The sequence below is a fragment of the Mytilus californianus genome, unplaced genomic scaffold (assembly GCF_021869535.1).
Source record: "Mytilus californianus isolate M0D057914Y unplaced genomic scaffold, xbMytCali1.0.p SCAF_3, whole genome shotgun sequence".
Taxonomy (NCBI): Eukaryota; Metazoa; Mollusca; class Bivalvia; order Mytilida; family Mytilidae; genus Mytilus; species Mytilus californianus.
In genome coordinates, this window is record NW_026262679.1 from 6,965,838 (window position 1) to 7,037,926 (window position 72,089).

The 72,089-nt window shown below is 32.5% G+C and overlaps 3 protein-coding genes and 1 long non-coding RNA gene across 4 annotated transcripts in view; 3 read left to right on the plus strand and 1 right to left on the minus strand.

The window, feature by feature from the left end:
- The first annotated feature begins 18,539 nt into the window (after positions 1-18,539).
- On the plus strand, positions 18,540-26,071 carry LOC127733898 (uncharacterized). Its single transcript, XR_007997276.1, has 2 exons — positions 18,540-18,658; positions 25,792-26,071. It is a non-coding gene; the product is annotated as an uncharacterized LOC127733898 (long non-coding RNA).
- A 5,487-nt stretch (positions 26,072-31,558) lies between these two features.
- Positions 31,559-35,375, plus strand: LOC127733361 (uncharacterized). Its single transcript, XM_052242730.1, has 4 exons — positions 31,559-31,563; positions 31,791-32,021; positions 32,385-32,573; positions 35,354-35,375. Exons 1-4 carry the CDS (start codon positions 31,559-31,561, stop codon positions 35,373-35,375), a joined length of 447 nt encoding a protein of 148 aa, XP_052098690.1.
- Positions 35,376-41,638: 6,263 nt separating this feature from the next.
- Positions 41,639-44,318, plus strand: LOC127733363 (glycoprotein 3-alpha-L-fucosyltransferase A-like). Its single transcript, XM_052242731.1, has 2 exons — positions 41,639-42,136; positions 44,205-44,318. The coding sequence occupies exons 1-2, from the start codon at positions 41,639-41,641 to the stop codon at positions 44,316-44,318; spliced, it is 612 nt and encodes a 203-aa protein (XP_052098691.1).
- Positions 44,319-63,248: 18,930 nt separating this feature from the next.
- Positions 63,249-72,089, minus strand: part of LOC127733364 (beta-1,4-N-acetylgalactosaminyltransferase bre-4-like) — a 10,327-nt gene continuing 1,486 nt past the window's right edge. Inside the window, exons 2-5 of the mRNA XM_052242732.1 lie at positions 70,091-70,278; positions 69,453-69,575; positions 68,654-68,758; positions 63,249-63,417 (exon numbers count right to left, since the gene is read on the minus strand). Coding sequence (XP_052098692.1) covers positions 63,249-63,417; positions 68,654-68,758; positions 69,453-69,575; positions 70,091-70,278 — 585 coding nt within the window. The remainder of the gene's footprint in view (positions 63,418-68,653; positions 68,759-69,452; positions 69,576-70,090; positions 70,279-72,089) is intronic.

Consider the following 72,089-nt stretch of genomic DNA (forward strand, 5'->3'; position numbering starts at 1 on the left):
TGTGTAAAAACTATGAAGTTATTAAATGTATGCAAAGTACTAAACTGTCAAAGAACTGTGAAAAAAAAGATTTGTTACCTCGAGGAGCAGCATCACGAAAGGAATTTCGGGGTGTGCTAATTTACGGAAAAACGAATCTCATTTCGTACCCCGAAAACTTAACTGCATATGTGAAAATGTCTCCGCTTCGAAACGAGCCATCATACATATCCAAGTTTACGATAAGGACTGAGCTACAGAAGAAAAATGTTACAATTACCGCCGATGGGAAATCAAGTATGCATACTTACCCAAATACGCAAATGAAACAACCGAAAACTATTTCCTATCATGATTTCCTTGATAGAGGGTTGCTGCTCACAAGGAAGCTATTAAACCAAGAGTTCCAAGTGGTATAGTTGAAATCATCTCATTGTAGACGGACGCCATCACGAGATGGTTAACCGTTATGGAATTCCGTTTCACAGATGATAGATAATGTCGTAACAACAATCCCGTCCTCTTTTCCCGAATGTGACCTACCGAATTAGATTCATTACCGCGTTTGTACTAACATGATCAACACAATGAGTGCCACATGTGGAGCAGGATCTAATTACCCTTCCGGAGCACCTTAGATCACCCCAAGTTTTTGGTGGGGTTCCTGCTGCTCAGTCTTTAGTTTTCTATGTTGTGTTTTGTGTACTATTGTTTTTTCTGTTTTTTTTTTTCTTTTTTAGCCATGTCGTTGTCAGTTTATTTTAGACTTATGAGTTTGAATGTCCCTTTGGTATCTTACGTCCCTCTTTTCTATACCAATACAGAACGACATGTTTTTGAAATTATAGCAAATCTGTTGGTTGAAAATTTTTATTCGTTATTGCAAAAAATGAACTTAAAATATTTTCTCCCTACCCAGTTTACCCCTTTAATATATTATGACGTGGACCGGTCATTGTTATTGAATTTTTCGCAATTTGATTGGATTAAGATATTATTAATTTACCTTTAAACTGTTTACTTTTATTCATACACGTATATTGAGTAAATCAGAACATACATGAATGTGTACAGTAACTTAAATGACCTTCAAACTGGACACTGGACGAGTCCATATTATTTTTTATCAATGAAACTAAAGGTACTATGGATTCATTATTATTCATGGGGTACCAATTTTCGTGGATTTCGTGGGTACAGATAAACCACGAATTTAGATGTTGAACGAATTACACATTGTCTATAAGGTTGTATGCAGACATTGGCAAAACTACGAAATCGAGTTTTTCTCAATCCACGAAAAATGGTACCCACGAAAATAAATGAATCCACAGTATGAAAGTTGAGAATTGCCACTTCTTCTATTTTCACAAAATTGTTAACATATAGAGTAGATAAATCATTATAATGTCATGATTTCAAATAATTTCAATCAAAATTATTTAGTAAATAAAGTAAAAATATGTCCGATCTGACTAATTATGGACATTAAAATTCAAAACGATCGTTTTTAGGTTATTTTCGCCTACCTCGCAAAATTTTGATAGGCTTTCTGTTTGCAGATATCAATATTTTGGACAACTTTATGAGTTCATGGAGTTGTAGTGATTGGTTTTGAAATTAGCAACGCGCATGATTTTATAAAATTGATGATATCTATAACTTTTTGAAAAATGAGTAAAGAATTTTATTTGGTTTCAGCTGATTAATATGTTATCCACAAAGAATTATGTTGGTTTTCACTTATTTTGTTTTATCCTTTTGACTTATATTCTTTAGGTTATAGAACACTGTTCAGATGATGTTGAGTCAATGTCATGATATGTGTCAAAAAATAAAATAACAGAAATACCGAACTCAAAGGAAAATTCAAAACGAAATGTTCCGTAACAAATTGCCTATTTTCAAAAATCATTACATGAACTTGAAGGTTTTTTGAAGGAAAACTTATAAATGATTAAGATAACAAAATTAACCGTCACTATTTTACAATTCCGCTGTGTTCCAGGAAATATATTGCTAAACAGGATTGTTTGGTGCTTCATAAGTTGTTCAATCTACATCCAGTTTACATAAACAACTGCATATCAGCTATGGTTTAGTCCATTCTATCTTTACAATTCTTTAGCTGCATGCACCTAGATTTAATGAGGAATTGTATATCAGGTCAGCATGGTCATTTTTTTAGATTGATAATTCTTCATTATTTCACATATTTATGTATGTTTCCAGAGATGGTTTTATATACGGTGTAATTTAGACCTTAAAAAAATGTTTTATAACTTTATGTAAATATTTTTTACACTCAAATGGCCTTGTTTTATTTACATTTATATCCACTGAAAGATAAAAAATTACATATTAATTGTGAAATGCAATTTTCGTGTTTTTTACAGTATATTGGCATTTTACTTTACTATATTTATTGCATGTTTAGAACTATTCAGTTATTTGATATACATGATTGGGTATTGGGTTTTAAGTTGACAAATACTTAGTAGCTGTCACACCCAGAATACATCCTAATACTCTTGGCATTGACAATAACTGTTATTGAATATATATATATATATGTACAAATGTTCTATGAAGTAATTTGACATATTTGTTGGACAATGACTGCATTTTTTAATCATATTATTAAGCTTTCGGCAATTGTAGGACTGGTGGTTTTATTTAATAATGAGAATTGAAGTTTTTGTTTTCTGTTGAAACCTTGCAAATCTAATATATCTTGGTTAAAACAGACATGACAACCCAAGGGAGACTGTAAATGGCGGATAGGTATGTCATTATTATGTCAAGTTTTATTTCTCCTAAGTCCTGACAAGTTCTGAATGATTTAAAACAGAAACAGCTACATTTGTAAATGTTTTTTTTATAATACCCTTTTTCTAAAAATAGACAAAACACACAAAAACAAATAACAGGTTTGCAATCACTGTCATGCCAAAGGTCAAAATAGACATTATCGAGTAAGAATGAAAAACCTCTGCAAAGAAAAAATCCAATTCTGACATTGATTTGTTCAATGTAGCATAATCAAGCTTCATTTACAGTCATATGAGAGGAAAGAAATAAGGAAAAGATTTTTATTTTTCACTCTTGATTATAATCTTTTCTTAATTTTTATTACCTTGTTATATAGCTACCTACATACACACATGATGTTTTAGAGAGTACCTTGATATATTCATTTGTAAAAAACAACATTGTCATTGGCATCATATGCCAGGGCCAGGAGATGTTAAATTTCAGTGTTGATCATTAGACCTCAGATACATAATCTTTATTTAACTATTGTTTATGTTCAAATATATATAAGTTCATTTGAAATGAAAAAACTGTAACACAGAAATAACCCTACTGTTTCATTATCAAAACTGTCAGACGACTTCTTGTAGGAGTTATTGACTTTAAATATTAAATGACAAATTTTATCAATATTCTTATATTATGCCTTTTTTAATACTATATAAAAAAGAGATAAACTTAAATGACACGACGGATCAGCAAGACAAGATCTACAAATAAGTCAGCATGACCGACATCCTTATTGGAGTTATTGCATGTTAAAACAATTGTTTGCCATTTGTTTTCGCTTTTGCTTACTGTCTTAAAAACTTTAATACACTAGTAAACTAATTTTGATCTAAAATGGTCATTTTGCTCTGAACAGCTCTTAAAATACTGAACAATAAATCATTAAGATATGTTCAGCCTTTCAGTCAATTTCAGAATTATCCACTGAGGTAAATTCAGTTCTATTCAGACAAATCGCTTGCCTTCAATTCAGGTCTGTTCAGTTTATTTTAATACTTATCATTAGTTGTTATCAACTTTATACATTAACAGCATACTGAATTGTCCAAAAAGCTGCTATAAAGTACTGAATTGACTGCAAGCGAATTGTCTGAACAGTTCTGATTTTACCGCAGTGGATAAGTCTGAAAATTATTCGAAAGATATGACCGAATATTTATTTTTTCAGACTTTTTAGATGATGTTAAGATCGAAACGAATGTTTCCGACAATTTTTGTAACTATTGATAGATATATAGACACAAAATAGGAAAAATTATCAGCAAGATTAGGTCTACAAATATGTAACCTACATGTCGGTGAATTCGTCAGTCGACTTGCTTGTTGAAGTAATTGCCCTTCAATTATGATAAACACCATATTTTTGGTTTTTATTAATACCTTATAAATACTTTATTTGATAGATAGACATTTTTTTTAATCAAACATGATCAGCAATAAAAATAATCTACAAATCAGTCGTCTGGTCGAAATCGTCAGTAGACTCTTTAGTGGGGCAATAGCTCTTGAATGACGATTTTCGTTAATTGTTTGTGTTTTTGCCTATTTTCTTGAAAACAATAATAAACATTTAGGCACTTTGAAAACAAAAAATGTAAGCAAGTCAAGATCTACGAGTAAAACTAATATTGCCGTTAGTAGCCTTTTTATAGGAGTTGTTACCCTTTAAACTGTTTGTGTGTATTGAGCTTACACTTCAGAACGTAGAGATAGCAGTGAACAGACAAAGGATCATTAATGCAATGAATATCAAATAAAGATTGTTATCACAAATAACATTCCAATTTGAAATGTTGGAGAGTCACCATTGTTGAAAATAAACATATACCTAGGTTAGCAAATTAGGCATTTAAGGTTTTGTGTGTTGTCATTTTTTTTTTTAAATTTTTTTTGGGATTTATGACTGTGAATGTCCCTCTAGTATCTTTCGCCTCTTTATCAATAAATACATTTCAATAAATAGACCAATAAATGCATAATAGATAAAGCTGTTCAAGACTGCTTAAGACATATAACTATAACCGTAATTAATTTTCTGGCATAGAAATAGTAGACCTGTTCAAAACCATCCAAGAGATAAACTATCATCATGTGTTCCAGGTGATAGCTGCTACTCATACTTTATAAAACGTCACGAGTGTCTGAGCAAAAAGTTGATGAAACAGGATTATTTCAAAGAACGTCTCGTCCTTTTCCTAAAAAATTCATCGGAAGATACCAAGACGTTGATAAATATTCCGCATCGACTTCACAAATAATAAATGATGGACTTGAAGTATAGACTCTTTTCTATTATGCTTTGTCTATATGCCATTTTGTTTTTCTTTGTTGACATATTTGTTTGTGTATGTAGTGATTAAGGTTATAACACAATGTTGACTGCGGTCCCCCTATTTTTGACATCATTTCCTATTATGTCTGTTTGTTTTCTACACACATTGTTGTCAATAAAATGAAATACAAGTGAGAGGTTCAGCTAGCTATAAAACTAGGTTTAATCCACCATTTTCTACATGAGGAAATGCTTGTACCAAATTAGGAATATGACAGTTGTTTTACATTCGTTTGATATATTTGAGCTTTTGATTTTGCCATTTGATAAGTGACTTTCCGTTTTGAATTTTCCTTAAAGCTCGATAGTTTTGTTATTTTACTATTTTCAATGCCTGTTGATGTTAGGAACTGTTTAAAACCACTGTCCTATTCCTGACTTGATACAGGCACTTTCATAAAAAATGGTGGGTAAAACCTAAAAATGTAGCATTGCTTCACTTGACCTCAGGTGCGCAAAAAAGTTTTATTTAAATCATGTAAAACTGTAAAGTACTGTGCTAGGGATCCTTATTTCAGAACTTAAGCTGGTACAGTAATATAGGTTCCCGCCATTCACATTTTGATCCCCTTACAAAGAAAACAAGGTAAATAATGGAGATTGAATGAGTTTTAGTGGGTTGAATGTGAATATCGTTATCATGGTACCATGATTAGGGAACGTGTAGCGTTACTTCCCTTCAACTAGTAGATATACAAATGCCCTCCAATAGATGCGTTAGTTCGGACATCATTTTGATCAGTTACTTTAGCTGTAGCTTGCTATTTCAATGGTTCCTGGTTCTAACCCCGGCTATTTTATTGGTAAAACATGTGTTCAGGCCACAGTAATGTTGCTCTCTACTGTTCAATACATTCAAACTTTGATAGAGTTCATACTAGTAATGTAAACACGATAAAACTATGCTGAAGTAGACCATTCTTCCTTGTTATAGACATGTGGTCCTGCCTGTGTTTGAATGTGTGCTTTCCAAAAATATCATTTTCAGTCTGAGATACAGTGCAGGGCACCAGTTTACTAAACAAACATATTCTAGACTAACATTATTCCTAAACAGTAATAATTTGTACCTTCACAAAGAAAATCAAAGTAAATGCAGCCATAAAAAAAAATAAAGTTACTCTTTGTATGATAAGAAACATCACTGTTTGAGAGAGGGGGGCTCGGGAAAACTGTTTTTCCAATGCTCACGATGGCACCGAAGCTGTTTTTAGAGACAGGTGGTAAGTAAGAACACATGGAGGAAAATTGAGAATGGAAATGGGGAATGTGTCAAAGAGAAAACAACCCGACCAAAGAGCAGAAAACAGCCGAAGGACACTTATGGGTCTTCAACACAGCGAGAAAATCCCGCACCCGGAGGCGTGCTTCAGCTGGCCCCTAAACAAAAATGTGTACTAGTTCAGTTATAATGGACGTCATACTTAACTCCAAAACATATAAATGAACTAAAATTAAAATTCATACAAGACTAACAAAGGACAGAGGCTCCTGACTTGGGACAGGCGCAAACATGCGACGGAGTTTAATATGTTATGTGAGATCACAATCCTCACCCTGTTATGGTTGTGAAGTTAGCAGCCGGTTCGTTATTCGATATTCAATATCCAACCGGCTGCTAGCAGTCGGTTCGATATTCAAATTTAGTTGAAAATCATCAAAAAAATAAATACTTGATATAACATTAATAGTATGATTTTCATAGTTAAGAGGGATGATAAATTACGTAGGAAATCGTTTAATGACCCCTTCAAGCTGTCGTAAATTCTCGTTATCCTCGAATATAAACCCTTTTGTAAGTTGCATATTTGTCTTTATGTACAATAGATTTTTATTAATAAAACGACTTCAAAGATGTAATTTTATATATGATATTTCCTTAAACAAAAAGAAACACCGATGACTCTAGAAAAATTTTGAAATATAAATAGAAATATTTATGGGAATCCCAAAAAAGAAATATGGATATCCACGAAGGGCTTAGATTGTCACTTTTCAGCTAAAAATTGTCAATATTTCAGGACAAAGGGCACAGGGCAATGGTGAGAGCCCCCTGATCTCTCGATCTTTCTAATATTATGCAGACATTTAGTTAACAGGTAGATACAAACGTGACTAAAAGGAATTTGGGTAAACTTCAGACAGTTAGCTAATAGGTACCTTGGCCCTCCGTAAATATAGAAGACAAGAATTTAACCCAAATTACTTTTAGTCACGTTTGAATCTACCTATTAACTAAATGTCTGCATAATATTAGAAAGATTGAGAGATCAGGGGGCTCTCACCATTGCCCTGTGCCCTTTGTTCTGAAATTTTTACAATTTTTAGCTGAAAAGTGACAATCTAAGTCCTCCGTAGATATCGAAGATGACATTATTCTGTGAAATGCTTCTGATACAACCTTTATATATACAGAGTCTTTGATTTAGTTGAATGGTCCTTAAAGGCTTTCATAACCAAAATATTTTACTTATGGACAACGTTATAGCTATATGCGTAGGAACTATTTTGTTTGAAATATGTACTACTTTCTTGTATGTTCTTTTTGAGCGGGCCGATATAGTAGTTCTATACATTAAGGTTTTTAAGTCAATACAAGATATTTGAGGATGGCGAGCGTGTAGAAAGCCGTTATATGATTTTTCTACCGCAACTTTAATTTGAACTCTATCTCGATAGATGGCCACACTCATCCAAGGCACATGAATCATGGAAATCTATTTAAAAATAAAAGTAGTTTTTTCAAATTGGTCACGTGGTTTTTTCCGTATCAAGTAATGTGATAACCACATCAAATAATGACAGGACCACATCAAATACTGAAACAATGTCAAAACCATATTATGTAAAGGCAAAATATCACCAAGTAATATTAAAACAATATAACGTAATATCAGAGTTCCATATACGACAGCTGTGGCGTTCCTTAGACACCCGTTACTTTAGAAATTACAGACATGCCATGTAGCTACATATAGGACAGTTCATGCACATGAACAATTTATTTGATTATGTAAATTAACAAATATTGCACAAGTCATCTAGATATTATTGAATAAGATATTAGATAAATTAAGGTTACAATGTAACTCCAGAATGTTTTTTATATACTAGAGCTATTTTCAAACAGTCCTTTTATCTTTACCACCATTTAAAAATTGATGAAAATCTAATTTATAATACATGCGGAAAAAATGGTTCAAAACTACAATGTTAGAAGTTGATCATTGCTCTTAGTTGAGTATTTAATATTTGGAAAACAATGAATAAATGTGACATTCATTACAAAAATGAATAATTTTATTGGAAGTAAAGTGGTAAATTGTTTTTTTTTTTCAAAAAATATAAATATGGGTTGCTGTCTTATTGACCTGAATCCAACTCTCATTTTATTCATACTGATATTACAAAGCGTTACATGCAATTGTCCTCTTCAATAAAACTGACTGATGTGAATTGTAGGAATTAATCCTTTTGGGACCCTACATTGTATAGCAGGTGGAAAATTCCGTAAATTCAAACACAATTCAAAGTGTTAAACAACCTGTGTGATTACGGACATTATGAACATCAATTGATATTTTATAGTGTGTCTTTCTATGTTGTGATTTTACACTATTGTTTCAGATAAGGGTGAACCTTTGGTACCATTAAAACGTGTAAACCCGCTGCAATTGTTTGCACCTGTCCTAAGTCAGGAATCTGATGTTCAATAGTTGTCGTTTGTTGCTGTGGTTCAAAAGTGTTTCTCGTTTCTTGTTTTTTAATATAGATTAGACCGTTGGTTTTCCCGTTTGAATGGTTTTACACTAGTAATTTTTGGGACCCTTTATAGCTTGCTGTTCGGTGTGAGCCAAGGCTCCATGTTGAAGACCGTTCTTTGACCTATAATGGTTTACTTTTATAAATTTTGACTTGGATGGAGAGTTGTCTCAGTGGCACTCATACCATATCTTCTTATATCTATGTACATGTAAAGTGATTTTAAACGTGTAGAAAGACATGCTAAATTGATTTGTGCAACAAATGATATAAAAATTTTCAATGATCAATATTTGTATACAGCTGTCATTTCTTACATAGATGTATTAGCTTGCGTTCATGTATACATTTACTTCCTCATAACAATATTGTATTTCAACGCTTTAACATTTTGAGTGTCTCTGAGAACAGGTAATACAATTATATATTCTTTTGAACATTTTTTTTTTTTAATTAGAAAATGTAAAGTGGACATATCCTTTGAACGCACCGATTATTCGTATTCCGCCTATGCAAAGGTGGGATGACTTTTTAAATGAATTATTTGCTTGTCAAACACTTTAATGTTTAAAGTTATGTGACCCGAAAATACCCTTCCCCAAAATAGGCCAAAAAAAAATACCAAAACTTATTATGTTTAACTACACTAATGGTAAAGTTCAACATGCCTTAATGTGCGCACTGGTTCCCGAAAATTTGGAAACACAATAACAGGTACTTCTGTTCTGAGCAACAGGGCAAATATGTTCATTTTTTTTTTTTATTTTCTTATGAGGCTTTCAACAAGGGTCCTATAGTGATCCAAAGTACTTAAAGGCTTTCATAACCTAAATAACTTACTTATGGACAACGTTATAGCTATATGCGTAGGAACTATTTTGTTTGAAATATGTACTACTTTTTGTATGTTCTTTTTGACCGGGCCGATATAGTAGTTCTATACATTAAGGGTTTTAAGTAAAAATAAGATATTTGAGGATGGTGAGCGTGTAGAAAGCCGTTATATGATTAATAGCATCCGTTTTGTTTAGTTACGTTTTTGCTTTTTTGCTTTTTCGCAAAAAATGAATATTTCGATTTAAATTTGTATAATGCCATGTATTATAAAATTTTCAAATGCTGCAATACTGATTTAGATCACTGGCCTTGAGCTAATATGTATTTTCGGAAGCCCGATCAAAAGCCCTGATTCGAGATAGAAAATTTAAATACGAACTCATATTAGATAACTTGAAATCTTAATATATATGAGAATCAAATTCGAGTCCAACTCGAACTCTACCTCAAAAGATGACTCAAATAGACACCGGTTACTTTAGAAATAACCAGATATACAGAGTCTTTGATTTAGTTGAATTTTATAGACATTGAAAGACCAGGGGGGATCTCACCCTCATTTAAGCGGTCTCAGGTAGGTTTTCACTATATATTTTGAATATCAAACTGGCACTTTTGGCCCTCCGTAAATATGGAAGACAAGAAGTTTACCCAAATTCCTTTAAGTCACGTTTTTATCTACCTATTAACTAAATGTCTGCATAATATTAGAAAGATTGAGAGATCAGGGGCTCTCACCATTGCCCTGTGCCCTTTGTCCTGAAATTTTTACAATTTTTAGCTGAAAAGTGACCATCTAAACCCTCCGTAGATATCGAAGATGACATTATTCTGGAAAATGCTTCTGATACAACCTTTATATATTCAGAGTCTTTGATTTAGTTGAATTTTATGGACATTGAAATACCAGGGGGTCTCACCCTCATTTAAGCGGTCTCGGGTAGGTTTTCACTATATATTTTGAATATCAAACTGGCACTTTTGGCCCTCCGTAAATATGGAAGACAAGAAATTTACCCAAACTCCTTTAAGTCACGTTTGTATCTACCTATAAACTAAATGTCTGCATGATATTAGAAAAATTGAGGGATCAGGAGGCTCTCACTATTGCTTTTTGCCCTTTGTCCTGAAATTTTGACAATTTTTAGCTGAATAGTGACAATCTAAGTCCTCCTTAGATATCTGTATTTCTTTTTTGGGCTTTCCATAAATATTTCTATTTATATTTCTAGATTTTTCTAGAGTTATCAGTTTTTCTTTTTGTTTTAAGAAATATCATATATAAAATTACATCTTTGAAGTCGTTTTATTAGTAAAAATCTATTGTACATAAAGACAAATATGCAACTTACAAATGGGTTTATATTCGAGGATAACGAGGATTTACGACAGCTTGAAGGGGTCATTAAACGATTTAATTTATATGAAAATCATACTATTAATGTTATCAAGTATTTTTTTGATGATTTTCAACTAAATTTAAATATTAAATATCAAATAAACAACCGGCTGCTAAAAGAGGGACGAAAGATACCAGAGGGACAGTCAAACTCATAGATCGAAAACAAACTGACAACGCCATAGCCAAAAATAAAAAGACAAACAGACAAATAATAGTACAGATTACACAACATAAAAAAATAAAGACTAAGCAACAAGAACCCCACCAAACTGCTAATCATACATTGTCAAAACAGTTAAATCGGTAATACTTTATGCCAAAAAAAAAAACCTTATATAAAAATAAGAAAATGTGGTATGATAGCCAATTAGACAACTCTAAACCACATACCAAATGACGTAGAAGTTAACAACTATATGTGACTGTATGGTCTTCAACAATGAGGGCTTAGATTGTCACTATTCAGCTAAAAATTGTCAAAATTTCAGGACAAAGGGCAAAAAGCAATAGTGAGAGCCTCCTGATCCCTCAATCTTTTTAATATCATGCAGACATTTAGTTTATAGGTAGATACAAACGTGACTTAGAGGAGTTTGGGTAAATGTCTTGTCTTCTATATTTACGGAGGGCCAAAAGTGCCAGTTTGATATTCATAATATATAGTGAAAACCCATACCACATAGTAAGCTATAAAAGGTCCCGAAATGAAAAATGTAAAAACAATTCAAACGAGAAACCTAACGATCTAAATGATAAAGACGCCGACGCCACTACCGACGACGGAATATAGGTTTGCTGCCGCTACATTAATGGGGGGATCGAGCTTAGCGACAAAGCAACAATTCTATAAAATAAGAATTCTCCGATTTTTTTTTAATGTGTATGATCATTTGAACATATACGAATATCAATCTTTTATTTTTATAAATTGCATTCTCTGATATACCTCGAACTAATTGAAAAAACAAACTTTTTGGAATATCTGTTTCACAGGTGACGACGGATATTTTCCAGTTGTCGTAACCACAATCCCGTCATGTTTTCCTCGAATGTTAATTACCAAATAAAACCAAATTACAGGGTTTGTACTTTCACGAATAACACTACGGATGACACACGTTGAGCAGAATCTGCATACCCTTTCGGAGCACCCGAGATCAACCCCTATGGATTTATATAACCACGTCATACCGATCTATTGAGTTAAGCCAATTGAAACTGTTTTTTTTTACATTGTTTTTCTTATGTTGTGCTGTTACACTACAGTCCGAGGTTAGGTAAGGGTTTAGCGCTCACATACATGTTAAACTCCGCCACGTACACTTTCTTTATGTGCCTGCCCCAAGTCAGGAGCCTGTAGTTAAATGGTTGTCGTTGTTTCATGTGTGTCATATTTGTTTTTCGTAGATTGTTTAGTTATAAATTATACCGTTAGTTTTCTCGTTTGATTTTTTTCACATTTTCACATGGTGGCCTTTAGTAGCCGACTATACGGTGTATTGAAGGCTGTACGGTTGCCTATGATTGCTTACATCCACTGCATTTAAACTCTGGTGGATAGTTGTCTCATTGTCACTCACACCACATCTAACTTAATTTCAATTTCTATGTTGCGTTTTGTATACTGTAACATTGTTTATTTTTTGTACGCATATCCCTGGGCCCTCTTTCCGGAAGCCCTTGATCCGAGATAGAAAATTTAAATACGAGCTCATATTAGATAACTCGAAATTTTAATCTAAATGAGACTCAAATTCGAGTCTAACTCGAACTCTAGCTAAAAAGGTTACTCAAATTCAAAGTTGAAGTCGAATTGTAACTCGAACTCTACCTTTAAATGTGACTCAAACTCGAATTTCAACTCGAAACTCAATGCTAACTATAACTTTAATTCTAAAAATGGCTTGAATTCTAACTCGATATTGAAGACTATTTCAAAGTTTAACTCGAACAGTAACCCGAACTTTAATTTGAACTCTAACTCGATGGATGGCCACACTCATCCAAGGCACATAAAACGTGGAAATCTATTTAAAATAGAACTAGTTTTTCCAAATTGGTCACGTGGTTTTACCTCATCAAGTAATGTGATAACCACATCAAAGAATGACAGGATCCCATCAAATACTGAAACAATGTCAAAACCATATTATGTAAAGACAAAATATCACCAAGTAATAATAAAACAATATAACGTTTATATCAGAGTTCCACATAAGACAGCTGAGGCGTTCCATAGACACCGGTTACTTTACAAATTACAGAGATGTCATGTAGCTACATATAGGACGGTTCATGCACATGAACAATTTATTTGATTGTGTAAATCAACAAATATTGCACACAAGTCATCTAGATATTATTGAATAAGATATTAGATAAAGTAAGGTTACAATGTAACTCCAGAATGTTTTTATATACTAGAGCTATTTTCAAACAGTCCTTTAATCTTTACCACCATTTAAAAATTAAGGAAAATTAAATTTATAATACATGCTGAAAAATGGTTCAAAACTACGATCTTAAAAGTTTATCATTGCTCTTAGTTGAGTATTTAATATTTGGAAAACAATGAATAAATGTGACATTCATCACAAAAATGAATAATTTTATTGGAAGTAAAGTGGTAAATTGTTTTTTTTTTTTTAATAAATATAAATATGGTTTGCTGTCTTATTGACTTGAATCCAACTCTCACTTTATTCATACTGATAATACAAAGCGTTGCATGCAATTGTCCTCATCAATAAAACTGACTGATGTGAATTGTAGGAATTAATCCTTTTTGGACCCTACATTGTATAGCATGTGGAACATTCCGATAATTCAAACACAATTATAGTGTTAAACAACCTCTGTGATTACGGACATTATAAACATCAATTGATATTTTATAGTGTGTCTTTCTATGTTGTGATGTTACACTATTGTTTCAGATAAGGGTGAACCTTTGGTACCATTAAAACGTTTAAACCCGCTGCAATTGTTTGCACCTGTCCTAAGTCAGGAATCTGATGTTCAGTAATTGTCGTTTGTTGATGTGGTTCATAAGTGTTTCTCGTTTCTCATTTTTATATAGATTATACCGTTGGTTTTCCCATTTGAATGGTTTTACACTAGTAATTTTTTTAAGCCCTTTATTACTTGCATTTCAGTGTGAGCCAAGGCTCCGTGTTCAAGACCGTACTTTGACCTATAATGGTTTACTTTTATAAATTTTGACTTGGATGGAGAGTTGTCTCATTGGCACTCATACCATATCTTCTTATATCTATGTACATGTACAGTGATTTTAAACGTGTAGAAAGGCATGCTCATTTGATTTTTGCAACAAATGATGTAAATATTTTCAATGTTCAATTTTTGTATACAGCTGTCATTACTTAAATTGATTTATCAGCTTGCGTTCATGTATACATTTCCTTCCTCATAACAATATTGTATTTCAACGCTTTAACATTTTGAGTGTCTCTGAAAACAGGTAATACAATTATATATTTTTTTGAACATTGTGTTTTTTATATTAGAAAATGTAAAGTAGACTAGTATTCACAAAATCAAATTATCAAAGAACTATAATCGAAAGTTGTATTTTAAACAGATAGTAGTTGTCTTCAACAACAATAATTAATCGCCGTGTCGTTAATATTTTTTGTCGTGCTGTAGAAAATCTGACAGTTGCTCCTTATACCCTGGTTTAAACGCCACTCAAAAATAAATTTTGTTTTCTAGAAATTTCCCAAAATTAGTCGCGAGGCCAAAAAAAACGACCGAAAACATTAATTAAAATTATAATATTTTTTTCATTTTATGCATTTCAATGATTTATGAATACGAAATCCCATAATATAGTAACACAATTGTTCGATTAACTTATATTATGAAATTACATAATAATGTGTTATTTCATAATATATGTCTAATTTGTAATCAACTTGGTCGCAAAAACACACAAAAAATATATAAACTACTTTTCACGCATTATATGTATTACTTCGTCATTGGTTCCCTTATTTTTCTGCCAAATAGATTACATAAGTGCAGAATAATGCCATGCTCAGAATGTTTCTGTATCACTAAAAACAGATAAAATGTTATCATTTGAAATAAGTACTCTATTGAGCAATTATGCATTTTAATGTCACTAGATGATGAAAATAAAATTAATATAACAGTAAAGATATTTAAAGCTTTGTTTGGGTTGATTAAAATGTAATTATTTCTTTATTTATAAGGAAATTATGACCCGCCATTGGAATTTATTACTTTTTTGTACATCAGGATCGGTTTGTTTTTTTTTGTTTTTTTTTTTGTCTTCAAATAATGATAAATATCAGAGTAAAGCTACTAAGATTGTGTTCGTACTGTTTAAATATGCCAATTTTTCTTCTTTTTATCCAAAATGATGCAAATTTAATTGCAAAATTATTAACCGCCAGGATTGGTTGTTTTTTTTTTTATAAAATATGCTGAATTTCAGGGAAAAGATACCAAAAATTCTGTTCGCATTGCTACGAAATGTATATTTTTCTTCTTTTATGTCCGAAAAAATGCAACGCCATTTGCAATCAGTCATTCTAAATGCCTTTAGATACGTAATTTTGTATAAAATGTGAATAATATAATGATAAAGATACTTTAACTTTTGTTTGTGTTGAATAAGAATGCATTTAATTTTTTGTTTTAATAGAAATCATGAACCCCCATTGGAGTTTAGTACTTTGTTTAGATCATATTCGATTGTTTTTCATCAAATCAAATGAATATCAGAGAAAAGATACTAAACTGTTGTTCGCATTGTTTAAAATTACCAATATTTTTTTTTCTTTTTAACAAAAATAGTGCAATGTTACTTTTGATTAGTTATTTCAAAGACCTTATGATAAAATCTTAATAATATAGGGAGAAAAATACTTAAACTTCGAACGACAAAATTATCTTATAAATTCTTCAAGTGTGACGTTTACATTTTCTGGCGTCAAACACGACTCTACACTAAGAGTAGTTGTGAATGCAGTCACAGGATTTTGAATATTTCAATCCTTTATAGGTTGATTTATAATACATTTATAAGTAAGCAATGAATGTGGTTGTTATATTTGATAGTTGCTTTTTGTGCTTATTTGTCAAATATTTGTTTGTTTTGAGATTGTGACACAGTGATGACTGCTGTACCCATATTTTGACAATGTTACCTATGATGTCTGTTTTGTGCACGCATCGTTGTAACTATAATACAAGTGAGAGTTAAGCGCTATAAAACCAGGTTCAATCCACCATTTTATACATAAGAAAATGCCTGTACCAAGTCAGGAATATGACAGTTGTTATCCATTCGTTTGATGTGTTTCAGCTTTTGATTTTGCCATTTGATTAGGACTTATATCTTGAAATTGACTATGAGGGTCGGTTGAAAACACAACTTTACGACAAAAGAGATGATTTCAGCATTTTTAAACCAAGAGATCCAAATGGTGAAGTTGTACTCGTCACTTCGTAAATATTACGGACGCCATCACGAGTTGGTTGACCGTTATGGAATATTCGTTGTACAGTTGATATCGGATATGTTCCTTATGTCGTAACTACAATCCCCTTCCCTTTTCACGAATGTGACTTATCAATTAGACTATTTAACGGCTTTGTAACAACATGAGGAACACGAAGGGTGCCACATGTGGAGCAGGATCTGCTTCCCCTTCCGGAGCACATGAAATCATCCCTAGTTTTTGGTGGGGTCCATGTTGTTTTTGATCCTCTATTTGTGACATTTTGTTCACGCATCATTGTCAATTTGATAGAAATTGATGCGACTGCCGTACATGTGAGAAGTTTAGCGCTATAACACCAGGTTCAATCCACCATTTTCTACATTTGAAAATGCCTGTACCAAGTCAGGAATATGACAGTTGTTGTCCATTCGTTTGATGTGTTTTATCATTTGATTTTGCCATTTGATTAAGGACTTTCCGTTTTGAATTTTCCTCGGAGTTCAGTATTTTTGTGATTTTACCTTTTTTGTTTGTGTTGAATAAGAATGAAATAATTTCTTTATTTTAATAGAAATTATGAATCGCCTTTGGATTTTAGCACTTTTTGTAAGTAAGGATTGGTTGTTTTTTCATAAAATTAAATGAATATCAGAAAAAATATACTAGAATGTTGTTCGCATTGTTTGAAACTACCAATATTTGTCAAACTTAATGCAATGTTATTTGTAATTAGTTATTTCAAAGGCCTCAAGATAAGTTTTTTTTTATTAAAAATTTTAATAATATACGGTGAAAAATACCGAAACTTTTGTTTGTGTTAAACACGAATGATTTTCTTTTTATTCTAATAGAAATTATAAACCGCCATTTGATTTCAGTACTTTTTGTACATCAGGATTGGTTGTTTTTCATAAAAAAGCAAAATTTTCTTCTTTTTTATCAGAAATAATGCAACGTCATTTGCAAGCAGCCATTAGTAATGCCTTCATATAAGTATTTTTTATAAGATATGAATAATATAAGGATAAAGATACTTTAACGTTTGTTTGTGTTGAATAAGAATGGAAATATTTCTTCATTTCAATGGTTTCATTGTTTAAAAATACCAATATTTCTTCTGTTTATCAAAAATAATGCACTGTTGTTAGCAATCAGTTATTTCAATTACCTTTGGATAAGTTAATTTAAAAAAACATTGAATTATATAGGGATTAAGATATGTAAACTCTTCTATGTGTTTAATAAGAGTGCATTTTTATTCTCACTTCATTAAGATTTAATTACACAAAAACCATCATTGGATAGAATTATTTTTGTTGGGTTGTTCCCTTAAAAAAAATATGATTAATTTTGAGAGAAAATATTCTTTATATTTTATTTGCATAGTTTTCGAGTCTCCAACTTGCTTATTTCTTTATTTTAAAGAAAATTATACACAGACATTTGTAATAAATGATCATTTCATTTCGTTTTTCAGACTATTTTCGGAATTGTTTTTTAACAGTCGCGATAACCACCGTTTTAGAACTCTTCTGGTTTGAAAAAAATAACCTTAATAAAACGACAATCACAAATCTTTAATAATATTTAGATTTTGTTTTATTTGCATCGCGGGTATGTTAAGGCATTTTTTTCAGGGGCAAATAACTCTTGTGATGCTCATGAATATTAATAAGCAACGTTGCGTCTCCATAGTGACGACGCTGTCCGCTTCATTTCTCTGGTCGTCAATCGCTCTTTTTATTTATAAACTATGCAGAATTAGATAAATAATGATAATTTGTTGTAATTAAAAACCATATGTCACATTATTTTACAAGCCATAACTTGTATTGTATAAAAATCCTTCTTGTTGATCTCTCAACGGAGGCGTGGCTTATTTTCCTTATTTGGAAAACCAATTCAACAGGAAGCTTGAAACCCACATGTTTTGAACGGACGGATTGTTTTGGTTGCATAAGGCGAAGAATGGCCCATTTACCCAAGGATTTCAGCAAACAAGTAGAATCGTACGACATACTTTGACTATGAGTAAGTATTCTGTCGTCTTTTTGCTGTTTTCTGTAGCCGACTATCTTCATTTTGTCAAAAATCTACCCTTGAAGTTGTATTATATTATCCCCTTTTTTTCCATCTGCTTAGTAGAATTTAGAAATTATCCCTGAACTATCTAAAATGCAAGTCCTTTGATGGTCCACAGTGTTTATGTGTAATTTAGGTGAAGTTTTAGAATACCCATGAGTTGATCTGGAAATTTGTTAAGCTATAATTACACTTTTTGATATAAAAAAATTAATCTGCTCTAGAAAGCCTATGCCATGCTTGGCCAGTTGACATTCATTCTGTTTGAATTCATGAATCATGGATATAATTTCTTTTGAGAGCGAGTGATATCAGAACATGAGATTGGCAATTATGATAACAAGTTGCTGCCAGGTCTAAAATGAATCTTAAGGCAACTTTAGTAGAAGAAGACACTAGACTGAATTTTCAACAAGACCCCACCTCAATATTTATTATCAATATAAACTGTATTGAGCACCTTTATTATCACAGAGTTTATAACTTCGTAGACAGCGTGTAGGCAAGACACTGCCAGATGTTTTGAAGTTAGCAATGTACATGTACAAACTACACTTTCCCTCAATTTCAAAGCTGCATCATGCAAGGTCAGTTTTAAAACGTGCCAAAACAACAGAAATTCTAGATTTTTATTCACATAAAGACTTGAAAAGACTTAAGTGTAACTGTATGCTGATTGAATCTTATATTCCTTGGTTGCCACAGGCCAGATACTTATTTTCTAAAGAAAATTTTGCATAGTACGTATACCTATTCGTCTGTAGTGTAAAAAAATGTAGTACATGTACTTAATAAATAGAAATTCTGATACACCTAAAAGAAGTTTTTAAAAACCTGGGCTATTGGTCCTATGCTCAAGTGTAAATCTTATATATATACAAATGTATATACCCTTATTTTATTCTGTATGCTACTTTGTACATATGTACATGTTGTAGTGCTTTAATATGTAAATGAATAAAAGGAGATGTAGGGTGTACATTGTACATTGTTTGTGTACATAATCATATATCATGAGACAGCTACCCAAGTTCTTTCTGTTCAACATGTTTTACTTCCAGAATAAAGTTCATTTTTGTTTCATTCTGTTTATCATGTTTATATAACCATGATAACAGTCTTTATGAAATATGTTACATGTATTAAAAGGGAAAATAAATATTATAATTATTCAACCTAAATTGATGTCATGTATGTGGAGGTGTCTTCGAAAATATTGAAAAACAAATGTCACCCACGGAATCAAACAAGTACCAAATAAAAAAGATTTACAATTGTATCCGTCAAGGATATACCTCTATAGTACAAAAACTAACATACATTTGTTATTGTGGACTACAAAATCAAAGAACTGTGATAACATATGTATGTTACATGTTTCAAAGGGACAATATACATCATTAGTTTTGTTAAAATGTATACAAGTTCTATTGATATTACTATTGTCTTTATGTATACTTATAGGCGAGTGACTTTAACCATAAAATTAAATTTTTAATGCACCCACCTAACACACGGCTAAATTATATATCATTTGAAAGCTACACATCTGTACTATCTGTTTTGCCCGGTCGTAAAAAAATCGTACGGTGCAATTTCCGTCAAATCAAGATCAAAGGCCAAGGACGAATAAGTGCATATTTTCTAAGATTTCAACTTGATTGCATAATATGACTTTTATATACTAAATTCACATATGCAAACCAATTAAACTTTTAACAGAGAGATAAACGGTCATTAATCAAATGCATTTTAAAATATTTAAAACGTGTTTTTGATAGACAGCACATGTTTCCTGAAATTCGAGTAAAAGTTAACAAAATGTGTGAAAACCCAAATGTTTCTTTCTGATGCAACTGCTAATCACTTAAAACTAAGTAAAACCTTGTAATAACTATCAAAGAAGTTTTTGACATCATAAATTTCCTAAAATTATGCTTACTTCTAATCAAACAGCAAATCATAACAACGCATGCAGTTGCCCAAAATACCACCATCTGCGAAAAAAAACAGCTTTTAAGCATTTCTTCCTATTTAAACATTGTATGTGGTCAATATAAGATTTAATAAACAAATTCTTAAGAATCTGAAAAATTTAAAGTAAAAAAAATATGTGTGCGAATCATACTATTGCTTAGAATAAAGGGGGCGAAACTAAGAGATTGCAATCTGCATTGTAACTACCAGACTGAAATAAACATCTTTTGACTTTTCTAATTGTTTGATTTGTAGCTTCATTATGAATATTGATGTAGTGAAAAGACCTTTTATTTATTTAATGTGAACCATAAAAAATAAATTGAAAATTTAGACAAAAATAAATAAAAAATAAATTGATGAAAATTGAAATTTAAAAGAATTTAAAAACCAGTAAACACATTATAAAACTTGACTTCTTGATTGCTTAAATTGCGTTGTTCATTGTTTAAATGCATTAATTCATCAAATAAGAATAATTTTGAAGAAAAAAATCCATTAATACGCAACGATTCTAGTTACAACTAGACTTTCTGAATAGCTTGAATGACTAGTTCATTTTTCATAGGAGGATGACTTCATGCAAGAGCTTCTGATGACGACTGAAAAGAAGCTACCATTATCTTGAAACTTCACTTTCCACTATATAGATGATGTCATCTCGCTGAATAGTGCCAAATTTGTCACAATGTTGGACTCGTATTTTCCATTGAAATTAAAAAAAAGACTCAACAGATATAGTTTACTCTCACCACTTATCTTGAAATCGACGATGAGGTTGGTTGAGAACAAGTTTTACGACAAAAGAGATGAGCATAAATCAGCCCATAAAAACACTCCTTACTAACCAATTATAAACTTTTCATTTCTATGTACATTTGTAGCAACATTATAGCAACACCTGCATATCTATACTATTAAAGGAGGAGACCGATTTCATTGAGCCTCAACTCCTCTGAAACAATAACAAGTCGGAATATTTATGATATGACGTATAAATGTAGGGTTTTGCATTTCCTAAATTTGTCTTTGCATGCTCAGTCGACGTACTGCCCGCAAAATTAAATAAAACTCTTTATTTAAACACTTCCCCAATTGTAACGCGATTTCGCGGCATCTTCTTGTGGAGTATATATCTCCAAGTTGATACAATATTCCAGAGCTTGCATTTACTTTCACGATTGTCGTGATAGTTCGTAACTGCTCACAATGAAAATATTAAATAAAGGCAACTATAGTATACCGCTATTCAATAGTAATCAATCGATTTACTTGTAACTGAAACAAATCCGGGTCACAAACCAAACCCGTGGGAAACGCATCAACTATAAGAGGAACACAACGGAATAACAGAAACACTGAACTGTTACAAAAACAAACATTAACATACAAAGAAACAGATTATTCGATACCAACTGCCATATGCCTGACTTGGTACAGGACATTTGAAAAAAATGGTGGTTTGAACATGGTTTTAAACCAGAGTTCAAATGCAAAGTTGAAATCATCACTTTGAAAATTTTATGGACGCCACTACGAGTTGGTTGACAATTATGAAATATCTGTTTTGCCAGATGACGACTGATAAGTTCCAATCGACGTAACCAAAATACCGTCATTTCTGCCTTGAATGTCACCTACCGAATAAGGCTTGGCACCGAGGTAGGAATTACACGAGCCACAAGACGGGTGTCACATGTGGAACATGATCTGCTCACCCTTTTGGAGCCCCTGAGTTCACCCCAAATATTTTTGGGGGGTTTGTGTTACTCAATCTGTAGTTATATATACTGTGTTTTGTATACTGTTGCTTGTCTTGTTCGTTTTTTGCCCGGCTTTGTCAGTTCGTTTTCAATTATGAGTTTGATGTCCCTTTGATATTTCGTCACTCTTCAAGTAGTAAAAGTTTCTAAAATTGTAGATCATTGTAGTTAAATGTATCATGATAACGATTTGGTTCTATATATATATCACCGTGAGCAAATTAAGTTATTTTCGCGGATATTTGTCTTATTGCGTTAATCTTCTTCACTTTACCTTGAGGCGATTTTTTTGCCGATTTTCATTACTGCAAGTTAATATCTTTAAAGGGAAATAATACCAAAGGGACAATCAACATCTCAAACCATGAATCAAATAAACTTAATTAAAACAACGAACAAAATAAAATTAAAGTCCAAGAGAAGAACAACAGTTCACAAAACACAGCATAGCATGAAAACGATCACTGCCTAAAACAGCGAATGATTTTATGAGGTCAGGAAGGTATTCAACTTTTTCATTTTTTTATTTCACAACTGCTTATAGTGTTTTACATACACAATGACCTGCATTTGTATTTTAAAAGCTTATGTTGAAAATACTCAGTCCTATCTCTATACCTTTAAAATTTGGTTTGTGAGAATAAAGATATATAGAAGCATCTTTTATTAAAATAATTAAAGAGATTAAACTTCTAAACACATTTAATAAGTCTAACACGATTTTAAACTAAATAAGAAGCAGCAGCATTATATGTAGTTCGTTTACATCCCGCTTTAGACAACCAAGTGTTTCTAAACAAGGTTACTTATTTCAACGATTTAGTCGCAAAGTCATGTTTGCATTTAAACATGATTAAAAAAAGTAAATAAGTTTGACTTCGTAAAAAACATATTTTTACCTCAATTAGCTCGTATATATTCTTTTCGAACTTTAAATACCCCTTCTTTTATTATGGAAAATCATTGTACTCCCTGATATTGACAATTAGCGATGTGCTATCTTAACAAAGAATATCAAAATGATCGCTATTTGCAGATGGCAGATTTTTGGGCAACTGCAAACACTTCAATAGAAGGCTGTTCTATGAACAATAATTAATAATTGCATCTTAAAATTCCAAAACAAATGTTCCTTGACCTAAAACATATTATTTATCTATTTTGTTTTGCATTTTTTGTTTTTACAAATATCGATCCCCCAAGATATATTTTGCTTTTGGAACAATTTTTCATTTTTTTAGGATTTGTGATGAATTTCAATTTTCGGGAAATATTGCGCATATAACCTCTTATTTTTTGTTTGATTTGGAAATAATGTATTTTGTTATATAAAGTTCATATGATCTTTTGAAAAATTTTATGGTACAAGAATTAGAAAATGGCTTTTTGTTTAGTAATCGCAAAAATTGGAATGTTTTTTCATGACCTTTGATCTTGATTTAACAGAAAATGCACCGTACGATTTTTTTACGACCGGACAAATCAGAAAGTACAGATTATTAGCTTTCGAATGATATATAATACAGCCGTGTGTTAGGTGGGTGCATTAAAGTCGTTAACTAAGCGTCTTTTTGAAATAAGTCACTCGCTTATTAAGTATAGAAAGATATAACAGTTCATAGTTTGCCAATCATGCATAGTATACCTATGTTATTACAGAAAAAGTATGTCTGTAATAACTAAAGGGTGTTATTACAGCTTCTCTACATCACTCCAAAGCATTTGCTCAGACATACATCATGCCTAATTACAATGTATTTTAATTTATTGTAAGGAAAAATGATCAGAGCATGTAATGAGGTTCTGCGCAAGCTTCCCAGTAATTACCAAGTGTCTCATATAGTAAGTTACATGCCTTAATTAATAACTAAGCCTTGTTATTACAGCTAAGTGTATCCCTTAAAAGCCTCGTCTCATTGATTTATTATGGTTAATGAAAAATGTATTAATTCAAAATTTAGTTATCATGGCTATGCATTTAGTTTCTGCGCAAAGTTTCAAGAGTTCCCTAGAGCCCACTAAAAATTAAAATATTTATGATTTATTTTACAAATAACAAACATGTTATTACAGATTTAGAAAATTTAAGGATTAAAGAGTAGACAACTCATGAAAGTATCTGTAATAACACATGCAAGATATTTTCTGTAATAACCCTATAGAGTTATATCCCTGACTGGTATCTAGCTTTCCTCTCTTATAAAATAATATAAAATAAGTAATATTAAAACTGGAAAACATGTTATGATTGCCAACAACTCTCAGCATGAACAGATCTAAATGAAGTAGAAGTTAACAACTATAGGTCACAGTGTTCTCCCCAGACACTTTGTTTAGCATCTTGGTAAACTGGGAAATTAAAAATATCATCTCGTTATTTTTTTGTTTTATGTCACGAGTATCATTTTACTTATATATATGACAATAAAGAATTATTATAAAAATTATAGCATCACATTCATAACATTATCTATACCAAAACTAACTCAGATACAGAGGTGGATTCAATGGGGAGGGGGGGGGGGGCTGAAAAAAATTAGAAAATCACTGAAGCATGACAGGAGCGGGCCCCTGCTTAGGCAGTCAATGCAGTGGGTCCCAACTTATGAACATTTCCGGATCCGCCACTGGCTGAGATAGCTTCACATTCAAAAAATATAGCATCACATTTCCATGACATTGAAAGACCCTGGGGATCGCGAACACTGGTATGACTGGGTTGCTATATGGCGTTTAATGCTAATTTGGTATAGTTTTGAAGTTAGAATATTCACTGTTCTGAAATGTATCTGTATAATCATTTAAAAAAATTAAGACATAAAATAAATTCGTCGTTTCGGAATATAATGCATTCTGGGTAATATTTTCAAAAGCGTTCACGAAAAAGTTGTTATTGGCTTAACACGTATTGAATATTGGAATTCCATTCAATGATGTGACGTTATTTTCATTTTGGTGTACGAACAATGGGATTACCCATAGTCCTATAGATTTCGAAAAGGCGAATTACCTACCTGAACCTTTTTGTTTCAACTTGGAGGCTGGAAACAAGCATTTAATTAAAATTTGTTTTGGACTGAAGAAAATTAAATTAACAAACAATTTTTGTTTTGCAAAAACTTGTTATATTTATAGTTAGCGACGACTGTTTTACAAAAATGTTAGGTGGATAGTGTTAAGTTTTTAATACCTTTTTTTTACAGAATTATTGCATGTATACTTGGAATACAATATAAGTCATACATGTTTATATATGAACATTATTTGTATCTGTAATACTGCTTACTGGATGGGTTCTTTTTTGTGTACACAATTGTAAATTGTTTCTTTTTATTATTACAGGTTCAAGATGACAATGATGAGAACAAAAGTGCAAAAGATAAACCTTACATGTACTAATAAATTGCAATAATTGACTGCAGAATGTATGAACAGTTGGTAATCCACAGGCTTTGTGTCAAAATACTTCGTTTTCAACACATATTTTATCGTCATCCAGAAAACATGGAAAACAATGTGTTCAGGGCAACAGTTAACTTCCCAACCAGACATTCCACAGTGTGATCATGGTGATGTCAAACAGCATGTTAAAAACATTAATTTGATTAAATATTTCTTTTTATGCACTGTATTTACAATTTCATGAGCATTGATGCGTAATTAGGTCAGATCGATTTCAGATTTTTATGTAAGTTATTGAGTCTTTCATCACCATTATTTATAGGTCTCTGTACAGCGTTCAACAATGAGTAAAACTTTTATCATGTGCATTATACATGTTTTATATGTACATTGTATAAAGCTGAAAAGGCCCAGGATGACAAAATGTGAATGCAAATTTATTTTGTTGAGAAAATCTTAATAATTACCTGAGTTATGCTACATTAAATACACAAATTAATAAATAATGACAGACAGCAACCAAAAAAAACAACATCAGCTTTAGCTTGAGAGACTGGCATATAAAATGTGACATAGTAAACATGTTTTTGAGAGTTTTACTGCGACATTAACATGATTAAGAAAGGGAATTATATATCATGTATGGGTACATATAAAAATAAGAAAATGTGGTTTCATTGCTAATGAGACAACTCTCCGCAAGATGGACAAGCAACTAAATGACGTAGAAGTCAACAACTAAAGGTCAGTGTAAGGACTACAACTATGAGCAAAATTCATACAACATAGCCATTTAGCTTAAATGCTCATCTTGTAAATTGTACTGCCTTTAACAATTGAGGGTGTTACAATAAAAAGAAACCAGAAAAAAGTTCAACCCTGAGAAATCCTTAGAAAATTGTGTAAATAATGACAAATGAAACATGCAGTGGTGGATCCAGGTTTAAAGTTTGAGATTCAGGTTGTTCAATAGGAGGCGGTACCCTGTACTTTTAATTCCCATGTTACGGAAAGTTTCATGTACATTCACCAGCTAAATTTAGGATTTTTTATATTCTTGTAATATATTTAAAAGAATCTACTATAAGGTGAAAAGTGTCAGTCAACATGAGAGATAATTAAAACCCTGGCAGCTAGCTTAATATAGATATCAAGGAATACCAGCAATTGACAAGTTCAAATTCCAAGGACAATGCAGAAAAATAAAATAAATATATCAATAGCTCAATCAAAACTGATGCCAAACACAGAAAACATGCAAAAGGACATCAGTTATGGTAAAAGAAATATTGAAAGACGTTAAACATAAAAGCAACGATTTGGTATTAAACATGAATCCCAGGAAAAGTTGAACTTTTACACGTATGTTCCATTAGATTGTATTTGGACAGAAAACATACTAAGTCTTTCAGTCATGTCAAATTTACAGATACATGTATTCATAAATTATTGTCATTTTGATTATCAAAATTAGACACAGATGAGACTTCTATGTTTATTTATTTTTCTTCCGTTTCACATTGCCCTTTTTCAAACCGCTCAAACTTTATATACATGTACTGTAAATTCAGAAATTATTGAATGCGAATTAATGTGACTAGGTTAGTATCGCAATAATAAGAACTTGCATTCTTGTAACTGAAACATACACATTTATGCAGAATTATTTGAAATCACAATAAATAAACAATTCTTTTAATATAACCTAAGAGAAAAGTGCTGCGCGCTTATTGAATATGAAACTGTAATCAAAATAGGAACGAAACTATGTACAAGTTTAACGTTATATGCTGCCGGGTAAATTAAAAATATTATTTTTATTTAATATGTTCACTTCTGGAAAATCGCGCAACCTTTTAATAAACGGTAGAGCACAAGGAGTCGTTTAATTCAGTGTAGTAACCCGTTAGTTGCCAATTTGGTTAAGGCATTTTACCCCTGTAGAAGTCACGCGACCTAGGCGATCATGACCAAAATTTCGGTTTATCAAATCCTTACTACACGAATATATAAATTCAACAACTTGGATTCCTGAATTTTGGTTTGAACAATTTTATTCTTGATATATCATATTTTGCCACTATTTACGTTTCAAAGTTCCTTAACCTACCTGCGATATTTCTCTTTTCTTTTAATTCTTAAAACTTTGCTGAATGATTAATAACAAAAATAAAAGTAAATAAAAGTCAACAAACGGATTGGTGACGTGAGTTTGACGCGAGCTTGACTGATTAGTGACTGATCATTGACCGCTGATTGATCACTTAAATAGTAACGCATAAGCTTGCATGTACTGTATCAACAATATACCTTAATCTGATTTAAAAATTCAACATATCCTTAATTGCATTTAAGAGTGCACTGGTTCTTGAAAGTTTTAGCGTACACAAACAGGTACTTCTTATCTGAACAACAGGACACATATGCCCTCTTTTCAGAGTTTTATATATCTATTCTATTATTCAAGAGGAACTATTAACAGTTCTACTGTAGTTCTAAGTCCTTAAGCTTTCATTTGATACAAAAATGTTCTACTTTTTTTATTAAAGTTACAGCTATACAATAAGCTTTTGTAATATCTTGTTATGCTTAAGCTGAGTTGTGCTATTTTTTTCTGTCGTTTCCTCTCTGTGGAGATCCTGGACATCACACTAGTATAATTTGTCAACTTAGCTGTCTAATGTACGTCTTACAACCATACAAGGGCGTGTTAGTAAACTTTTAGGACTGTCTTAGTCAATTGTAAAATATGATACTCAAATAATCACAATGGCCTATTTCAATTCGTCCTACTCGGGTTAGTAGAGTCTGTCGAGGTACTCGACTGACAATCGAACCCCCTGAGTTTGACCTTTTGAACCTACCCGAGTTAACTCGATATCAACCCTGTGTTGGGGCTGGTTTAGTAGAGTTTCAAAATGGCGTCAAGCAGCTCCAGCAAAGAAAAGTATAATACAAAATAACGGACATTTGACAAAATACAGCTAAAGAAAGGGGCTGACAAGGGGAATTTATTTTTGCCTGTATTTTGGCATCAACAAATATTGTTCATGTGTATATTAACTGTCGGTGATGTTTATAAATATAACAGAAATTAATGTCTGGGCGTACATGGACACGGGAGTGTTTGATACATCAGCGCATCACGCTGAAAGGGATATGGTGATTTTCTCAATCTGACTGTCTGTCCGTCTGTCGCTAGGTAACCCATTAATACACCTAGACCGTTTTTCAGAAAGCTTTTAGGGAACCAACCATCTTTTGTTGTTGTGGGTGGGTTTTCTCAGAACAAATTTTTTTTTCACAATTTTTTTCAGAAACAAACTATTTTTTCCAATAGCTTACAGGATCAGGACTTTTTCTTTTTGAAACATAATGATTTTTTGTATTCTAGTATTCAGCAGAAACAATTTTTTGTTCAATTCCCATATGATACAAAATATTTTTTTCAAGAAACTCTGAATCAAACTATTTTTTTTTTAAAAATGCTTCCCTCCCTAAAAGAAGAATCATCTGTGCCTGATTCGTATATGGTTTGGATTATTGGTAATTTTATTGTCTTGACCGTACTGTACAATCAGATTCAACTGTGATTTTTGTTTTTACAGAACTTTTGGGACTATGATCTTCCATTTTGATAGTCAACTCGATGGAAGAGTTTTGATTTCGATTCGGAAAGGTTGTGCACATACGCATTAGCACTGATCTTTGAACTCGAGTCAATCCGAGCTGGACAAACTGGAGTAGGCCAATATTCATACTTGTATTCAAATGATAATAAAAAAATATTTTGTTATCAGAAGTCTGCTGTTGTTGTTCAGGTTGGAAGAGCGTCATACTTGACCTGAAGCTACTCTTTTTTAAATTGGTTTATATGAAGGACAATCGACTGGTTCCATTGTATAACGTTTAAAAATCTTGCTCTTGAACGATGTTGTGGTCCCCTGTCATAACACGTTCATATCTGAAATAAGATGTCTCATGTTAAAATAGGATTATTTCTATACAGATGTCTGATGTAATTGACAATATATAAAAAATAATAAACCACTGGGTTTTGTGTACGCATACAAAATTATATGTGGTTTTATGTGCAAATGGAGGGTGGTATATAAAAATTCATCAACGACACCAACCTAATAGTTTCATAAATAGTATAATGATTTGAAAGGTAGCGTCAATATATAAACTAGATGAAGTTATAGCATTAATACCTCTATTAATTCTTTTTTTTTTTTATTTTGAAAAATGTTCTCTATGTTATTCAGGTTTTTCAATACAGGGAGTTAGCCTATATTGACTAAAAATTGTAAGTATACGCGTACACTCAAACAGTGATCAGAAAAACGAAATTGTTTCACACTCCTTTTCAATATCATGTAATTTACAAATAGAATTTGAAACGTCTGCCATGAAACCTATTATCATGTTGTCTTTGAAGGAAAAATATATATTCGTTTAGTACAATTGTATACAATTATTTGACGGAAGTAATAACATTTCGTATTCAAGTCGAATTCAACTTAGAAGTTTCAAGCTTGGATCACCGACTTTTAATCGTTAGAGAATTTATAAACAAAAACATAATTTAGAAGAAACGCATCGTTATATTGAATATCCTTTCATTTCTAGAACTTGCCAGGTTAGTACTGAAATATCAAGTAATGACATGTGATGTGATTGCCAATGAGACAACTATCTACCAGAGTTCAATGACATAGATGTTATCATCATACATTTTTTTTCTATTTTCTCAATTGACTATTCGTGTAACAACTCATCAAAGACAAAAGGCTGGTCACTTTGTATGCCCGACTCGTTTTTTGTCTACATACGAATCATCATTAAAGAGCAGTGCAAACACAACTTCTAAATAGTTGTGCCAAATATGGGTATGGTCACCTATGTCTGATGGAATTAAAGCCTTCTTCTTACGAATTATTTTTTAGTTATATATGTAGTAAATTTACAAAAGTGACGTAAAATTTAAATTTCATAATAACAATCGAGTAGTGTTGACTATTGGGCTGGTGGAACCCTCAGTGAACAAAACGTTGATCAACAATCTCATCGACCCAAATATACCAGCCTTACAATTTTTAAGGCAAGACGCATATTTCGTCTTTCTAGTTTTCCAAAAAAGACAAATACATTTCGAAGTGGACGATCATTGAACAGTAAGCATTCTAAAAAAGCGCGACAAATCTTGCTTTGCGATTAATAACAACCAGTATTTCGAATTTTTATAAACCGGAAATACACGTATACAACATATCGCAAGAATCTTAATCAGGCAGCTTGATTTTGTTTCATACAAAAGTTACTTTCATATTGTTTTAAAGAAAATACGATCATAGGCTGTTTTTTTTTTTGTTTTTTTTTAGAATGGTGAGATGAAGCTGTTTCTTCGAGTTTTGTCTGTTGTTGTCAGTTATATTTGTAGGTTTTACGAGAATTCAAAATACGTTTATGCTTGAAAAGCAATTGTTTCAACCCAGAAATACAACCAGTGTGCTACTCGTTAACACAGAAGGATGCAAAATTATGAAACTTGATCCTTTTGATATGTCTATACGTTCGTATTTCCCAACGCGCTCAATTTTGACTTGCAGAGAGAATGAAGATATCGTGTATGTAAAACATAATACAATTTTTATTAACTGGGATTATGTACAAGCTCGGAATCCTACATTAAAATACTGTAAATATGACGTAATATGGAGACCAATAAACACCAATACTGATCACATTTTCTTTCGATTCATAAATGAGAGTAAACCTTTTACTGATAATCAAACGATCCATGATGATTTTATTAGAGTGCGATGTTTTGATAATTACAATCATGTTGTGTATAGAAATGCTTTCTCGTTTGTGCATCTTAAAAAGAAAGTAGAAAGACGATGCATTGAAAATTTTCAGAAACATTCCCACAATAGACGTCATTTGAGCATTCTTATGATTGGTGTCGATTCAATTTCCCGAAATAACATGATTCGTTATATGCCAAAAACAAGACACTTCTTATCTAAAAACCTCTCAGCATTAGATTATCTTGGATACAACAAAGTCGCCGATAACACTTTTTTGTATATGGTTCCAATGACAACAGGAAAATTTGTGCATGAATTGCCATTGAATACCTCTTTAAAAAATGTTTCATTTGACCAGTTTGATTTTATTTGGAATAAATTCTCAAAGAAAGGTTACAGAACACTTTACAGTGAAGATGCTCCCTACGGCCAGATGTTTGATTACGGAAAGGCCGGCTTTAAAAAACCAACAGCAGATTACTTTGACCGGCCACTGTCACTAGTTTTGGAAGATATGCATGATATGTGGAATACTAACCATCACTGCGTTCACGCCCGACCAGAAACTGACATTTATCTAGAATATACAAGACGTTTTATACAGAAATTTAAAACTTCTCCTTACTTTTCATTTACCTTCATTACAAGATTAACACACGACGAAATATCTAATGCTAAAACGGCTGATGATTTATACTACAGATTTTTTAAAAATTTAAGTGAGGAGTCAACTTTGAACAACACCATAATTTTTTTTTATAGCGACCATGGAATACGTTTTGGTCAATTTAGACAAACCTTTATTGGACAAATGGAAGAACGTTTGCCTTTTCTGTTCATAATTCTACCACAGTGGTTTAAAGTTAAGTATCCTGAAATATACACAAATTGTAAAACCAACCAGCAGAGGTTAATATCCCCATTTGATATATTTGAAACAATGACACACATCTTGAATTTCTATACGTACAACATTAAAAACAGCAAAATTCGACGAGGCCTAAGTCTTTTTAACGCAATACCACAAACTCGTAGATGTAAAGATGCCAATATACTTCCTCATTGGTGTACGTGCTCAACACAACATGTTTTGTCCACGGGTGATCAAACTGTTGGAAAAATTGCAAGGCATTTTATTCAAATACTTAATTCAAAAATAGCAAGCTTCAAACAATGTGAAACTTTATTTTTAAAACGTGTTATTACAGCTTCAAAATTCATTCCTACGGACGTTGTTTTAAAATATGTACAAACTTCTCATGTGGGAGAGAAATTACGCATTTTGTATGGACATCGTGTGTCAGCATATATCGATTATCAAATCTCCTTACAAACTGTACCTGGAGATGCAATGTTTGAATTTACAGTAAGATATGATGAATCAGATAGCAACTTTAATATGATGGGAGATTTCAGTCGCATTAATTTATATAACCAGACTTCCTACTGCATCAGTGGTTTTGAACTTAAAAAAATATGTTATTGTAAAGTCCAGACATAAAAACAAAAAAGCACATGCTATATAAATACTGATAAAACAAGCATAGTTCACAACAAATCAGATTAACACTATTGAAACAACTACTAATAACTTGTACTTATACACCGCTAGTATCAATGAGATCTGTTCAACGGCCTTTCTCTGGTAAACAACTCGGGTTTGTTTTTATTCTTTTTTTTTCTCCCACCACTCGAGTTGTGCTTCATCGTAGTTTGGCAAGCTGTCGATAACATGTTTGGCATATGCTATCAATCAGTTATAGTGCTTCTAAAATTTACCCTTGAATTACCAAAAACTTGTTTTCACAAGAAAAATGTGTATTGATATCACTCAACCGGAAGTGACATTTTTCAAAACAGACATGTTAGTGTATATGGCATTACGTGTATTTAATAATATTGACGGTAGTTGTTTGTTTCAGTTTTTGTTCAACAATAATTATACACCGTAACTGGATTTCAAAACCGGAAGTTATTATGTTTCAGTGGATTTTTTTCCCTGATCAATTTTTATATGATATAGGTGATAACCCTTTCATCAGAGCTTCCTTTGAAATACCCTCAATGATCAATCCCTTGGCTAATTGGTGTATAAAAATAAATTGTTGCGATATGTAGATACTGCAATTCATTTCTAACGAACTATTCTGTTGAGTTTGTCTTTCTTTGGATAATAAAAGTAAGCTGAAAACAAAGTGTGTTGTCATCTGTTCGTCTTTGCACCCGGATTTGTTTTCTCTCAATCGATTTATGATTTTTGAACACCGGTATACTACTGTTGCCTTTATTTGCATTGGCTTGAATAACATATCACTCTCAGAAATATGTCACTTGGAAATGACATTTTATAAACAGCAATTTGTCGAGTTTGTCCGGTATTTCGTGTATCGAATAACATAAGCGATACTAATTTTACTGCACCAGATGCTTATTTTAACAATAAATGTTTCTTCAGTGGTGCTAGATGTAGAAATATTTACAATAAACAAAGTTCAAATGAAGTAGATGTGAAAAAATATAGGCAACCATACGGCCTTCAACAATGAGAAAAACCGATACAGTATTGTCAACTATAAAACGGCCCCGAAATGAAAAAATATGAAACTATTCAATTGAGAAAACTAACGGCCAAATTTATCACAAAACAATTTACGAAAAAAAAATTTCGAACATGAACAAACGACAACCATTGAACTACAGGCTCCTGACTTGAGACAGGCACATGAAGGATGTGGTGGAGTTAAACATGTTTGTGAACGCTCAACCCTCCCCCTAACCTTGGATATTCGTTTTACAGCACAACATTAAAGCAAACTATTAGTTGAACAGAGCGTAACTCATCAGATCGATAAAAATGACTATTGAATGTTTTCTAAAGGATTTGTGAAGAATACATCTATGGGACAGCACCTCATTGACACATATAATCAAAAGATATCTAGATATTATCTATGGGACAGCACCTCAATGACACATAGAATCAAAAGATATCTAGATATTATCTATGGATAAGCACCTCAATGACACATATAATCAAAAGATATCTAGATATTATCTATGGATAAGTACCTCAATGACAAATATAATAAAAAAATATCTAGATATACTCAATGGGACAGCACCTCAATGACTCATATAATAAAAAGATATCTAGATATTATCTATGGATAAGCACCTCAATGACAAATACAATCAAAAGATATCTAGATATTATCTATGGGACAGCACCGGAATGACATATATAATCAAAATATATCTATATATTATATATGTGAAAGCACCTCAATGACACATATAATCAAAAGATATCTAGATATTATCTATGGGAAAACACCTCAATGACACATATTATCAAGAGATATATAGATATCATCTATAGGACAGTATCTCAATGACACAAAATCAAAAGATATCTAGATATTATCTATGGGAAAGCACCTCAATGACACATAAAATCAAAAGATATCTAGATATTATCTATGGAATAGCACCTCAATGACACATATAATCAAAAGATATCTAGATATTATCTATGGGACAGCATCTCAATGACACATATAATCAAAAGATATCTAGATATTATCTATGGGACAGCAATTCAATGACACATATCATCAAAAGATATCTATATATTATTTATGGGACATCACCTCAATGACATATATAATCAAAAGATATCTATATATTAGCTATGGGACATCACCTCAATGACACATATAATCAAAAGATATCTAGATATTAAATATGGGACAGCACTCATTGATACATATAATCAAAAGATATCTAGATATTATCTATGGGAAAGCACCTCAATGACATATATAGTCAAAAGATATATAGATATTATCTATGGGACAGAATCTCAATGACACATATAATCAAAAGATATCGAGATATTATCTATGGGACAGCACCTCAATGGCACATATAGTCAAAAGATATATTCAATTGTAGATTTTATCTATGGGATAGCACCTCAATTTTTTTCATAAAAATGACATTCTGTTTTAAAGATCAAAGTAAATATATATTTATACATGTATAATATATACGATGTCACAGAATCAAGGGTTCGAATCCCGCTGAGTGAAAACCAAGAGTTCCAAGTGGTGAAGTTGAAAACGTCCCTTCGTAAAATTTACGGACGCCATCACGAGTTTCACAGATGACAAATGATATTTTCCATTTATCGTAACTACAATCCCGACAACTTTTCCCCGAATGTGACCTACCGAAATAGACTTATCACCGGTGTTGTATTAATATGAACAACACGACTGTTGCCACATGCGGAGCAGGATCTGCTTACAATTCCGGGGCACCTAAGATCACCCCCAGTTTTTAATGAGGTTCGTGTTGCTCAGTATAATTTTCGTCTAAATCGGTCAATATAATATCATACCACAGCTCCTTATTTGTTACTGTTTACGGGTTTGGTTGGGGAGGGAGACATTATTCCTGGGAATAGTCAGAACCAGACGTGCGGATATATTATCTGGGGCAATCATGTCAAAGAGAGAGGCGAAAAAAATAAAAGGGACATTCAAACACATACGTCGAGAAAAAAACTGACAACGCCTTGGCTAAAAAGAAAAAAACAAAAAACAAACAAACAATGGTACACAAAACACAACAAAGAAAACTGAAGACTGAGCAACATGAACCCCACCAAAAACGGAAGGTGATCTCAGGTGCTCCGCAAGGGTACGCAGACCCTGCTCCATATGTCACACATGACTGGAACAGTGGCACAAAAACAGGAATGAGCTTTGGCCCCTGATAAACTTGCGTGTCTGCCGTAAATTTATATCCAGGAAACAATGTAAGCAATCAAAAGTAAAATCACATAAATACCGAACTCCAAGGAAAATTCATAACGAAACGTTCCTTATGATATAGCAAAATTAAAAGCTGAAACAAACGAATGGACAACAACTGTCATATTCCTGGCTTGGTACAGACATCTCCTTATGCAGAAAATGATGGATTAAATCTGGTTTTATAGCTAGCTCAACCTCTCACTTGTATGACAGTCATATGGAATTCCATTATATTGACAACTATGTGTGAGCAAAACAAACAGACATAATAGGTAAAAATGTCAAAAATTTGGGTACAGCAGTCCACCTTGTGTTATTATCATAATCACTATAAAAACAAAGAACTTTTTCAACAAAGAAAAACAAAATGGCATATGGACACTCTATAGACAAAGTACATAAGCAAAATGAAAGACCAGAATACAAAATTGACAATAGCACAATAACACAATGACGGGATGTATAAATACCTAGCCACGCCAAAATGTATACCAAAAATGGACCAAACAGTAAAGGTTAAAAATATACAAAGACAAATAAAAAGAACACTATAACATGTTATTAGGATGATAAACAATGTCTGTACTTAGAATCTATACTTCAAGACCAATCCATCATGTATTATTTGTGGAGTTGATACGGAATATTTATCAACAAGGTCTTGGTATCTTCCGATGAACTTTTTTAAGAAAAAGAACGAGACGTTCTTTGACAAAACCCTGGTTCAACAAGTTTTATAAAGTCAAGCAGCAGCTGCAAGCTCTTGAATACCGAATGAGTTTAGCAATGTATATCCCATATGCAGGTGAAGTTGGTATATTGCTGCTAAAGTGGGGGGAAATTTATAATTCAAAATTAAAATCGTCTCGTTTGTCATAAATTTTGTTACTAAGATGACCAATTATGTCAAATTCGAGGTATTAGTCTAAAAATGAGACGATGAAAGCCGTGTATGTTGTTTCCTTAATTTCTAGTTCTAGAGGATATATTAATGGAACCAAATTAGAAGACTTTAAATGTTAATTGAAAGAACATCATCAATATATCTGAATGTGAAATTAAATGATCTGGCTTCTTTGATCTTCTTGTTTTTGATAAGTGTATCATAGAAACTCCGACTCGTATGCAAATAAGAAGAGGTTGACAAGGAGATGCGCACAGTTCATTCCCATGAGAACGTCTGCTTATTGTAACTGTTGTGATTCGTACATGTGTCTAACATTAAACAGTGTCATTTTTCATCACTTTGATTTGCCAGTGTAGCAATTTGTATCAAACGACATTCAACCAAGGCCCAAGTCAGGAATTTAGAAGGACGAGTTATCGTTGTGCTGCATTAAAGTAATTACCATGATGTTATAGTCCAAGCACGTTATACACTTTAATAAGTAAATAGTTGTTAAGGGACAATGTTTTGGGAACCCCCATGCTACAGCTGTGTATACCTTACGAATGGTATCCCAACTCTCCCTAAATATAACTATATATGGTACTGATATAATTACTTGATTTTAAGCAATATTTAAAACCATATCGGAAGTAACAACAATATCCTTGTGTTGTCATTGAGTTATTTTGTAAAATAAAACGACACTGATTTAATAAAAAAAAACCTTGAAAAATTGATCAACGATTAAAGCATTAAATCACTATTAGAATATTGGAGAGGAACTTAAGTTCAACGCTGCCCATATAAAAACAGGACTCACTATTTTAAAAAAGAATGTTTCGTAGTGTGTTTTTCTCATTTTAGTTTTTTTACAATGAAACATTCAACGTTGCATTATAAGTATTTGGCAACGCGTATCGATCATACATTGTATTGTTGGTTGACCGTTATGGAGTAACCTTTTCACAGATGATATCGGATATGTTCCTTATGTCGTAACTACAATACCCTTCCCTTTTCACGAATGTGACTTACCGAATTAGACTATTTACCGGATTTGTAAGAACATAAGCAACACGACGGGTGACACATGTGGAGCAGGATCTGCTTACCCTTCCGGAGCACCTGAGATCACTCCCAGTTTTTGGTGGGGTTCGTGTTGCTTAGTCTTTAGTTTTCTATGTTGTGTCATCTGTACTATTATTTGTCTGTTTGTCTTTTTATTTTTGGCCATGGCGTTGTCAGTTTGTTTTCGATCTATGAGTTTGACTGTCCCTCTGGTATCTTTCGTCCCTCTTTTGTGCCACATGAGGATCAGGATCCACTTACCCTTCCGGATCACCTGAGATCACCCCAGTTATGGTGGGGTTCGTGGTGCTCAGTAATTAGTTTTCTATGTTGTGTTTTGTGTACTGCTGTTTGTCTATTGGTCTTTTTCTTTTTTTGCCATTTCGTTGTCAATTTATTTTCGACTTATGAGTTTTAATGTCCCTTTGGTATCTTTCGCCTCTCTTGTACGTAGCAACTGTTTATAAGAGCAATTCATCAAGATAATGAGAAGGGATAGCGGTTATAGAAGAACACATTTCATTTGGTTTATTCAATACCTGTTCAAACTATTGCCATATGGTATTGTGTGTAGGGGTCAAAATATACAAATTAGAACTACAATAATTTAAGTATTCTATCTCTATCTCACTATATGTATATCTTATTAACACTTGTGTAAATAAAGTAATCGAAAGAAACAACTTTACATTTACAGTTTTACTATTGACCTATATTAAGACACGACATATTTGTCCTAAAAGGCAAGAGGATGTCATTATTTCTCGTCTTTTGTAGTTATGGAAGTCTAGTATACAATACATGTATTACCTTTCCATAACACCTGAAGTCACGCCAAATTTTTGACGGGGTTCATGTTACTCAATATTTATTTTTTATTTAATATCTATGTAAATACAAATTAATTACATGGTATAATCTTACGAACAAAGTGAAACTATAATTTATGTAAAAACGATCTCGGGTTGTAAACTTTCGAGAATTTAAATTTCCTTACCCGCTCACTCGGCCAATATATTTAGTCACGTTGTAAATTTCAACAAACGTAAGAACACTGATTTTATCAGTACTTACATTCATTTTGATTTTAGTGAAATAAAATATAGCTAAAATGTATTGCTTTACTGTTATTTTGCATTGTGCAATGTCATGCTGTTGGTTGTTAACAGACTCTTTATCACTTAATTCATTGAAAAGTAAAATAACAAAAATACCGAACTCCAAGGAAAATTCAAAACCAAAAGCTCAAACATATCAAACGAAGGGAAAACAACTGTCATATTCCTGACTTGGTACAGACATTTCCTTATATGGAACATGGTGGATAACAGCTGGTTTTATAGCTAGCTAAACCTTTCACTTCTATGACAGTCGCATATAATCCCATTATATTGACAACTATTTGTGAGCAAAACAAACAGACATAAAAGGTTAAAAAGTCAAAAATTGGGGTACAGCAGTCAACTTTGTGACTATCTTAAACACTATAAAACAAACAACTATGTCATCAAAGAAAAAACAAAATTGCATATAGACAACCCACAAAAGGAAAATGAAAGACAAGAATGCAAGAAATGACCATAGCACGATAACACAATGGCAAGATATATAAATACCGAGACAGGACAAGACAATATTACCAAAAATGGACTAAACAGTAAAGGTTACAAATATACAAAGACAAATAATAGGAATACCATAACACGCAATTAAGATGATAAAAAAAACGTCAGTACCTAGAATCTATACTTCAAGACCATCATGTATTATTTGTGAAGTTAATACGGAATATTTCTCAACAAGGTCTTGGTATTCGATGACCTTTTTTAGAACGAGACGTTCATTGACATAACCCTGGTTTATCAACTTTATGCTCAGACACTGGTGAAAGATTCTAAGACCAATTTATGTTTTGCATTTTGTCTTATCAAATCCATATGTCTTCAGGGAATATATGGACCGCAAGTTCTAATGAAAAATTATCAGCACATGGACTGTATAAACCATCATAGTTATGATTTGTTACGCTATCAACATCAGAATATTTTTTTAATACTTCCGTACTGGCATAATTATATAGATATTGTTTGATACAAAATTGCTGTTATATAATTCATAAATTTGTTTAAATTAATGAATCTCCTGCATAAAAAACTATATTTTTTTTGTCCGGAATTTGCCTCTGTTGACAAATCATGTTCATTCTTCTGCGTAACATTCATAACAAACACATATGATGATGATGATGATGATCGGTACTTTGTTGTTAACTCAAATAAAATTGAGAATGGAAATGGGGAATGTGTCAAAGAGACAACAACCCGACCAAAGAGCCGAAAACAGCCGAAAGCCACCAATGGGTCCTCAACACAGCGAGAAAATCCCGCACCCGGAAGCGGGCTTCAGCTGGCCCCCTAAACAAACATGTGTACTAGTTCAATGAAAAAGGACGTCACACTAAACTCCAAAACATATAAATCAACTAAAAGTTAAAAAAAACATACAAGACTTACAAAGGCCAGAGGCTTCTGACTTTGGACAGGCGCAAAAATGCGGCGGGGTTAAAAATGTTTTGTAAGATCTATGTCTTCATCATATGAAAATCAAGCACAACTAAAGCACACTAAATATCTTTATAAGTGTTAAAGTCTTAGACTATGTAATTTAAGTGAGACTAATGTTTTCCAAAGCATACTGTAAATTAAGATATTGCTGCGTTTGGTTATGTATTATTGATTTTGAATCATATAAACACGCCCAGGATTTATATTTACTCTCCCAGTAACGGATGTAATGTATTTAAATTAAAAAGGCGACTTATCATTTATTCACATCAACAACTTCGTCATTTCCGCAATACTAAGAACTTCGCAAAACGTTTTTAAAGTGACAATAGTATGTTGATTTTATTTTACAAAAAACAAATTTGGGCGATCATAATCATAGTTTCAAGTTTATTTGTAATATGGATTACGCTTAGGCCTAGCAAAAAGATGTACTTTTCAATAGAAACAATCTCTGACTCAAAGCACACACGACGGTATCAGTTCACAATTCTTTATTATTCAGCGCCACCGTATCATACCAGTAATCTAAATATTGTTTATTATTTTCATGGCTGCGACTTTCAAAATTGTGAAATAGTATTTGATCGTTCATTTCTAAATACAAGTGATGTTGTTATATTCGAACACTCAATGATAAATGATGGTTTGCCTAAGAAGAAAAAAAACCAAACCTGGATATTTGTCACATTTGAAACTCCATACACGACACAAAATACCTACGGGAGTTTTCAATTCGACTGGACAATGTCTTATCGACATGATGCTGATGTTTTCTCGCCATATGGAATAATCAAAATACGTTCTAGTCCCAAAGGAAAAGATTATGCGTCTATATATTCAAGAAAGACACACAATGTTGTATGGATAGCTAGTAACTGTAATACAGTTTCAAAAAGGAAGTCTTACGTACTTCAGTTAGCAAAGCACATCGATGTGGATATTTATGGCAGATGTGGCCATTTCTCATGTCCGGGTACTCTCTTTGAATGCAAGAAGAAACTGAGTGAAAAATACAAATTTATCCTATCTTTCGAAAACTCTTTGTGTAAAGACTACATGACTGAAAAAATATTTTCCATCTATGGTGATGATGTAAATATCATCCCTATAGTAAGAGGTGCACCGAACGTAAGACAATATTTACCGGTTAATACTTACATTTTAACATCAAATTTTGCCTCACCACTGAAGCTGGCCAACTTCCTTAAAATGGTTGGAAATAACGAGACCTCTTATAACTCTTACCTTAAGGAAAAAGATATATATTATAACTACTCTAACCCAAATGACGAAACTGGTATGTGTAATATATGTAAACTCCTTAACAGAAGGTACAAGAGGACAAAAACTTTAAATATTCGTGAATGGCTTTGGAAGGGACAGTGTATTAATCCATCTGATGTGTAGTTGTTCCAAAATCAGGACATATTAGCAGTTAATTTTGCGATAAAAAATATTCACTTGGTCAACAGAGAATTCTACTAAAGCTAGTATGATTCTTATGCATGATGACATACTTGTATCCATAATGTTAATATTTTTTTCTATATTTATGAAACCATGCACTACAATGACCATTATGTATGTAAATAATCACCTTCAAAAGCTATTGACATCAATTAGTGATGCATTGTGTATTGCTACTGTTTACATTTAAAGTATAAGATAGACGTTGACCATTTAAGCAGAAGAAAAGCCACGCTTATAAAAAATTCCTACATGGTATTAAATATTACGTAGATACAGATGGTTGCAGTCCAAATATTACGTGCAAATGGATGTTAAAATTGAAAGCGTCGTTATCTCATGTGGACTTCATGAAACGTAACGTTAACTCTACATTAAATTTAGAAGTCACAAAATGTAAAAGTAAAAGAAGCACTCAATTCTTGTAATTACAAGTTTGAAGTACAATCATTAAATAAACAGTTACATATCAAATTGTTCGTCCGATTTCCTGTGCATTGTTGTGATGTTGTAACAGAGGCATGTGCGGTCACTAACGTTGCATTTTATTGAGAAATCTTCTTCGGAATGCCTCGGGATGGTTGGCTGCAAATCAAAATTACTCATTCTGCGAAACACGCATGTAATATAATTACATTAATGTATACCTCAGGCTGAATTGTTTTACATAATTTTTAATATACTAACTGTATTGTGAACAGAATAAATCAATACGATTTCTTTTTTAATAAAGAAGAAAAGTCCAAAGGTTTTGTTTCCTTTTTTTTTGCTCAGAAGTCATGTATCAGCATAATAATTCAGGAGTGTTTTTACAAACATTTGAAGATTTATAGATCTACGTTTACTTAATTATTTGGGAACAATTATTGAACTGTAGATACTTGTTTTTACTTTAAACATTTCATTGCATTAAAATTCACACCTTTAATACCTACGGATGGAATTTTTACACACAATTTGAGATATGTAAGTCTATAGCTACTAATAAATATATGTAATCATCAAATATATTCGAAAGGGGTCTGACACGCAAAGTATCAGATATAAATAAACCTTTTATATTACATTAATTAGATATAAGAAGATGTGGTATGAGTGCCAATGAGACAACTCTCCATCCAAGTAAAAATTTATGAAAGTAAACCATTATAGGTCACAGTACGGTCTTCAACACGGAGCCTTGGCTCACATCAAACAGTAAGCTATAAAGGGCCCCAAAAAATTACTAGTGTAAAACCAATCAAACGGGAAAACCAACGGTCTAATCTATATAAAAAACGAGAAACGAGAAACACTTATGAACCACATCAACAAAGACAACCGCAGAAGCATTGCTCAACAACTTCATCGAGCATTATGGTTTATCTAAAATAATTCACTCAGATCATAGTCCATCCTTTGAAAGTAACATCATTCAGGAACTTTGTCGTTATACAAGAATAAAAAAAGTCATGAACCACACCATAACATATGATGGGCAACGGCATGACTGATATTTAATCGAACATTACTGTCAAACACACTTGAAAGCTTATGTCGATCTGTTAGTTCATGCGTTCAGCTGCACACAACACGACGAAGCATCAGGGCAATCACCACCCTTTCTCCTGATTAGCCGAAAATCACAACTTCCGATCAACTTAGCATTTTTACTTGTAAAAGAGGAAGATAGACAACTACAAACAAGGTACATCCAGGAATGTAGAATAGACTAGTCGATGCATACAAGGTTGCTTTAGAATCAGCAAAGAAAGCTCATGAAAAGCAGAAAGAACAATATGACTTGAAAGTTAGAGGAACTGTCGTAGAAAAAGGCGTTACAGTACTAGGTAAAGATTGTTGAGTTTAATTGCATACATAACTTAAGCGATAAATGGGAGAAGGATATCTACATTGTACTTAAACAACCAAGCAAAGATAAACCCGTCTACGTTGCACAGAAAGATTGTGGCGAGAGGCGTAGGCGAACACTGCACAGGAATCTCTAACAACATGTGGAACACATTTCAGAACGTCAACAACCAATAATAGAAACACCAAGACCAGTACCTATAACAAGAACAAGAATGATAACAAAAGTCACCAATAATTTGAACAACAACTTTACCACAGAGGTAGCGATAGTAATACAGAGATATGGGAACTTCAGACACTGATTGTTCACGACTCTCCATCTAGTATTGATGATGTTAAGGAAAGTCTTGATGCAGACCCAAAAGAATTATAACCTTCTGTGCCAGATTGGGACGCCCTCTTCTCAAATACAGTTGATGATGAAGATGGCTTTAGGATACAATGAAGCGACACAGAAGTACGGAAACCTGATTTGTAGTTGATGATGAAGAGCAAGAGATGCCTTTTGAACCAGAGACGCTTGATGCAGCTTATGTCGAAGATGATACATCTCTAGTTTTGCCTCGTCGATCTGATCGAGTGATAACAGAGCCTAAGTGGTTACAGTCTTGTGATTTTGTGATGAAGTCCACATAGTGATACACCTTAGCTGCACTAGCTGTGTGGGGACAGAAGGCATATTACCTATCTAGCTGTATCGATAGATGTTTATTTTCAGGGATAGGGCCAGAAGCTGGGAAAGCTTTATTAGCTGTTTTGACTATTAGACCATTGTTGTTTTTCTTTTAGCTATATTATTGATTTAATATTATATTTGATAATATGTTGTGGATTATCCTGATTGATTTCTACACTGTATTTATCAGTGATTGCAGTATCCGAACATTGTCGTAGCAGAAATTTGATGAACCAGGGTAATGTCAAAGAACGTCTCGTCCTTTTTCGAAAAATGTTCATTCGAAGATACCTAGACCTTGTTGATAAATATTCCGTATTATATACATAATGATCTTGAAGTCTCGCCATTGTATTAGTGTGCTATGGTCAATGTGTTTAATCTTTTCGTTTGCATGTTTGCTCATGTGCTTTGTCTATATGATGTCTGTATGCCATTTTGTTTTTCCTTGTTGACATAGTTGTTTGTTTTAATAATGATTAAGATTATAAAACGATGTTGACTGCTGTACTCCTATTTGTTACAATTTTACCTCTATGTCTGTTTGTTTTGCTCACACATTGTTGTCAATATAATGATATTCTATACGACTGTCATACAAGTCAGAGGTTTAACTAGCTAAAAAACCAGGTTTATTCCACCATTTTCTACGTAAGGAAATGTCTGTACCAAGTCAGGAATATGACAGCTGTTTTTCATTCGTTTGATGTGTTTGCGCTTTTGATTTTGAAATTTGATAAGAGACTTTCTGTTTCAAATTTTCCTTGGAGTTCGGTATTTTTGTAATTTTACTTTTTGAATCATCAGATATAAAACTTTTGTCATTTTTTAAATTTTTCATAGGTATTATTTTGTCAAGTAAATGACGTGGACGTCATTTTAGATGTCATGGAAGTATGTGGTAGAGTTGTTTACATTAATTCTATTTTCTTTCAGAATAAAAAATATTGATTAAAAGTTTAATTATATGTATTTTCAAAGTTCATCAATTCTTCTATTCTCTTATGCAATCTTATTTTCTTGGTATGTTACATCTTCTTAGTACTCCTTTTTCAAGTTTGGAAGCCCTACCTCAAATATGATTTCATACACGAGTGTGTAACAAACGTGCACATCGTGACTGCAGAGGTTGCACAAGACAACATAAGGCAAGCGGTTCTGGTCACAATATAACTAAGTGTTGAGCAGACCGTCTAAAAGTTAACTTTAGAACAGGTCTGGTTCAATCGGAAAAATTGACTAAAAGGCCGAACATGACTTAATAATTTATTGGTTTCGTTTGTTTTAAGTTTGATATTATTTCTAATGTGATCCTTTTTTTACTTCCAAACATCATATTCTATATATATAAACACAAAGGTCAAATGTTAAAGCATGGCCTTTCCTGTTACGAAATGTGCTTTTCAGTGTTACTACGAAAGACTATGACACCTCGAATAATGCACATTTCCCCTTAAATCGATATTTGAAATTGAAGTAATTGAGTTTAAAACATTTATCACCGCTTATGTGCATAGAGCCCCGGGAGAATATTATCAAACTGCCAACATTTCTGGAATTGTTTTGTTTTCTAATTTTATGTTGAAGACTCATACACTCAAGATTTATCTTACGCATGTGAAACCCTGCTATGCATTTATAATTAGAACACTTAATACTAAAAGTCTCAGGGTGTCTTATTCTGAGGGGAAAAAAATAAAAACACACTTTGCCATGCCTGACATAGAGTTTTTAAGGAAGCTAGTAAATAATTAACAATATTTTTGATTGCTAAATTTAATTCAACAGCGAGGAATAAGTAACATTTTTTCAAACGATTGTAATATATACGAGTAAAAAGCCACATATTGTATGTTTCAACTGTAAATTAGAAACAACAACAGCTTGACATCTGTCTCACTAAGTATTTTTTCAAAACATGTTACAAAAATCGTTAAAGCTACTGTCTGGTCAGTTATAGCTTTTGGAAGATTTGTTAGTTTTAAAAACAAATGTTACTTGTAAAAGCTGTTGAATGGCAATCAATAAATAGTTGTATTTACCAGTTCATCATAGTAACACACTTTTATTGCAAATTTGATTTTGTTAATGACATCCTTTAAATTAGAAAAATGATGAGCTTATCTGAAAAAATCAAACAATTGCTAACCCATTTATTAATAACAACCTGTATCCAAATATGTTTTTGTTAACTTTGAAATACAGTATGTATGTTTCGTTCAGCTTTAGTTAATGACACATTACCAAGGTAGTTTTTGAAAAAGTAACTGACGAAAAAATACAACAAGGGTCGGACAACGTCGAAAGATATTAAAGATCGCAATTGCAGACGGAGTATATATCTCTCAGTTGATACGATATTTTTTAGCTTATATTTCCTATCATGATTTCTTTTATTGAGGGCTGCTGCTCACAAGGAAGCTATAATACCAAGAGTTCAAAATGATGAACAACAGATATGTTCCAATTGTCTCAACTACAATCCCATCCCCTGTCCCCCGAGTGTGACCTAGAGAATAAGGCTTATAACCGGGTTTGTTCTAACATGAGCAACACGACGGATGCCACATGTGGAGCAGGATCTGCTTACCCTTCCGGAGCACATGAGATCACACCCATATTTTGGTGAGGTTCGTGTTGCTCAGTCTTTGGTTTTCTATATTGTATTTTGTGAACTGTTGCTTGTCTGTTTGTCTTTTTTTGACCATGGCGTTGTCACTTAATTTTCGACTTGTGAGTTTAATGCCCCTTTTGTGCCCTTTGTCTCACTCTTACAGTATTCTGTTAGGTAATATGAGGGAAAATCAGGAGAACATAACATACGAGCAAGCGAAGTTAAATCGACCGTAATATACATTTTAATTGTCCGACAGTGTACATATATTGTTTTAATCATGCAATTTACATCCGGGAATTGAAATTTAGTTGTTTAATTCAAATAGTTAACTCCGATTTTCTTAAGAAATTAACATGGTTCAAAACGTGGACCGCAAAGAGGATCCAAAAATGAACAGCATGCTATTAGCTATACACATATAAGCATAACAATACAAGTGCATCATGTAGCTGTACAGCACTGATTTACTAGAGGGTAGAAAAGTACAAGAAAAGTGTAACTAAATTATTGGTAGTGACAAGCGTTTACTTTGGAATGCTTAATTTTTATTGGTAGCAAGGTAAGTACACTTACAAAACGCGACTTTTAACTGAAAAAGTGTGTAACTGTGTAGGTGCAGGATTAAATCTGAACAACTTAGTTTTGTGTTTTTCTGTATTCTAAATAACGCATTACAAAACATTCTGTGATTTTTTTTCTAAGGATTTGTAAATATAAAAAAAAACGTAATGAAAGTTTGCCGATAGTAAAAATATATTATGAATTTTAATTTACTGATTTGTTTTATTTGATGTTGTATTTGTATCCAAATTATGGGATACTCTAGAAGATAAATAGGATAGCCGAATGTTTTTGGACAATTCAAGCTTAAGATTTGTTATTGAATCAATTCAACACAAAATATGATACAAGAGTTTTACATAATATGAACTAAGTATTGCATTGCAATTGGGAATGTATGCTAACAATGATAGACACATTAAAATAAACTTAAATATGATGTACTCAAACATGTCTAATACACATATACTTTCGGTGGTGTCTGGTTGTGACTTTGTCCCATTTATATGAACAAAAACACATTAAAAGAACAAACGTTCGCGACCAAATAAGACACAATTTGATGACGAAAAATAAACGCAAACAATGAAATAATTTATATTTAAAACTACATATTAAGACGATATATGCATTCCTTTAAAACTCCAAGAACCTCTCAACATTAATATGCAATCAATTAACGTCGATCCTTTTTGTTTTCTTAAAAACGTTTATCATGTTTATAGGACTAAAATCTGTTACAAACATTACATTGTCTCCAGACTTTGATAAGGCATCCCTGTTGGTAAGTTTGTTGAACAAATGGGGAAATTGTTCAGCAAACAACAATCAAAAAGTAGTTTTACATTCTATTTCTACAAATTACTACATAATTTATTTTATGGAAAACAATTCTGACATTCACCGATTTGGGTTTGTATAACTTTTTGTTTGTTGACCTGTCCATGACCCTACTTGATTATCATTGATCATACCATTGGAACATTTTGACAAAATTTTATATCTAGCTGTAAGTATTTGTGTTCGATTTAGATTGCTTTGTTTGCTCATGCTTAAAGTTTAGGTAAATGAAAACAATAATTTTTAACTATCAAAGAGCAATTGATTTTACATTGCATCATTAAAAAAGATTATGACAACGACACGAGGTCGACAGACCAAAGGATAAGCCAATTCTTTTCAAAGACGAAAATCAATTACCTCACATATTTTATTTGGGAGAACGATTACATTTTTTACCTGACGAGTTAACAACATTTTAGGATTAAGCGTATAACATACATGTTTTGTAAGTAACAATTGCATAGAAAACTGATTTCTTCAATACACGCAATTTCCGTTGATTGCAAATCTGTTGTAATACGGTAACGTTTATAACCTTAGTAAATATACATGTTTAAATTCTTTAACATGAAATACAGGTTTCAGCAAATAATGGTAAACATTCATTCCTCGATAAACAAATAATAAATTAATACATAAATAAACTAACATTAACTAGAAAAATAAAACCAGTAACATTTATAGACGAATAATTTTAGGTCCTCAGTGCTCTTCAACTTTGTACTTGTTTGGCTTCATAACTTTTTTGATCTGAGCGTCACTGTTGAGTCTTATGTAGACGAAACGCGCGTCTGGCGTATTAGATTATTCTCCTTTTACAAAAAAAATACAGAAATAAATAATCAACAGCGGATTTTCATTCTATAATTATTTGAAAGTTACGTTTTTAATTCTAGCATACATTTTTTCATTTAAAATGAACCATCAAGCAGAAGGGGCGTAACTCGTAGTATCATACTAGCATATTGAACTGATCTAAACACGGTCTGACAAATTTGAACGTTATTTTTTAGGTTTGGTCTGATTTCGTCTGAAACCGTCTTAACAGATCTCAATCGTTCGCTAGAACTTTCCGTCTTTTTTATCTTGACATGCCTGAACGGACTGAATTACCTGCTTTGACGATCGATCGGAACGGCGTCTGAAAGTCTGAAAACGTTTTGACTTTTTTTATCTAGTGGTAAATTCAGTCGATTAAGACTTGATTAGACCAAAATGACCGTTTCAGACTGAAATCTGTAATTATATTACAATATACAACTTCAATACAAAAAGCTGCTTTCAAATGACTAAAACGAACAATTTCCTGTACAGACATGGATACAATAAATACGGACAATTACTGTTCCAGACATTGCAACAAAAACACTCTCTTACAACAGTATCAGGCATATTTCATGCATTTAGGCAATGCCTTTAATAAGCAATCAGTAACACTTCAAATACACGAATTGTATCGTATATGCGTTTTCATACAATGATTACTAGCTTTTTTTGTGTTGATTTAATTTTTTATTTTCCTGTGAAATGATCTTCTTATTTCACTCATACTACTTAAAGGGCTAGTGTTAGCTATTGAACACCCTTATCGTCCGTCGACAGTCATCTTACGTTGTCCGTCCCTCGTTGAAGTTTTTCGTCCGTTTTTTTTTTTTAAAGCAACCGTCTTCTCTGAAATTACCGGGGTAATGTTTCCAAAACTTGATAAGAAAGTGAATAACAAGGTGTATTCCAATTTGAAAATAATTACAAATAGAAGTTGTTATTGATAAATGAGGTAGCAGTATTGTGAATCTGCTTGAACATCATCCCTTTACCAGATTTGGTGGATGACACAAACAAGATTAAACTTATTTGCAATTACAGTTAGTAGGATCAAATTCAAAGAACAACTATTAACTGATTGACATTTTATAATTTTGATTTGTACTTGATATTAACAGGTGTTCAATATGTTACACCTAACCTTGAAGGAGATATGTAACATATTTTGAAAATGCCCGGTGATCCAGATGTTAATTCATATGAAGCTTACTTTATGTCTATTTTTTACATTTCAAATATAAATTATACATTTGTTCTTATATGTATTTGAATCCTTCAAAAACATGTTGCCATCATCTCGATTTGTATAAACTAAATTAAATATTATAGTACGTTCTATGTCTATCTTCAATTTGGAGGAAAATATAGATCGTATATGTGTCATAAATTGTACGTAAGAACACTTAATTACATACTTCGTAACGGGAAAGTCATGATTTAACATGTGACACCTGTGCTTATATATAGTAAATGGCGTCAATATGTAAACAATAGCACTCAGAAATAATAAAAACAATATAGAATTAAACAAATTCGAAACCAACCCCCAAAAAAACAACATAACACTTTTTTTTTTAAAGAGTGATTGATAGTACTTGATCAATGTAGAAAAGGTACAGAAAGATCAGATCATTTACACTTACAATAAAAACCGATTTTATTGCGTATAGCCGTATTTAATACATTTTTTTTTAGTCTACCGAGTATACTGTAGCAAACCATTGCCCTTTTATGTTTAATGAATGTATACTGTACTTGATGCCAGGTATCACAATTTTCAATGCCTGCATTTTTTTTTTATCCCCCTAAAAGAGAGGCTAAAGATAACAAAGGAACATTCAAACTCATCAGTCGAAAAAAAACTGACAGCGTAATAGCTAAAAAAGAAAAAGATCATCGGATAAACAACAGTACACAAAACACGACATAGAAAACTAAAGACTGAGCAACATGAACCCACCACAAATTTGGGGCGATCACACGTCATCCCGAAGGGTAAGCAGATTCTTCTCCACATGTGGCACCCGAATTGTTGCTCATGTCATCTACTATAGTACAAACCCGGTGATAAGTCTAATTCGATAAGTCACATTCGGTGAAAAGAGGACGGGATTGTAGTTACGACAATTAGAACATATCTCTTGTTATCTGTGAAACAGATATTCCATAACGTTCAAACAACTCAAGATTGCGTCTGTAAAGTTACTTAAACTACCTTTCGATATATTTAATTAAAAAAAGAAACAAATATTGACATATCTTTGATATTTCTAACCTTGCGACACATACTCTTAAGTAATGGATATATAAAATTCAATGACATCCGATACAATATGTTTAACCTTATAACGATACATACTTTTAAGTAATGGTAAACTAACATTCGATGAAATCCGACACAATATTGCAAACATTCCAAATATACAACTGTTTAATTTCTCTATTAAGGAATAAAACAGTAATACTAGAAAACAGCATGCTGATATACGCTTTATTCTCTTAAGTGTTACCATGACATATTGTAATATGTGCGTATCTGCTAAATATGTAAATCTAAATATTAGTTGGCTTTGTTTTCAAATTAATGTGGCTTTGTTCCTAAAGGTTGGACACAGTCGCAATCGAACACCAACGAAATTATATGTGAATTTGAGTACATCATTTCTAGGTATAGCTCTCTCATTGTTTACATGCATTTCCTATGAAATATTCCGTAAATGTTATTTAATACGCTTGAATCATAATTTCTAAAATATTAATTCAATTATAATGTATCTTAAGTTTGAATTGACATTCAGCTATTCATTTCAAACCTCTTGTGTGCCAATTAGGATACAACTAAAATGTCAAATTAGTATATTTCAAAAGTACATTAAAGTGAATCAGAACACTTATTTAGAATTAATATTCTTGACTTTGAAAGTTATATAAATCAATCTATGTTTCCATGTTTTCCATGAAATACCATTCCCTGTACACAATACACCATGTCACTATACAGTGTACCATTTTTTAATTTTCATTTGAATCATATACGTAATTTTGTTTACAGAAATGTAAATTTCAAAATATCTTTCTTTTTATCAAAAAACTTACATTTTGTTTTTTTTTTAATTAAAATACTTTTAAAAAAATTAGGCACATAATTTTGTTTAATACTTTTTTCTAAAAACGAAAAAAAACATATGTTGTCCAGAATTTGACTTACAGGTCCACTTTTCAGTCAAAACGGTGCATAGCTATTGCATTGTTGTATTCCCTTATGACATTCCCTTAATTACAGAGAGTTAAATTTGAAGTGGCTAACATAATCAACGAAATGCCTATCAGACATAAAACACTGAGCCAAATGAGACGACATTCACAAGAGTCCCATGATATATTATCGGGTAGAGCATAAATATAGTGTTACTAGACTCCAATATACATTATCGGGTAAAGCATATATATAGTGTTACTAGACTCACATGATACATTATCGGGTAGATCATATATTTAGTGTTACTAGAGTCCTATGATACATTATCAGGTAGAGCATATATATAGTGATACTAGAAACACATGATACATTATCGGGTAGAGCATATATATGACTACATTGTTATGATACATTATTGGGTAGAGCATATATATAGTGTTACTAGAGTCCAATGATACATTATTGGGTAGAGCATATATATAGTTGTTGCCATGGTATTATGCTAGCGTTCAACAGCAATTTTTGGGGTTCACTTCAATATTTTGTCCACATCGCATGTCTTTAGCAGGTATGCCATACTTTCGAATTTAACGGAAGCGACTGAAAATTTTGTCATAGATTCTCCGAAGTGTGCTAAATGCCGAAAGTTGTTACGGCAGAGCACACCTCTACTGTTATCTAGAGTCCTATGATACATTGTCGGGTAGAGCATAAATATAGTGTTACTAGAAACACATGATACATTATCGGGTAGGGCATATATATGACTAGAGTCCTATGATACATTATCGGGTAGATCATAAATATAGTGTTATTAGAAACACATGATACATTATCGATAGGGCATATATATAGTGTTACTAGACTCACATGATACATTATCGGGTAGAGCATTTATATAGGTCTACTAGACTCCCATATACATTATCGGGTAGGGCATATATATAGTGTTACTAGAGTCCCATGATACATTATCGGGTAGAGCATATATATAGTGTTACTAGAATCACATGATACATTATCGGGTAGAGCATATATATATTGTTACTAGAATCACATGATACATTATCAGGTGGAGCATATATATGGTGTTACTAGAATCACATGATACATTATCGGGTAGAGCATATATATAGTGTTACTAGAATCACATGATACATTAGCGGGTAGAGCATATATATAGTGTTACTAGAATCACATGATACATTATCGGGAAGAGCATATATATAGTGTTACTAGAATCACATGATACATTATCAGGTAGATCATATATATATAGTGTTACTAGACTCCCATGATACATTATCGGGAAGAGCATATATATAGTGTTACTATAGTCCCATGATACATTATGGGGTAGAGCATATATATAGTGTTACTAGAATCACATGATACATTATCGGGAAGAGCATATATATAGTGTTACTAGAATCACATGATACATTATCGGGTAGAGCATATATATAGTGTTACTAGAATCACATGATACATTATCGGGTAGAGCATTTATATAGGTCTACTAGACTCCCATATACATTATCGGGTAGGGCATATATATAGTGTTACTAGAGTCCCATGATACATTATTTGGTAGAGCATATATATAATGTTTCTAGAGTCCTATGATACATTGTCGGGTAGAGCATAAATATAGTGTTACTAGAGTCATATGATACATTGTCGGGTAGAACATATATATAGTGTTACTAGAGTCATATGATACATTGTCGGGTAGAGCATAAATATAGTGTTACTAGAAACACATGATACATTATCGGGTAGAGCATATATATAGTAATACTAGAGTCCAATGATACATTATCGGGTAGGGCATATATATAGTAATACTAGAGTCTAATGATACATTATTTGGTAGAGCATATATATAATGTTTCTAGAGTCCTATGATACATTGTCGGGTAGAGCATAAATATAGTGTTACTAGAAACACATGATACATTATCGGGTAGAGCATATATATGACTAGAGTCCTATGATACATTATCGGGTAGAGCATAAATATAGTGTTATTAGAAACACATGATACATTATCGATAGGGCATATATATAGTGTTACTAGACTCACATGATACATTATCGGGTAGAGCATTTATATAGGTCTACTAGACTCCCATATACATTATCGGGTAGAGCATACATATAGTGTTACTAGAGTCCCATGATACATTATCGGGTAGAGCATATATATAGTGTTACTAGAATCACATGATACATTATCGAGTAGAGCATTTATATAGGTCTACTAGACTCCCATATACATTATCGGGTAGGGCATATATATAGTGTTACTAGAGTCCCATGATACATTATCGGGTAGAGCATATATATAGTGTTACTAGAATCACATGATACATTATCGGGTAGAGCATATATATATTGTTACTAGAATCACATGATACATTATCAGGTGGAGCATATATATAGTGTTACTAGAATCACATGATACATTATCGGGTAGAGCATATATATAGTGTTACTAGAATCACATGATACATTATCGGGTAGAGCATATATATAGTGTTACTAGAATCACATGATACATTATCGGGAAGAGCATATATATAGTGTTACTAGAATCACATGATACATTATCAGGTAGATCATATATATAGTGTTACTAGACTCCCATGATACATTATCGGGAAGAGCATATATATAGTGTTACTAGAGTCCCATGATACATTATGGGGTAGAGCATATATTTAGTGTTACTAGAATCACATGATACATTATCGGGAAGAGCATATATATAGTGTTACTAGAATCACATGATACATTATCGGGTAGAGCATATATATAGTGTTACTAGAATCACATGATACATTATCGGGTAGAGCATTTATATAGGTCTACTAGACTCCCATATACATTATCGGGTAGGGCATATATATAGTGTTACTAGAGTCCATGATACATTATTTGGTAGAGCATATATATAGTTGTTGCCATGGTATTATGCTAGCGTTCAACAGCAATTTTTGGGGTTCACTTCAATATTTTGTCCACATCGCATGTCTTTAGCAGGTATGCCATACTTTCGAATTTAACGGAAGCGACTGAAAATTTTGTCATAGATTCTCCGAAGTGTGCTAAATGCCGAAAGTTGTTACGGCAGAGCACACCTCTACTGTTATCTAGAGTCCTATGATACATTGTCGGGTAGAGCATAAATATAGTGTTACTAGAAACACATGATACATTATCGGGTAGGGCATATATATGACTAGAGTCCTATGATACATTATCGGGTAGATCATAAATATAGTGTTATTAGAAACACATGATACATTATCGATAGGGCATATATATAGTGTTACTAGACTCACATGATACATTATCGGGTAGAGCATTTATATAGGTCTACTAGACTCCCATATACATTATCGGGTAGGGCATATATATAGTGTTACTAGAGTCCCATGATACATTATCGGGTAGAGCATATATATAGTGTTACTAGAATCACATGATACATTATCGGGTAGAGCATATATATATTGTTACTAGAATCACATGATACATTATCAGGTGGAGCATATATATAGTGTTACTAGAATCACATGATACATTATCGGGTAGAGCATATATATAGTGTTACTAGAATCACATGATACATTAGCGGGTAGAGCATATATATAGTGTTACTAGAATCACATGATACATTATCGGGAAGAGCATATATATAGTGTTACTAGAATCACATAATACATTATCAGGTAGATCATATATATATAGTGTTACTAGACTCCCATGATACATTATCGGGAAGAGCATATATATAGTGTTACTATAGTCCCATGATACATTATGGGGTAGAGCATATATATAGTGTTACTAGAATCACATGATACATTATCGGGAAGAGCATATATATAGTGTTACTAGAATCACATGATACATTATCGGGTAGAGCATATATATAGTGTTACTAGAATCACATGATACATTATCGGGTAGAGCATTTATATAGGTCTACTAGACTCCCATATACATTATCGGGTAGGGCATATATATAGTGTTACTAGAGTCCCATGATACATTATTTGGTAGAGCATATATATAATGTTTCTAGAGTCCTATGATACATTGTCGGGTAGAGCATAAATATAGTGTTACTAGAGTCATATGATACATTGTCGGGTAGAACATATATATAGTGTTACTAGAGTCATATGATACATTGTCGGGTAGAGCATAAATATAGTGTTACTAGAAACACATGATACATTATCGGGTAGAGCATATATATAGTAATACTAGAGTCCAATGATACATTATCGGGTAGGGCATATATATAGTAATACTAGAGTCTAATGATACATTATTTGGTAGAGCATATATATAATGTTTCTAGAGTCCTATGATACATTGTCGGGTAGAGCATAAATATAGTGTTACTAGAAACACATGATACATTATCGGGTAGAGCATATATATGACTAGAGTCCTATGATACATTATCGGGTAGAGCATAAATATAGTGTTATTAGAAACACATGATACATTATCGATAGGGCATATATATAGTGTTACTAGACTCACATGATACATTATCGGGTAGAGCATTTATATAGGTCTACTAGACTCCCATATACATTATCGGGTAGAGCATACATATAGTGTTACTAGAGTCCCATGGTACATTATCGGGTAGAGCATATATATAGTGTTACTAGAATCACATGATACATTATCGAGTAGAGCATTTATATAGGTCTACTAGACTCCCATATACATTATCGGGTAGGGCATATATATAGTGTTACTAGAGTCCCATGATACATTATCGGGTAGAGCATATATATAGTGTTACTAGAATCACATGATACATTATCGGGTAGAGCATATATATATTGTTACTAGAATCACATGATACATTATCAGGTGGAGCATATATATAGTGTTACTAGAATCACATGATACATTATCGGGTAGAGCATATATATAGTGTTACTAGAATCACATGATACATTATCGGGTAGAGCATATATATAGTGTTACTAGAATCACATGATACATTATCGGGAAGAGCATATATATAGTGTTACTAGAATCACATGATACATTATCAGGTAGATCATATATATAGTGTTACTAGACTCCCATGATACATTATCGGGAAGAGCATATATATAGTGTTACTAGAGTCCCATGATACATTATGGGGTAGAGCATATATTTAGTGTTACTAGAATCACATGATACATTATCGGGAAGAGCATATATATAGTGTTACTAGAATCACATGATACATTATCGGGTAGAGCATATATATAGTGTTACTAGAATCACATGATACATTATCGGGTAGAGCATTTATATAGGTCTACTAGACTCCCATATACATTATCGGGTAGGGCATATATATAGTGTTACTAGAGTCCATGATACATTATTTGGTAGAGCATATATATAATGTTTCTAGAGTCCTATGATACATTGTCGGGTAGAGCATAAATATAGTGTTACTAGAGTCATATGATACATTGTCGGGTAGAGCATATATATAGTGTTACTAGAGTCATATGATACATTGTCGGGTAGAGCATAAATATAGTGTTACTAGAAACACATGATACATTATCGGGTAGAGCATATATATGACTAGAGTCCTATGATACATTATCGGGTAGAGCATAAATATAGTGTTATTAGAAACACATGATACATTATCGATAGGGCATATATATAGTGTTACTAGACTCACATGATACATTATCGGGTAGAGCATTTATATAGGTCTACTAGACTCCCATATACATTATCGGGTAGAGCATATATATAGTGTTACTAGAGTCCCATGATACATTATCGGGTAGAGCATATATATAGTGTTACTAGAATCACATGATACATTATCGAGTAGAGCATTTATATAGGTCTACTAGACTCCCATATACATTATCGGGTAGGGCATATATATAGTGTTACTAGAGTCCCATGATACATTATTTGGTAGAGCATATATATAATGTTTCTAGAGTCCTATGATACATTGTCGGGTAGAGCATAAATATAGTGTTACTAGAAACACATGATACATTATCGGGTAGAGCATATATATGACTAGAGTGTTATGATACATTATCGGGTAGAGCATATATATAGTGTTACTAGAGTCCCATGATACATTATCGGGTAGGGCATATATATGACTAGAGTGTTATCATACATTATCGGGTAGAGCATATATATAGTGTTACTAGAGTCCCATGATACATTATCGGGTAGAGCATATATACAGTAAAACTAGAGTCCAATGATACATTATCGGGTAGAGCATTCATATAGTAATACTAGAGTCCAATGATACATTATTGGGTAGAGCATATACATAGTGTGTCTAGAGTCATATGATACATTGTCGGGTAGAGCATAAATATAGTGTTACTAGAAACACATGATACATTATCGGGTAGAGCATATATATAGTAATACTAGAGTCCAATGATGCATTATTGGGTAGAGCATATATATTGTTTCTAGAGTCCTATGATACATTATCGGGTAGAGCATATATATAGTAATTCTATAGTCCAATAATGCATTATTGGGTAGAGCATATATATTGTTTCTAGAGTCCTATGATACATTGTCGGGTAGAGCATAAATATAGTGTTACTAGAAACACATGATACATTATCGGGTAGAGCATATATATGACTAGAGTCCTATGATACATTATCGGGTAGAGCATATATATAGTGTTACTAGCGTCCCATGATACACTATCGGGTAGAGCATATATATACTGTTACTTGAGTCCCATGATACACTATCGGGTAGGACATATATATACTGTTACTAGAGTCCCATGATACATTATCGAGTAGAGCATATATATAGTAATACTAGAGTCCAATGATACATTATCGGGTAGAGCATATATATAGTGTTACTAGAGTCCCATGATACATTATTTGGTAGAGCATGTAGATGACTAGAGTCCTATGATACATTATCGGGTAGAGCATATATATAGTGTTACTAGACTCCCATGATACATTATTGTGTAGAGCATATATATAGTGTTACTAGAGTCCCATGATACATTATCAGGTAGAGCATATATATAGTGTTACTAGAATCACATGATACATTATCGGGTAGAGCATATATATAGTGTTACTAGAATCACATGAAAAATTATCGGGTAGAGCATATATATTGTGTTACTATAGTCCCATGATACATTATCGGGTAGAGCATATACATAGTGTTACTAGAATCACATGATACATTATGGGGTAGAGCATATATATGTCTGACTCTAATGTGCGATGGTACTCTAAAGTGCGATGGTCACGCTAAAGTGCGATGTATACGCTTAAGTGCGATGGTGTCAAACGCTAAAGTGCGATGGTATGACACGCTAAAGTGTGAAGGTATAGCACGCTAAAGTATGATGGTTTAACAGGGATGGGGTTGCGGCAATGTTTTTCGTTTGTTTCAGTGTTCCTATTATTGTACTTTTCGTTTATTATTATGTTTATTAATCAAGCCGTTGTCTTTCTCTACTTATTTGTTTTTAAATTTACACTGGCCCTATGTATATATAATATATAGATTGCTATGCGGCGCAGGCTAAGGCTCCACGTTAAAGGCCGTAGTTATCAGCTGCATATATAAACGACATTTGGTCTTGGGCATATATGTGTCTCATATTTTTTATTCAAAGTACGATATTTGTCAAAAAAGTGTAATGGGTACATTGCAGCTGCTAGTATAATTATACGTTCAAGTTAGAATACTATGCGATGAAAGCCAATGCTTCGCGTTAAAGGCCATGCGGTAACCTAAAGTTGCTTACATTAAACACAGTTGGTCTATCTGGTCGTTAGAATATTGTCTAGTTGGCGTATATCCATATCTTTAACAGAAATAACGAACCATATTGTAAAAAAAATGTTTTATATAATGATTCCATTAGAAAGTAAAAAAAAAGACTTTATTTCACGCAAGTTCATAACATCTGATTACAAACATAGAAGAAACTGCTAAATTAAAATTGGACGAATTTAATTCCTCAACATCCAAGTGAGCCATCTCCAGAATCTCCTTTTCCTCTTAAAGTAAATTATATTTTGTAACCTTAACATGAATAGTAGAAATACTAAAATTTATTCAGAATAAATGATCAAATGATCATGTGTATGATCGTCCTGTTTATGCATGTGCTATTTGCCACTGTACGTTCAACAAGCAACAATAAGTTTCTATTACTTTATCAATCAATTTTACCGAACTACTGAAAAATATGGTTATCAAAGTGTTTCATACACATCGTCACAATTAAGGTAATTCGCTTTTTCATTTTTGTTGATTTCCATTGTTGTCGGGAAAACGCACTTTAGCGTATTGAGCCATCGGACTTTAGTGTGTTTCATTTAATAACACAGACCATCGTACTTAAGCGTATCAAACCATTGCACTTTAGCGTAGACCATCGCACTTCAGCATGACCATCGCGTTTTAGCGTCCCCATCGCACTTTAGAGTCCTACATATATAGTGTTTTATTTCAAGTGACACTGATGAACCTAATGTATAGACGTGCGTCTAACAAACAGAAAAAATAAGCCGGATACCTTTGACGAATTCTTACAATTACTGGGTTGATGCAACTGTTGGCAGACGTCTCGTCCCCGAGGATAGCACAGCCCAATTGTCGTAACTTTTGTTTTGACATGAAAATATAATTAAGATGTTTATCTAAAATGTTCATTTACTATTTATCAACTTTTGAGTTGTTTGAAACACTTAAGTTGTCCAATTCTAGATACAGATAGCCTCAGCTGTTTTTCTGGCACAACTTTTTGTCGACTTTTTGGTTGGTATTACTCCGCAACTTTGGATTTGATTTGGCCTACCACATGTATCTATTCGGATGTCACTAATGAGTCTTATGTAGACTACACTCGCAGTTAGCATACACCATTGTAAGTCTGGTTTCATAGGGGATTTTTGTCAACTGCTGGAATGACGTCTATGCCAATTGTGGTTTTTCCCACAGCTCAGTAGTCAGAATTTTTATGTTGACCAGAAATTTCTTCAGTATGTATATTTTGTGTTAATTTACTATTCAAACAATTATAAATGATTTGACGCAGTACGGTTGTTAACCCCATGTATAGATTGCATAGCCGTATTTTGAGCAACTATTTGTAATTTTAGGTTAATGGATTTATATGTTGGCATGAAATATCATCGGTATGTTTTTGTGTGGTAAATGTACTGTTCAAACAATTATAAATGATTAGAAACAATTAGGTTGTAAACCCCTATTTGTAATTTTATGTTTATTGATGTCTACAACTTTTGGTTTATCAAATGGTTTAATTTGAGCGGCACTGCTGGATATTATGTAAACGAAACGTTCGTCTACACCCACTGGATCAATGCCATGGATAGTGGATGTTTCGTAATAGTGGGTATCACTAGCACAGTAGTCAGCAGTTTTGAGCTTTAATGACATATCATTGATATGTTATTTTTCTGTAATTTTCTTTCATACAATGTTGAATTATTTAAAGTCTAAGATATGTATACCAAAAGGTATAGATTGCATCAACCGTATATAGCACAACTGTTTTGAATTTGTTTGTGTATCAAGCTCTACAATTGAGGAATTTGTTTGCTTTCCAAGTGTTTAATTCGTAGCCACTGACGAGTCTTATGTAGACTAACGCGCGTCGGTTGGACACAGTTATAAGCCTCGTATATTTGATGAGTTTTTACAATTACTAGGTTAATGCCACCGCTGTGAAAAGTTAAGTCCACGAGGGAATCACAGCCAAGTGAGCTGCACTTTTGTGTTGAAATGACATTTCATTGATATGTTTACGTTCTGTCAATAAACTCTATTTAACATGTTAAGGTTTTCGAAAGACTGATGCTTTTCAACTTACAGGTACAACTTTTGTACTTTTCGGAATAAAATTATAATTGATGAGTGTTGTCAATACGATATTCAGTTCACAAATGGTTCAAATGTGACGCATGTACGTCATCATTGTTACTCCTTATAGTGGTATCATCTGTTAACAAATCTAGCAGTGATTTGTCATGTAAAAGTGTCAAATTATTGTTTTATAGCCTACACAAAATCTGTATCAGCATTTGAAGTTACCGTAATCAATGTTAGTCTATGACGATGCCTCTACATGAGTTAGTTATAATTAGGTTTGTGTCAAACGTTTCTGTAACTCCTGCATAATCTCAGTTTGGTTGACTTCGACTAAAAATCGAGTGAAGAGAGAGTTGGTGTCTTTCTTAATAACTTTGTAATGAAGACTATTCAGTCCATCAATGTTAAAATAGTCGTTGCTTTTTTCCAGCATTGTCCATCTGAAAAAAAAACCAGAAGCATTCATAGCATTTGCTTGATATAAGGCAATAGCAGTTTGCTAACGTTCGAAACTTGTAAACTCGTTTAAGCATACAGATAAAAAAGAAAGGAAAAACGGGGAAAATAGTATGAACCCAAAAAGATGGGATCGAGATGGCAAGTAAGTCACTTTCTTCTTCCGTGAATCGTACGTTCACTGTACAGTGCTCCGCTGTCGCTTGTATAACGTTCTTGCATAGTCCGTGCATCAATGGCATAACATTTGTACAGCTTTCATTTAACGTTTGTACGTGTAAATATTTCGGTCACCGTTTATGTCGTCGTTTAACGTTTCTGTTTATCATGTTGTATTTGATATCGTTTACCGTTTCTGTTTATCATGTTGTATTTGATATCGTTTACCGTTTCTGTTTATCATGTTGTATTTGATATCGTTTACCGTTTCTGTTTATCATGTTGTATTTGATATCGTTTACCGTTTCTGTTTATCATGTTGTATTTGATATCGTTTACCGTTTTGTGTTTATCATGTTGTATTTGATATCGTTTACCGTTTCTGTTTATCATGTTGTATTTGATATCGTTTACCGTTTTGTGTTTCGTATTGTTTTGTTTTTCCTTTACTCAAATTTAAAGTAAAATCTAGTAGTGATAAATAAAACAAATAATTTCCTACATATTCAAATTGTAGATAATAAAAAAAAAAACAAAAACAAAACAATATTAGTTACGATAAATTTAGTTTGTGTTGACTCGTCATTATAAATTCTGATTTCTAAACTGTTACTTTGAATATGAAATTTATTTCGTATCAAATATAATATGAATAGCATTTTTAAGTCAATATTTATGAAATGGGGGGAGGGGGAAATAACTAATCCTTAGATTAAACTAGACATATGTAATCTTATTTGGAATCATGTAGCTATTAAAAAAAAACCAAAAAAACAACACATAAAATTGGTATAGAACCTTTGATCTTAATCAACGAACCAGTTTCCGTAAAATTGTAAACAAAAATCGAATTAAATGTGGTGCCCGACAGAATTAATATCAAAAACACTTTCATTTCAATGTTGAAAGTACGAAATCGTTTGAAAACCTATGAAATGCAAAACTACGTATGTTTGCAGTAAAGTCAATAATGTTTTTGGATATGTAAGTTATACAAACTGCTGTATATGATATTTCCAAAGTTCTAAAGCCGCATAAATGAAACGAAAACGAAAACCAAGATTCAATTGTTTTGACTGAAAAAGACATGGCAACCGCCGTGTGTATTTATTTTACTCAATGTCAAAATCGGAAATTCCTCAAGGATTGATGAGGGTATATAATAGAATCATCCTTAGTATATGGCTCCCGTCCAGTAGTCCAACCCTTACTACAATGGGACGTCCCTTTAGACAAACTGTGTTTAAAAATACGCTTTATACACTTCGGTATAAAGGAAATATTTTATCTGATGCATTGTTTCAGATAGAAACGGCAAAAATTTCATACAATTACAAGGACAGAAAGTCCGGTGAGATATAATTTGAATTTTCCTCAAATAAATTATGTTTATAAAAAAGATCATAGTACATTGTAAGAAATGATCATAGATTATTTTAACTGTTATCTTAAATTCTGCAACTCATTTCAAAAATAATGTTATTCTTAAAGTAAATAAGTCATGATATTTTCAATATATATATTACGATCCGCTTTCGTGGTAAGATATTTTGTGAAAACGCTTCCTTGATATAAGTAGGGTCTTGCACCGAGCATTCCTGGAGATTAAAAGAATTACTATTTTACAAAACTGAAATCTAAAATATAATTAGGACGCAATAAAAATCTTAATGGTGGTCGCATAAAATGCTTAATAAAGGCAACAGTAGTATACCGCTGTTCAATAGTCATAAATCGATAAAGTGAAAACAAATCCGGGTCACATACCAAAACAATGAACTAAATAATAAATTATAAAAATATACATATAGTATAAATTATTGATTTATATTAAACTCGTCCTTTATATGATCGAAATGTTTGCAAGCAACATATCGACTACCATATCTTCCTATTGCTTCATCAAAAAGTGAAAACAAAACTTAGAATAACTTATACAGAAATAAGAAGCACATTATATCAATTTCAATCTAATGACAAATCTTTTCTTTGAGCCTTATTTTCATTACATTTTAATTCAATTTAACAATAATCTGATTTTGTCGAGTTGCGGTATTTTCTCCAAACCTAATGGTTATGGTTAATTTTCTGAAACCTCTAACGGTTTTTGAAAAAGAACGAAACGCTCTTTGAGTATAACCTGGCTAATTATTTTTGATCAGACACCATTGACGTTCTTCAAAGTCTGAGTTGCAGCTGCAAGCTCTTGAACATCGTATGGGTCGATACATGCATTACCTAAGGCGATTGGTTTAATTAACATATTTGAAATCAATATACTCTGATACGGTTATGTCCGTTCGATACCAGTTCGAGGTATGTGTCTACAAATTAGACAGATGAAGCTGTGTATGTGATGTCTTAAATTTCTAGTTCACAAAGAGAAAATAATTGGACCCAATCAGAAAAAAATGATTGTTAATGGCGAGAACATCATCAATATACGTGTCTTTGAACTTCATGACTTAGCTTCTTTTGTCTTCAAGTATCTGTATGAATCCTACGCAAATGGACATGAAAAAATGTCGGCAAGGAGAGTTGTACAGACAATTCTAATAGAAATGCGGAAACTTCAGTAAACTGATTATTTGATTCAGCATTTTGCATCTTCGGATTCATTTTTGCAAAACAATAAATGTGCAGCGTATGGTATCATTTTATAATGAAGACGAATGTAAATCATTTCTTTCAGAAGGTGCACGGTGTCTGAGTGGTCTAAGTAGTTCAATTGCTGTATCACTAGCCTTTCAACACTGAGGTTCCAAGGTTAAGCCCTACACCTGACAGGTGCTTTCGACTTTAATCTTAATTGACTAGGATTGTTAGTCGTCATACCGAAGTTCGGAGGTTCTCTCCCGGCACTTCGGTTTCCTTAGACGCCAGGAAAAAGCCAACAATACATGCTGAAAGTGGCGATAAAAAGAATCAATCATTTAAGCAATTGTTTCTTTAAGGCGGCCTGTCAATAACTCATATGGTATTCATGTGTAAATGGGATAAAAACTGAAGGTTGTGTCAGAGACGGACCACTATCAAAATGTCAATAAGTTTTTTAGGGTCCTTCCGAACCCACATATGGTTAATGGAAATACAGTGTTTTACCTTTTTTGGTGAGTTTACTAGAATTTTAACATTAGAGAGATTGAATAATATACCCGTTGAAATGCTGACGTTATTGTGATGACATAATGTGGCATAGCCCAACAGAATTCAGTCTATTATCCTCATAGAAATTTCATTGGGGTCTAAATATTGTAACAATGCACACAAGTTTCACGTACCGATGGAAACACGAACAATTGTCACACGTTAGACGATGGGTCAGACGACGTACTTCTTCGGACAATTTATATGAAAACAACTCGATAATGATATATCATGACTGGTTTTAAAAAAAATATATCTTTTATTCAATTATCTTATGATGTGTAAGGTTTAATTCAGTTTATAATTGTCAAAAATGTCAAAATTGGAGTAAGACATTATCAATAAATGTAAATGTATATATCAGATACATTAATGTGAGACAGATATTTCATATTAGTCAACCAAATCGTGATATAAGCCGTAAAACTTATGCTTTGCAGATTTCATTATGTTATCCCCATAGCCAAGTTGGAGATAACTTTTGTCATAAGCAAAATCTTTTTATTGGAGTCTAAATAAAGTGAAAATGCACGCGTTTCACGTATGAATGGAGACACGAACAATAATCAAACGATGGGTCAGATGATGTGCTACTTCAGACAATTGATATGATAACAACATGGTATAAATTTCATGCGTCCGAAGCGCTTTTCTTCCTTTAACTTTATCAGGAACACTCAAAGCCAATATTTGAAAGCCAAGGATGCATTAAAACCGAAACAGCTGGAGAGTTATCCATCTGTGTCAATATAAGAATTTGAAGCAGACCTTCTAGTTTGGTAATATTCTTAGTTCCTCTATAAGACGAATATGTGGAATGATTGCCAATTAGACAACTTTCAAATAACGCAGTTATAATGCATGTACGGCTGCAACAATGAGACAAACCTGCTCATACTTACTCAAATGTAAAGAATTGGTTATTTCCGCAGGAGTGTAATGTTAATCTTTTTTTTTCATTTTTGAATACATCTTTTAGAGATAAAGAATCGTTTATGAGTAGGTGTGAAGATGTGGAATATTAATTCATACATTACAAGAGTGTAATAGATATTAAGCTTCAAACCTTAATGAATCGACTGTAGTGAATCACTTCACAATAAACCTATCTTGAAGACTGTGTTCTTTGTCGAAATTAGTTTGTGTGAGAATATTGACAAATTAGAAGTTGACTCCGTCACCGTCGAAGACCCAGTTTATAATTGATCACTATCTGATTATATATCAATGTGCAAAAAAAGATCCGGAGATACAAAGACAACATGTTTGGTCCGTTGTAGTAACGACTACTGCATTGATTGAAAATGAGAAGTAAGGAATCACTGAGATTGGGTGTGACATCACTTTCTCAATTTATTTTAACAGACGACAGACATGTGTTGTGTCATGGATGGATATCCCATATCCCTTGTTTTTCTATTATAGTAGAACAAATCGGTTTGGTGTTTGGATTCCTTTGTGAGGCATAACTTTTAAGCCTATATCATAAGCCAAGACTGCGCTAGCCATATATCATACTATAATTGAAGAAAGATGCATTATTAGGCGTCTTTGCTTGTTTAAAAGGTTAGACTCGTGTTTGCAAAAAGTGTATTGATTAGCGATTAGTAGATATTCTTTCTGCTTGACCGAAACTACATTGATTTTTAAGATGCAGTGGCAATTTCTTTCTTATTGTGTTACGGGCATAACTGTCACTTTCGTCAACTTTATCCCTTTTACATTTGATAATTTCCAACTGAAGCTTTTTTAAATAAAATAAAAAACCTCTGTGTTTTTTAAATTTGATGGGTAGGGTAATAAAAATATTATAGGACACACTTCCCACTTCTTTGATTACGTAGCTGTGACAGCAACATAATAAGCGTATAAACAATAGGTTCATAAGTTCAAGGTTGGCAACTATAAGATTACCTCATTGTATTAATTTCATTTCCATTGTCCGGTCCATGTTTGAGCATCTTGTAACGGCCTACATCTATTGAATATCGACTCACATTAAAACCCGCTTTTTCAATTCTACAAACACAAATAAAGGTCATAAACAGGAAAATGTCTTAAAGCCTAATACATGCTTTTAGAACAGTACATTTACATGATACGCTGATTGACTATATCAAACGACAGTAAAATAGATAGATTGGTTGTGTCAAAACCCTGTCAACTAGTATTACAAACGTTATGTATTGATACTGAATGCAACGAAAAAGCAGTGTCATAGGTTCAGTTTTCAATTCTATATGCTCCTCTGTTTGTTCTTGTATGAGGGATTACTATTATCACAGTGTATGCTCATAGGGTGTATTTTTTTCAAATATAGCCCCAATCATAAGAATTGTATTACATAATTCCGTCAATATGAATGCATTTCTTTTTTTCTAAAAAAAAATTCAGTATTACCTTCAAAATCGATGATTAACAACTGTACAGTTTGAAGCACATTTTTTTCAAACGATAATTTACTATGTTTCAGTTATTATTCATACTGATATATCGTACCATAATTAGAAGCATTAGCTAACTTTCCAAAATCAAGATTAGTATCTAGACACTCAGCGAATTTATAAAAGCAAAATTGTACGAAACGTTTCGACACTGTTAGCTTGAGGACAAATATTTTTGTTTAAAGTATGAAGGTGTATTTAATACCAGATCGAGGTTCCAGTTGCTAGTATACAGTAGCGACCTTTTCATGAAGAAACTATTATGTTACCTCAACCACATATCATCATCCTCTCCTCCCCAACCAAAGTATCTGTTGGGGAATCCGTTCACTTTCTGGAATTGTTCCTTTGTCATCGCAGAAACTCCACCATATATGTTATTGTAAGGTAAACTAAGGAAAAAATGCATCGTATAAATAAAAAAAATAATATGAATAATTATTTAACAATGAATCTAAGGTATAGGTATATATATATTTTAACCATAACAAAAAACCACTTTAAAGCCATTATAACAATTGTGCTTTAACTTGTTTCGTTAACACACACACACACACACAAATATTTACAAACATGGTTTCTGAGAGATTTGTATGAATCATATAAATCAATTAAAAATATGTTTTGACTGTTTTAAAAGGCATATTTTTGTTGAAAGTCACATGATAAAATAACATGTTCAGGAAAGGTATTACAAAAACACTGATAACAAAATACAAAGTCTCAATCTCATTTCTATAACTAGGAGCTAATTACAAAAATAGGATCGTTTACTCTTGAGATACATAATAGATATAAAAACAATGGCCTTCGGTTGTTTTCTGCTCTGAGGTCGGGTTGTTGTCTCTTTGACAAATTCACCGTTTCCATTGTCAATTTGAATGTATTTGTTTGTCCCTTTATTTACCTGTAATTAAAAATATCAATTGCGACAGACAAATGTCTTGGATGTTTAGAACAAGTGTACATGTTTCTGTCATTTTCGGGAATCAAGTCTACATCATGAAACACAATACATTGATAGTCGTCATGTTCCAAGGCTTTAACAAAACCAATATTCATCAGCATTGCCCGATTAAACTTTGAATTTCCGCCCTGAAGAAGATATTATATTGAGTATGAATGGCATTCATCATATTCATTGAATAATTTGAATACTTTGTGAATTTATACACTTATACATTGACAGGAACATAACAAACATGCCAAAGATAAAATACGTGAAGTATTAAGATTCAATGAAGAATAAAATGGCAATCTGAACTCAGTGCAATTTGAAACGTTGCAGAATATTTCAAGTTACTAACTCCTGTTTAAATTAAAAGATAAGTTGATTTGTTCCTGTGAGTATTTTGAAATGTTAACGCATTTGACAGGAACCTATTGTGTGTACACCACAGACACACTACAGAAAAAATATTTACACAGTAATTGGACACTCTTACATCGGAGTTTTTTTATGGTATGTTTTTGTTGTCAATCCTTCTTTATATTTCACTGCATCCTTGAATTTCACGTTTCATTCAATTCCTCTATATCTATAGCATGGACATTGGTTATCACATACCGAATTAAACATATCGTGGTTAACATAATGTTCCTTCATTTCTAAGTTCGTTGTCTGGAAATTTGACGGGGAAATAATTTGGGCAATATTAAAGTGTCGTTCGTGGTCAAATAGTAGAAATCTGACCTAATATGTCCACCATTAATGTATTTAAAGCTAAATTGTATTAGTCTTAAGTATCATTTGCTTTTTTAGCAAATTTTGTTTTTATTTTAATGATTTTATTCTACTTTACAGCTCTCAATCATTTTTCATTTATTCGTCTCAAACTACTTAGTAAAATGTTATGAACTTGATTATTTATGTTATGAACTTGATTTTTTATGATTAATTGTGTTTGGTTTTTAATAAGCTTTAAGTAACTGCGAGTATTCTCAAATCATACTTTCGTGTTAATTTGACCTGTTGGCACAATTTGTAATGCATTTCTGTTATTCAATGTTTACTTATTTTGTGTTATATCTCGTCTCTCTATTTTTAATATGTACCACCACAAAACACCAACCGAAATGGCCCAACTTTTGTGTTGTGGTGTTACACTGCTGTTCCGGGTTAGGGTGAGGGTTGGCTCCTTTTGAAACGTTTAAACCCGCTTCATTTGAGTGCACCTGTCCAAAGTCAGGAGCCTGTTGTTCAGTGGTTGTCGTTTGTTGGTGTGGTTCATAAGTGTTTCTCGTTTCTCGTTTTTTTATATAGATTAGACCGTTCGTTTTCCTGTTTGAATTTTTTTACAATAATCATTTTGGGCCATTTATAGCTTCTGTTCGTTGCGAGCAAAGGCTCCGTGTTGAAGGCCGTGCTTTGACCTATAATTGTTTACTTTTTACACATTGTGACTTGGATGGAGAGTTGTCTCATTGGCATTCATACTTATATTAACTATTTAGTATATTAGTATAAAATACAAAGAGAACTGATCTTTGTGATATCACTATCCAAGATTTCTAAGGAATAATGATTATTAGAGGTTAATAAAGTAATGGTGGACATACTAGGTTTCATATTATTTCAAGATTGTAAAGGAAAACAAAAGGTTCTCTCCAAAAGTACATTTGATCAAACTGACCACTGAGTTTTAAAGGAAGGATGCTCAATGATGGGTTACTCAATATCGAAAAACATTTAAAAAACAGTTAGTCATTTGATACAGACACTGCTTTATGGAATACAAATATATACAAGTTCTCTCAACCACAAAATTAACTGCAACAGTCAATACTGATTCTCTCAATTAAGTCGTATGTTATAATTACGACTAATAAAATGTTTTTCGTTGTTCAATCCACCTGTGATGGTAGTTTATTTCATTCATATTCAGTGCCTGTAGGATGGAAGTTTA

Excerpts from the sequence above, each read along its gene's own strand:
- LOC127733361 (XM_052242730.1), top strand. Across the intron at positions 32,022-32,384 it reads AAAAATGTTTCATTTGACCA|TGAGGAGTCAACTTTGAACA; the intron begins GTTTGATTTTAT and ends TAAAAATTTAAG. Across the intron at positions 32,574-35,353 it reads TGTAAAACCAACCAGCAGAG|CTATGGGACATCACCTCAAT; the intron begins GTTAATATCCCC and ends TCTATATATTAG.
- LOC127733363 (XM_052242731.1), top strand. The coding sequence starts at position 41,639 with ATGATAAATGATGGTTTGCCTAAGAAGAAAAAAAACCAAACCTGGATA. Across the intron at positions 42,137-44,204 it reads TAGTAAGAGGTGCACCGAAC|GTTGCTTTAGAATCAGCAAA; the intron begins GTAAGACAATAT and ends GATGCATACAAG.